General features: G+C 49.0%; 3 protein-coding genes and 1 long non-coding RNA gene across 5 annotated transcripts; 1 reads left to right on the top strand and 3 right to left on the bottom strand.

Annotated features, from left to right (window-relative positions):
• Positions 1 to 5,169: 5,169 nt before the first annotated feature.
• Positions 5,170 to 20,087, bottom strand: Matn4 (matrilin 4). The gene is made up of 11 exons (XM_040732875.1): positions 19,917 to 20,087; positions 17,493 to 17,606; positions 16,222 to 16,791; positions 15,141 to 15,263; positions 12,036 to 12,158; positions 11,813 to 11,935; positions 11,597 to 11,719; positions 8,219 to 8,632; positions 7,965 to 8,117; positions 5,554 to 5,661; positions 5,170 to 5,475 (listed from the first exon to the last, which is right to left on the bottom strand). The coding sequence occupies exons 2-11, from the start codon at positions 17,569 to 17,571 to the stop codon at positions 5,417 to 5,419; spliced, it is 1,875 nt and encodes a 624-aa protein (XP_040588809.1). The 5' UTR covers positions 17,572 to 17,606; positions 19,917 to 20,087; the 3' UTR covers positions 5,170 to 5,416.
• Positions 18,556 to 29,799, top strand: Rbpjl (recombination signal binding protein for immunoglobulin kappa J region like). 2 transcript variants are annotated; one of them, XM_040732877.1, is made up of 12 exons: positions 18,556 to 18,774; positions 19,885 to 19,987; positions 21,122 to 21,247; positions 23,147 to 23,217; positions 23,397 to 23,512; positions 23,771 to 23,945; positions 25,517 to 25,654; positions 26,036 to 26,145; positions 26,393 to 26,545; positions 28,632 to 28,787; positions 28,988 to 29,091; positions 29,175 to 29,799. In XM_040732877.1, exons 1-12 carry the CDS (start codon positions 18,753 to 18,755, stop codon positions 29,446 to 29,448), a joined length of 1,548 nt encoding a protein of 515 aa, XP_040588811.1. In that variant the 5' UTR covers positions 18,556 to 18,752; the 3' UTR covers positions 29,449 to 29,799. The 2 variants fall into 2 exon arrangements, with proteins under 2 accessions (XP_040588811.1, XP_040588810.1); XM_040732876.1 differs by lacking the exons at positions 18,556 to 18,774; positions 19,885 to 19,987 and having other exon boundaries at positions 20,077 to 21,247.
• LOC121134482 lies at positions 22,973 to 32,910 on the bottom strand. Its single transcript, XR_005871576.1, has 2 exons — positions 32,786 to 32,910; positions 22,973 to 23,929 (listed from the first exon to the last, which is right to left on the bottom strand). It is a non-coding gene; the product is annotated as an uncharacterized LOC121134482 (long non-coding RNA).
• A 7,325-nt stretch (positions 32,911 to 40,235) lies between these two features.
• Sdc4 (syndecan 4) lies at positions 40,236 to 58,987 on the bottom strand. The gene is made up of 5 exons (XM_013124444.3): positions 58,850 to 58,987; positions 47,418 to 47,553; positions 45,817 to 45,863; positions 44,918 to 45,116; positions 40,236 to 42,097 (listed from the first exon to the last, which is right to left on the bottom strand). The coding sequence occupies exons 1-5, from the start codon at positions 58,919 to 58,921 to the stop codon at positions 41,946 to 41,948; spliced, it is 606 nt and encodes a 201-aa protein (XP_012979898.1). The 5' UTR covers positions 58,922 to 58,987; the 3' UTR covers positions 40,236 to 41,945.
• Between the last annotated feature and the right edge of the window lie 10,812 nt (positions 58,988 to 69,799).

The following is a 69,799-nucleotide window of genomic DNA, read 5'->3' on the forward strand; positions in this document are numbered from 1 at the left end:
GTTAAAGTTCACAGGGATTGCAAGTGTTTGGTTTGGGTTTTTTTTTCCCCCAGCATCATACAGCTAAAAAAGTGGCAGAGAAATGATCCAAACTCAGGTAGGTCTGGCCTTAAAACTCTGTTCTTGCTATGAGATGCATGTCCCCTCTGAAATTACTTAAAACACAAGTTGGGAAAGCATACAGCAGACACTGTCCTTTCTAGAGAGTAATATGGAAATGGACCAAAGTCTTATAAAACACCTTCATAAAATGGTTGGAATTATGAAGACTGAAATAGCATTACATATCTTTGGACTATAGAAATGCACATAGTGTTTCTTGTTAACTTTACGAGTTTTACTTCTGTGGTCTGGAGGCCTCCCCCTTTCTAGATTGCAGAGTGTAAGAGAGTGCAATGGGTATATAAAACAGAAGTCGGAGAGATCAATGAGTCCATGATTCCTCTGTTCTCCTCCAGGAGTCATCGGAATCCTTTAGGATGAATGTGGCATTTTCTGGACGAGAAGGGATGGGAATTGCTGCTGTTGGAGAATGTAATTGGGGTCTTGATCTAGTTTTTATTGATCAGTGTTGGCATCCAGTTCACCTCATATATTTAAAGGGTGGCGTTTGTTTACTATCTGTCATTTCCTTTCTACTTTTTCGCTCACCATGTATTTCCCACATTTGAGATAATACACAACCATGATGAAGGATGGTTTATAGTAAGGTTCTATTTTGCTTGGCACTGACATCCAGAGCCTAGACACAGGCTCTTCAAGCTTAACACAAGCATATTCTAGATAGTAGGGGTTTTTTTTTTGGTTTTTGTTTTTTGGTTTTTTGGTTTTTTGGTTTTTTGGTTTTTTTGGTTTTTAAGAGACAGGGTTTCTCTGTATTGTTTTCGAGGCTGTCGGTCCAGCCCAGCCTCGACCTCACAGAGATCCGCCTGCTTCTGCCTCCCAAGTGCTGGGATTAAAGGCGTGCGCCACCACCGCCAGGCTATGATAGTAGGTTTTTATTGTTAATTTTTTAAATATGAGAATTACTGCCTAAAGATGGCAAAACTACAGTGATAGACAACCCTCCCATGTCTTTCCCCAAAAGCCACAGCACACTAATGAAATTTATTAAGAAATTTCAACCCTGAATCACAAATTCATTTTCAACATGGAATAGGAGGGTAACAAAGAAAATCCATCACAAAGGGGTGGCATGTGCTACACATGGAGACGACAGAGGCAAAAATGCCCACACAGAACCTCGCACACAGTAGGAACTCAGTGGGCATTACTCACAAGGAAGCCTCATTTTCTTTGAGCAGAGTGACTGCAAAGTTTGAGTCAAGTTAGAAAGGAAGGCATGAGTGAAGGTCTTTGTTGAGAGAGGGAGGAGGAAAGGAATACAAAGGGAAGGGACACAGCCCAGGCCAAAGTCACGGAATCAGACACTGGGGTGGGGTCAGCTAGCACGAGGTATGAGGGAAGCCTAGAGGATACGTAGGTCATTTGAGGATCAGTCCCTCGCTCTAACTAGATCCTTCTGCCCCTTCATACCCCGAGCATCCTGTCCAAACCGTCTCCTTAGGCCTCCATCCAAGGCTGCAGAAGGCATGTGCCTGAGCATGGGCTCTGACAAAGGCCGCATTCTCTCTGGCTGGCCACAGCTGGAGCCCATGTGTGGCAGCCCTTCTGTGGCTGGGAGCCAGGAGGCCTCAGTGTAGCCCAGCACTGGCAGTAATTTGACATAAACTTGAGCAAGGCTCACTCCACTCTAGAGACTTTCATTCATTTCCCCTTCAGGGAAACAGCAGCAAGCACACTGCCGGGTCCCTCCCTGGGGCGGCCCTGGGGTGGCAGTGGCTCTGCTGAGTTGTGACTGATGGGAAACTTCCTTGTGAATCACCATAAACGCCAGTCACTGTGATTATTACTACCATTATCATCACCATGGCTATACCTTGATTCACACACCGACTGTCCTCCACCCCCTCTCCCCTCCTGCCCTTCTGGAATGTGACTCCAAAGAACAAAGGTTGCAGCACTCCTTCCCTCCCCTCCCCTCCCCTTCTCTTCCCTTCCCTTCCCTTCCCTTCCCTTCCCTTACCAACTTCTTTCTCTCCTCTAAGATTTCCAGCCTTTTGGCACCTGGTATTGAGTCAAGACCCCTCACTTTGACCCCAGTTCTGACCACTCTGATGAAATAGGGAGAGCCCCAGACATCAAGAGTGAATGATTTGGAGGCACCCGGCATTGGTGGCGCACGCCTTTAATCTCAGCACTCGGGAGGCCGAGGTAGGTGGATCTCTGTGAGTTCGAGGCCAGCCTGGTCTACAGAGCGAGTTCCAAAACAGCCTCCAAAGTCACAGGGAAACCCTGTCTCAGAAAAAAAAAAGAAAAAATGAATTATTGGGACAGCTGTCTTCTCCTGTCTCACCTCAGCTGCTTCCTCTGACAATGAAAGTGAAGATGTTAACCTCTAAGCATCGCCTTGAGAATTGCATGAGATCCTGTAGGGATCCAGTCCCTGGAGACAAGACAGGCCTATGACACTCATGAGGCCTTGGCTGTCTGGAAGCCTTCCATTTATTCTCTTTGGATCAACCATTGCTCTCTTCCCCCTTGGATCCTCTTAAACTTTAGTTCTGTTTTGTTTTGCTTCGTTTGAGACAGGGTTTCTTGTGTAGCCCTTACTGTTCTGGAACTTGCTCTGTAGACCAGGCTAGCCTTGAACTCACTGAGATCCTTCTGTCTCTGCCTCCCAAGTGTGGATTAAAGGCGTGTGCTGCCGCCACCTGGCCGACTCCTCTTAAACGGTGAATGCTCCTAGGATAGTGGAACATACACCGCTGTCAGTCCCACAAGTTAGCAGATGCTGAAAAGATGGTACCTCCCGTTCCAAAGTGAAGTGATAAAGACCCACACTGAGAAAGGTTAGAGAAAAACGGAGCAGGCATGAAGGCTGTTTCCATCCTAGAGTCGCCTGCGGCTTCCTCCCTGGCCCACTGACCTCACTGCCTTCTAAAAACCCTTTGCTATTAAAGGGAAGGACCATTATCAGCTGGGTGCCAAACGCCTGAGCCTCCTTCTGGGGCCCTGAGTTAAGCTCTAAAGTAGATCCTCTGGCGCCATCCTGTGGCCACGAGGAAGATTGCACAAGTAAAGAGCGGGTGAGAAAAGGCTGCATCCGGAAAAGAGGGAAAACCTGTCTTCCGCCTTTCCTCACATACCCCCATCAGGCTCACACCCCGGCAAGTCTTCCGTCTGGCCCTGCTCTTTTCTTCCTGTGCGCTCCTAGACAGGAACCTGCGTCCTCTGGGATTCACTTTCTTTAACTTTAAGCTCGAGGGATTGAGCAAGGTGAGAGCTCATGCCAGATGCTATCCACAGCATGATTAGTTTATCTGATCATGCTCTAAGCAAGGCCCAGATCACCGCAGCTCCTGTGCCCAGCCGCTCCTGACCCTCGTGGCCAATCACAGAAAATACAGCCATGTGCTTTAAAGTTTGACCCAAAGCTCCCCTCCACCCTTCCTTCCTGCCCCCTGCAGTATCCTTTCATTCTGTAATTATACACAGGTGGGCTTTGCTTCTCCAGCTCAAGGACTTTTCTCAGTAACACATCTCTCTCTCCAGCCAGTCTAGCACCACCAAGAACAAAGAGCACTCGCACTGAAATCCGTCAGCCTGGCTTCAGCCCTGTCTGGTAGCAGAGTCATGTTCCCCTCAACAGCTTCCACGTATGAATCCTGGGGACCTGTGAAATAAATCTATGACACTGCATGACAAAGGAGACTGCTACAGGTATTTTGAAGTAGAAGTAGTATCCGCAATTGTCAGTGATATAATCACACACAGAGATAGGATTGTCAAGATCAAAGGGATGTGAGACCAGGAAGCCAAGGAATGTGGGAGGCCTCCAGAAGCTACAAAAGAACGCAGACCTCTCCGGAAGGAATGCGCACCTGCCAACCCATCTTGGACTTCCGATCTCAGGAACTCTTGCTTTCAAGACACTCAGTTTGTCATAGCAGCAGCAGGAAACCAATAACAGCCAGTTCAGCCTCTCACTACATATGTGAGTTTAGGAACCTGCAGGCCTCCATTTCTGATGTGTAAAATGGGAGTGACGAAGGTAGTAATTATTTTTAAGATTTATTTTTACATTTATTTATTTATCGGGCATGTGGGGGTCAGAGGACAGCCTGCGAGAGTTGGTTAGCTCCCTTCACCATGTGGGTTCTGAGAAGTGAACTCAGGTCGAAAGGTTTGATGGGTAAGTGTGCTTGCCGGCTGAGCCATCTTGCCATCTAAGATATTAATTATCTCACGAAGTTGTCTGGATAAAAGAGGAAACAACGGCAATGCTTGGAAATCACTTAAAACCATGTCCAAGACTGAACATGTTACCAGTAAGAATAGTTGCAGCCACCATTAACAAAGGGCCTGAAATAGGTGTTGGGCACAATGGCAGGTGCCTTAGCATAAATTCTTGTAAGCACAGCAGCACCTTTGGGGGTAACAATTTCTATCTCGGCTTTAACGATGGCAAAACAAAACGGTGGCAAAACAAGCCCAGAGGATTTACCTGAAACTCATTCTAAATCGAAAGCATCTAAAACTTTAGTTTCCCGCGTGTACCTGGGAATTTTGTGTTCCTTGGCGGCACAGGGTTTTGTGTTGCTTTGCTTTGTTTCTTGGGGGAGTGGCAGAGGGAAATCCACCGGCTCAGGGGTACCGCTGCGTGCCAGAGGCAGATACAATCCGGGGAAAGCACATCTGTAGCCCCCTACTCTGACTGTTCAGGGGCTAACCCGAGGCTCCCCACCTCCTCACCATCTCCCCAGCCAGGTCCCAAGCGGCCTTTGAGCCACATTTTTGGCACCAGGAGACAGGAACAGAAAGAGAACTAACTACGTGCTGGAGGATGGGGGACTCAGACTTGCTCAAACCCAAGGGTTCTCGGGGCACCCCCACCTTCCCCGCGTCCTGCATAACGGGCCATCTGTTCTGGGCTGAATAAACAAGGAACGGGAAGCAACGGCCGGCCCCCTGCCCCCAGCCCCAGTACTGCACAATGCGCCTTTCTCTGAGAGGACGCCGCCCGGCGCCTGCGAGCGCGCACCGTCTGAACTCCCCTCCCCCTGGCGGCACAGCAATAGCCACAAACCAACCCAGTGGAAACCGGTGTAGCCTTTTTTTTTTTTTTTTTTTAGGAAAACAAAACAGAAATCCAACAAAGAACTGGGCGCAGCACGCAGCTATGGCGTGCGAGTGTACCGTGTCTTCCCCACCAGCACCTCCCAATCCCCTCGCCCCTCAAATCTGTCTTCTGGTCCAAGCGAGGCCAGCTCAAAGGCAGCGCTGGGGGTCCGCCAGCGCCCCCTCCCGGACGGTCCATGCCAAGGGGCACAGGTGCTCAGACCGCACGCGACCTTCACTTCCGGCTAGCCAGCTGGTTCTCCAGCTCCTCCAAGCGCTCTGTCAGCTGGGCCAGTGAGCAGTTAAAGAAGATTTGGGCTCAGAGATTCTTTCACCTGCCCTGCAGCCCGTGCCTCCAACCCCAAAGGATATGGTTCTGTGTCAAGCTCTCGAGCGCCCCCAGCGTGCGGCCCTGGAATTCCACGAGGCTTTCGCATTCGCAGGGACTCCGAAGCTCTGTCCCAGCGCTGATGCCCTCCTCTGCAAGCAGAACACCAAAAGTAAAGGAAATGAGGAGCCAAAAGAAGCCCATTGTACTGTGGCCTTCTTATACACCATTACCGAGTTGACGGTTGAATATGAACAGTCTTTGGATTTAGACCTGGCTTGAGTCCCAGCCAAGGAGCTCAGAAGTCCCGGGGAAAACTCAACGCCTCTAAGCCTCAATTCCTGCATCTGTAGAATGGATACAGTGAGAAAAGCTATCCACTGGGGCTGTGAGAATTAGACGATTTGTGTCTGTGTGCACACTTGCAGCAGAAATTCTGAAACCTTGATGCTGGTTAACCACAGAGCTTTCTAGAATCACGATTCTGATTCAGAACGAGGATCTGCATTTCCAGTAAGCTCCTAAAACATGTTGATAATCAAGTCCATGGATTTCACTTTGGTTAGAAAGAATCCAGAGTGACAAACACTCTCCAAATGATACATATCAAACAACGGAAGTGTTCTATATCTGTCGGCCCGATTCAGTTAGCCACAAGCCACCTATTTGGAGCTTGAAATGTGGCTGGCGCAACTGAAAAACTCAGTTTTTATTTCGTTTTATTGCAATCAGTTGTATTTCATCATACACATGTAGCAACTGTATACCATATTGACACGATATCTTAAAACAATGCAGGGACAATTCAACCCTGTATTGTATATTTTAATCAAACCAGCATTCCTCAAAATGTGGTCTGTGGACTAGCAGATAAGCATAGCCTAGAAATACGTCATAAAGACAAATTATCCAACCCTATCCCAGGCCTAGGGGGTGAAGTCCAGCAATATGTGATTTTGTTGATTGCGAAGAAAATAGTATCTTATTTTTAAATTACGGATCCTGGTTTATCTCCACATGCATGTCTACATCTGAGAGTGGAGTACAGTTAAATGTGGTTGCCTGTGTTTTCTTAACAGTATACAACATAATGGTGAACCTTACCAGAGATCCCCTGCCTATTTTACTGTGGGGGTGCTGGATACAGAGGTGAGCCATCACATCTGGCTTTTTGTGAATGTGTTCCAGGACCGAACTCGGGTCATCAGGCTTGCATGGCAATGGCTTTTACCTGCTGTGCCATCTCACCAGACCCCGTTTTTAATATTACAGGTAATAAAGTCGTTGGCATGGTTCTTGGCACTCTGCCTCCATACAAAGTTGCCATTAGGAGTCAAGCAAACTCCCATACTTGGCAAACTACTTGCCAAATATTACTTGATGGTCTCAATAACACTCCCAAAAGGATCACCTCTGACTTCAGAATTGTAGAGACAGAGGGTTACAGAAGGAAGAGGATTGCCTAGGCTTGGTACAGCAAGCCAGTCAAGAGCCTTAACCAGAGGACCCCCAACTTTCCTGGGAAACATAAAGCTGGAGGTAACTTGAGCCTCCTCCGTCCTATAGAAGAGAGGATGGTAGGGAGGAGGGACTTATCCAAAGTCCACTGTAGATGGCAGAGTCAGGACAGGAAGGGCCCTAAGGCCCAGTGCTTCCAAAATACCTTAGTTCATCATTAGAGTTGGGAGTTGAGCACATTCAACTACAGACTCTCTGCTCTGGGCGCAGCCCTGCTGACCTATCTCTACAGGTCCGTTTCCCCCAACCACGACCAGATGCATTGGAATGATTGCATTTATAGTTTATGTCCCCCAGAAAGCACAAGCCACTGTGTCAAACCCCAGTCACTTTGCCAAGTCCGTAAAGTTGAATTCCAATAAGTTGGGGGGTTATAGTTACACATAACTTAATGCTAAATTTGGCTTGTTTTTTAAATTTTTTTCTCTGGGGGCTGGAGAGGTGGCTCAGTGATTAAGAGTGCTGGCTGATCTTCCAGAGGACCTGGGTTCAATGCCCAAAAGCCACATGGTGGTTCACAAGTATGTGTAACTCCAGTCCCAGGGGATCTGACCCCACTTCTGGCCTCCACATGCACCAAGCACGTATGTGGCACACAGACATACATACAGACAAAAGACGTACATAGAATACAATAAAGTAAATAAATAAAATGATAGTTTTTCTCAAACTATTCCAAACACTACTCATTTGAACGACAAATTCAGCGCTTCCTTGACTCTGATGTGCACCCAAAGCGCTGGGTCTGATTCATTGTCTAGGGGCTACATTTCTGACAAGCTACAGTAAGGAGACAGGCCCGCGCTGGTCCAGGCTTCGAGTAACCAGCTCTGCATAGAGAGCTGTCACTGCCGAAGGGTGTGCAAAGAGCTGAGGACTGGGCATCTATCGGAGGCAAGGCAGCGAAAGGACAGAAGCCCGGGAGAGATGCGCTCACCTGGGCAAATGCTGCCTTTGAGGTTCTCCAGTAGATGAGTCATGGTGCTAAAGTCCGGCGAGTAGGACACATGGAGCTCCGATGGTTCGGATGCGATCTCACGCAGCTCTTCCTCCACGGCCTTGCCCACGCCCACAGCATACATGACGATACCTATAGGTCCCAGGCACTCAAGAGAGAGCTCCAAGCCTCGAGGAAACTGCTTCCCGGCCTCCACTCCAACCCCACCCACGCCCATCCCTTGCTGAACCTACCTTCCTCTTTGGCTCGAGCTGCCCACACTGAAATGTCATCCTGAGAGCGGCCGTCAGTGAACACCAAGCCCACACGAGGCACGTTGAGGTCACGAGGCCGTGCGCCCTGTGCCTCTGAGAAGCTGTGTTCCACCATGTGGCGCAGTGCTAGTCCAGTCATGGTTCCACGCTCCATGTACTCCACAGCCAGGACTGCCTGCTTCACCTCAGCGGCAGTGCCATAGCGGCCCAGAGGGAACTCGGTGCGCACCCGACTGGAGAACTGCACCAGCCCGATGCGTGTGCCCTCGGGGGACACATCCAGGAAGTCCACGATCTGGTTCACAAAGCGCTTCACCAGCTCGAAGTTCTGTGGACGCACACTCTTGGAGCCATCCACCAGGAGAACAAGATCCACGTGGCCCTCTCGGCACCCTGAAAAGGAAAAGGCTTGGATGGAGGAGAGGGGTCAGGTCCTTGACCAACAGAGCTGGTACTCATCTAGTTACTCATCGCCAGCATTTACTATATAACAAACACCAATTATGTGTCTTGCCTGTGTGTGCTCAATCACTACTATCATGGCTACACCATCCTTTTTTTATGATAGCCTTTGATGGTTAAGTGCTCAGCACTAACCAACTGCTCTGTTTAAAAAGCATCTTTTTTAAAATAGCCAACAGAAGCAATAGCACCATAGCTATCACCCATTGATGACCTAGTACATATCTGTCGCAATTCTAAGCATTATATCAATATTAATAACAATGATAGACACACCACTTACTGATGTTTAATCATGTGTCACATACTGAAACATGCACTTTATATGTTTTCTCCTTGAATGGTATCCCCATTCTCTATAAAACTGGGATTCTGAAGAATAAAGTGATTAGCTTCAGTAGCTAGTAGTGGCAGAGACAAGACTGGAAGCCAGGATTAGCTAAACCACAAACTGCTGCTCTGAACCAGGAGATTTGGAAGTACCAGAAGGGTGTTCAACAACAAGGAAAACATAATCCTGATCCAGGAGATCAGGACAGAATGTAACAAGGCAGGTTTGACATTCCCAACAGTTAAGGCAAGTGTACTATGAGTGGGCATAAGGGAGCCCAGGGAAACAAATCATTTCACCTGGAGTGGTTGAGTAGAGGTGGTGAGGTTCAATTTGGGTTTTGATTTGGATTGAATAGCCATGTAATTCAAAACTCTTATACCAGAATCCTTTCTCCTAATGGGACCATCTTTGGAAGCAAACTGGGATTAGACAGACTGAGGGTCGAGCCTTTACGAATGGAGTTAAGGTCCCTTATAACAGTTTCTAGAAAGCCTGCTTCTTCTATCCTTCCATCAAAGGAGAACACAGACAGAACTATCACTCATGAGCCAGGAAGCAGAGCCTCACAGGACACCATATCTGCCAGCATCTTGCTCTTAGCCTTCCCAGAGCTGAGCGAAAAACATTGAAGACACTGTCGTGGTTTAGATATGATTTGTGCCCAAGAATCCATGTCCCCAGTGACATGGATGGAGAGTTGATTAAGACCCATAGGGTCTTATGGTAGCCAACTTTCCATCGCTGTGACAAGATACCTGACATAAGTAACTTAGGGCAAAAGGATTTGTTTAGCTTCAGAGAGCTCAGCCTATGATTGTCTGACTCCATTGCTCTTGACCTGGGGTGACACCGAATATCATGAGAGCAAGAGAATGGTGAAAGAAAGCAGCACCTTTTATTATAAAAGAGAACAGAGACAGCCAGGAAGAAGCGAGAGCAAAGCACTCTTCAAACAGGACACGGTGGCACACGCCTGCCTGTAATCTCAGCACTTCGGAGACTGAGATAGGATTTCTGTGAGTTTGAGACCAACCTTTGGAACTTACTGAGTTCAAGGCCAGTCTGGAATACACATCTAAATCCGTCTCTTCAGGAGCTGAGGATGTAGCTCAGTTGGTAGAGTTGTGGCCTAGCCTGTACCAAGTCCTAAATTAGATCCCTAACACTTGGAGGCAGGGGGATTAGGAAGTTCAAGGTCACTATCAGTTACATAATAGTACGTGGCCAGCTTATGCTATATGAAACCCTGTCTCAAAAAAAAGGAAGGAAGGAAGGCTCTCAAAAGACACACCCAGTGACCCACTTCTCCCAGCTGGGACCCATCTTCTACAGTTTTACCTCACAACAGCACAAAAAATATACTCCCATATTTAATCTATGCTTAGATTGATCAATTAATAAAGGTAAAACCCTTGCGATCCAGTCATTTCCAAGAAGCCCAGGCTCTGAACATTTTTTGCATTAAGGACCAAGCCTTTGATACATGAGCCTTGAGAAGGAGCGCTTTATATCCAAACCATAACAGGCCTTCTGGGAGATAATTAGGTCATGGAGCATTGCCCTAGGAAGAAATCAATGCCTATATCAAAGGATGGAGTGGGTCTCAGGAGACTAGATTAATGACCCTGCCTGTGAATAGTTACAAAGGACAGCCACCTCCTGTATTTGATTCCTGTGCACACATGCTCTTCACTCTCAAGGGCTCGAGTCACGTGGCCATCACCACCACGGAGATGCTGAGTCTGTGCTCTCAGATCTACAGACTGGGGGGCCGGGGAGTCACATAAGCTCTATTCTTCATAAATTGCCCAGCTTTGAACACTTCCATTGCAGTAGCACACAACAGCTCTGTGACATAGCAACCTGAGTGGACTAAGACAGTCTTGAACAGTAACTAAGCATTTGCCAAGACAAGACAAGAAAGGACATTCTAGAAGGTTGATAGAAGCACGAACAAAGGAATGGGAACTGGGAAGTTCATGACACTTTCGGGAAGGGACAGGTCAGTGTGACTAAAATGTTCAAGTGTGGCAAGAGATGGCCTAAAGCTAGATTGTGATGAACTTAAGTGACAGTTTCGAAACTGACCTCAGCCCACAACAAAAAAAAATGATAATAATAATATGTCATGGTGCATTTCACATTCCTATGTGTAACTAAACTTCCGCTTCATGAAGCAATACTTGCTTTCCTAAACTCGGGAAACTATTTTCTCTTCTTTCCCTTAAGAGCTGATTGTAACCCACTAATTTGGTTTTGTTATCCATTAATGTGGTTGCGCCCAGCACTGGAAAAACTCAAGGAAAAGGCATTTGATCTTTATTTTGTAGACACTGGTGAGCCACAAAAGGGTTTTGAGTGAAGGAGGAATATGATTAGATACAGATTTTGAAATCAGCGGAGGCAGCAGGGGAGAGGACTGGTTGGAGCAGCAGCTGGACACAAGCACATCCCCCAGAAGACGGGCGCCCACACCACATCTTTGGGGCCATAACAAGGACACAGAGGTAGTTCAGAATGTGGGCAATGGGGAAGGAGCAGACCCTCTGCCTAGAACTCACGGTCACAGCTCTTGCCATCAGCCTGAAGTCGCCTCCCCTCAGGGCACAGGCAGCGGAAGGAAAGACCCTCACTCACACACTGGAACTCGCAGCCATGATCCACGCCATTGCAGAAATCCCTGACTTGAAGGAGACACCAAGAAGGACTAGTCAGGTTAGACCCAAGCACCTACAATCTCTTACTATTCCCTACAAACATGAGAGACACCTGCTCACCCCGACAGCTCCTCCCATCAGGCAGCAGGTCGTGACCCTCTCTGCAGCGACACTGGGGCCCCACTAGGGTGCTCACACACTCATGCTGGCAGCTGTGGTTTCCAAAGCTGCAGTAGTCAATGGCTGAAGGGAGGAAGAAATAGCGAGACATCACTTTTGGGTACAGCCCTGAGGAGCCTCAGCCTAGGATACTCACAGGGTTGTGTGAGCAGGGCTTACTAACCCCTGCAGCTCTTCTGGTCCTGCTGGAGTGCAAAGCCAGCTCGACAACGACAGAAATAAGAGTCCAGGGAATTGACACAGAGGTGTTCACAGCCGTGGGTTCCTTCAGCACAGAGGTCTATGGCTGGGAAGAAGATGGAGTCAACCTTTGTTCAGGGATGTATTTCACAGCATAGTCACACAACCCTCTGAGGACCTCTTTAACAAAACCTGGGACTGAGGACCATGGAGACGGCTCGGTCTGTAAAGTGTCTGCCGTACAAGCATCCGCGTTTGGATCGCTAACATCTGTATAAAAGCTGAATGTGGTGGCTGATACCCTAGTCCTGAGATGGAGAGACAGGCAGGTCTCCAGAGACCACTGGCTAACTACACTTGGGAGCCCTAGGTCAGTGGGAAGTCTTGTCCCCCCCCCAAAAATAATAAAGTAAAGCTGGGTAGTGCTGGCACATGCCTTTAACCCCAGCACTCAGCGGGCAGAGACAGGCAGAGCTCTGTAAGTTTGAAGACAACCTGGTCTACAGAGAGAGAGAGTTCTAGAACAGCCATGGCTCCACAGAGAAACCCTGTCTTGAAAAAAAATGAAAAAAAAACAAACAAATAAATAAATGAATGAATAAAAGTTCCAGGAAATGTCTTCATGGGTAACATAACATTTGCCTCACAAGCCTATGACCTGAGTTGAACCCACTTAAAGGTGAAGGAAAAGAATTCATCGGAGTTGTCCTCTGACCTCCTCATGCACACTGTGACATACACACACCTGCACTCACACTGAAAATAATCAAAAATTGTTCAGTAATAATGAGGTGGGGAGTGGTAGAGGAAGATACCTGGCATTGACCTCTGACCTCCACAGGCATTTGCATACACATGCATGCACCAATTTTTTTTAATTAAAAAAAATGCTAACACTGATGCCTTGCCTCTACCCCAAAGGTCATAATTAATTAATCTGTCGTGCTACCCAGACATTTGTAGTCTTCTTTCTACAGGGTCAGGTGACATCTCTAACTTAAACCTTGGACACATCCGAGAGCCAAAGGGTCCGCTGCTGAGTCTGTCATGTGGAGGAGAGTCCCATCCTCCACAAGCTCAGAGGCTCACAGCCCAGTGTAGGCAGCAGCAGCTTCACCTATCCGAGCTCTTCCCTCGCTGCAAAATGGAAACGCGGTAGGAAAAAAGGCTGCAGTTTACTACTTCCTTCTGAAGAGGCGGGAGGGAGACCTGTTGCTGGCCGGGTTACTTTCATAGTTTGGATATGCAAAGATGGCCTAGATCTGAACTGGGGAAAGTTGTGACAATTTGGGATTCCTGGAAAAGGGACCACAGTGGAGGGGGGGTGCGGCACAGATAGGATGAAGTTTCCCAGCTCTGTGGGCTAAAGATAGTAACTGGGAAAATCCCTGTAGTGGGATAATCGGGGGCTTCCAGGAACAAGGGCGTCCTGTCTCAACTACAAGTAATATTTTTCTTTGTAGGTTTGTCTTCTACATTACTCATATCCCTGCCCACCTCACCTTTAACAAAATGAACACATGTACACATACATATGAAAGCATAGCCTTCTATGTACACATGTGTAAACCAAAGACTGTAACAAGGTGGCCACTAGGGACTAAAAATTTGAGAAAAGATCATAAGTAAAAAGAATGCAACAAGGGGAGATACGGTGGAGCATATCAGGTATCTCTGTACTCTGAAGGTTAAGGCAGGATGACCATGAATTTGAGGCCAGCATGAGACTCACAACAAGAAAGAAAAGGGAAAGGTGGGGGAAACAGAAGAAGACAGGAGGGGAGGGGAGGGGGAGGGGAGAGGGAAGGGGGAGGAGAGGAGAAGGGAGGAAGTGAACAGAAACCCAGGCAAGACATAGCTGCCTGAATGCGTTTTCCAGATCCCTTGAGAAATGAATATCCACAGTAGTCAAATAGAGGTGCATATCGAACCCTTTTAAGTTTGTGTGAGAGAGAGAGAGAGAGAGAGAGAGAGAGAGTGTGTGTGTGTGTGTGTGTGTGTGTGTGTGTGTGTGAGTGTACTGGTGTGCACAACTGTATGTGCACTTGGATCAGAACAGGTATTGGGTGTCTTCCTCATCACTCTCCAGCTTTCCGCCTGTTCCTTTGAGGCAGTGTCTCTCACTGGACCTGGAGCTCCTGTCTTCTTGGCTATGCTGCAAACCACAAGCCCCAGGGATCTTCCTGTCTCCGCCCACCTCAGAGCTGGAGTTATAGGCCTTTGCCAGATGCCTGTGAGGCTCATGAGCGCTGAGATCCAAGTTTCAGTCTTCATGTGTAACAAGTGCTCTTAACCACTGAGCGTCCATCTGTCTCTCCAACCCCCCCCCCCCCGCAGCTTTTTCAAGTATTTAAACACAAGAAGACCCAGGTGGTACCTGCGTTATTTGGATCACATAACCTCTTTTTCCAGATTGTGAAGCTAGAACTACAGAACTAGTTGCTATGAGTGTATGGAAGCTCCTGACTCAGGCTCTGATATAATTGGCACTCTGTGATAGAAAGCACAGTCACAGGGATATACTCACCAAAATATGGTCACCAAAAAGAAAAACCCATATACTCATATATGTCTTTAAAGCCATATACTCACCAAAAAGAAAACCCCAGCCATCTAAGCAAGGCATCTCACATCGTAGCTTTTCAGAATATTAAAGTTAAAAAAAAAAGATTTACATAGAGGAGGCACCACAGAGAGAGCTGAGGTACAGAGGTAAGAACAAAGAACATTCAGGGTGAGACTGGAAAGGGCCACCTAGCTGAAGATACCCCAATGGTGTCTGAGTAACAGAAACCGGAAGGGAGGGTCTGGGAGGAGACACAAGAAGCAAGTCAGGGAGGTGGATTGAAACCAGGTAGTAAATTGTGCCGAACGGAGGAGAAAAGGTACAAAAACCACATTTAACTGGGGGAGGGGTCAAGATCCCTAGCTCTGATCCACCAAAGACTTGTGTGGCCGCAAGTAATACTCCCTCTTTCTATGGTTTGTAAGGTGAAGGGGTGTGCTTCTACTTCCAAAATCGTGTTGTGACGCTGGGAAGCCCAGGAAGGTTCAGAGCAGAGAGACTGCAGGATGGGGCAGTGCTCACCCAGACAGTTCTTATTATCTGGGGCTAGCTTGTAGCCAGAGTTGCAGATGCAGTAGAAGGTTCCCGGAGCATTGACACACTGGTGTTGGCAGCCATGTCCCCACTCAGCACACAGGTCCTTCCCTGAGGACACACAAGGAGACAATCAGCAGAGAACAGAGGAGCAGAAGTGTCCAAGGAGAGGGCTCGGTGGAGGGTAGGGGTAGGGTCTGAAGCGAATACCCCAGTACGGACTTAGGCAGGATGCGAATTCGGATCTTTGTGGGGGCCAGTCCAGGTGAGAGGGTTAGGGGAAGAATGGGATGGTCTTAGAAAAGGGCACCGCCCTGAAAAGGGGGTGGAGCTAGAACAGGACCATACAGAGGTGGGGCCCGAGCAGAAAGATGAAAAGGCATTAAACGGTAGAGGGGGTAGCTCGGCGTGTGAGTACAAAGGCAGTGCAGAGGAGCATGCCTGAAGTCTCAACGCTTGGGAGGTGGATTTAGGAGGATCAGGAATTCAAGGTCAGTCTCAGCTGCAAATAGATTTCAAGGCCAGTCCAGGTTACAAGGAATCTTGTCGTCATCGTCCTCCCCCACACCACAAAAGTGACTAAGAGAGCTTTCATAGCCTTTGTAAACGCGGGGGCGGGGAGGGGGTACTTAGAGTGGGAGGAACCATAATCGGGTGGGCGGAGCATGACAATAGTCTCGATTTTAAGGGTTTGTGATTGTTTGTGACTTGACTGCCCTGGAACCCTCTCTATAGACCAGGCTGGCCTCAAACTCACAGAGATCCACCTGCCTCTGCCTTCCAAGTGCTGGGATTAAAGGTGTGCACCACCACTGCTCAGCTGTGATTGTTTTAAAGACATTTGGTGTTGAAGTTTGACATTTAGCTTGTGACACACGAAGCAAAGCTAGTCCCTGATCCAGCAGGACTGACTGCTGAATGTTGAGGGACCAAGCCTGGATTGTGATACACCACTCTACAGGCAGAATGCGCTACTGTATCTGGGAGGCGGAGTAAAGCCCTTCCGCCACGCGACAGAGAGGGATTGTCTGTAACGATGCAAAACTAGAATATAGCCACTCTAACTCACCGCACAGCCGGCCCTGAAACTGCAGACCAAACTCCTGGATGAGATCGAAGGATTCCACCAAGAAGACGTGCTGGTCCAGTGGTGGCGAAGCCATGGCTCTTAGAGAGCCCACATCGGCTCGCTGCACCCCCACCGCGTAGATCTCAATGCCGCGGGCGCGCGCCTGCGCGGCCACTTCGGCCACTCGGTCTTGAGGTCTCCCGTCGGTCACGATGACCAAGACCCGCGGCACTCGCTCCTCCAGTGGGCGCGCGCCTTCGGCCTCACTGAAGGCCACGTTCATGGCATACTGGATGGCCAGCCCGGTCATGGTGCCCTGCGCTAGAGGCACTACGGCGCGGATGGCGCGCTCCATGTCCTCGCGACGTGAGAAGGCGCCCAGGGGAAACACGCTCTGCACTTGACTGGAATACTGGATCACGCCAACACGCGTGGCGTTCAACCCCACATCCAGGCTACGGAGGAGGCCCACTAGAAACTGCCGCATGGTCTCGAACTCGAAGGGGCGCACGCTGCGGGAGCTATCAATCACGAACACCAAATCCAGGGGCCCAGTATAGCACCTAGGACCTGCAGGGAGATGGGAAAGGACTCTCTCGGGTCAACTAAAGCTGATATCTCAGGAAAAGCCAGACTCTGTTATCCAATGAAACAGCGCCCAGCATATTAGCCTAACAAACACACCTTGGATACAGCCACTCATCCATCCTTTAGGGGTGGGGAGGGGGGGTCCCCACCCAAGAAATCGCACAAGTTCCCTGCATACAGCTAGCTCTGGAGACTGTTCTGAGTGGGCAAAGAGATGTTCCAATCTCCAATGCGTACGTGAACTGGTCAGATATTATAAATGAATGAAGTGGTTCGATTATGCCTATGACACCACAAGCCGCGGTATCCCTGCTAACGTGGGTTGTCCCAGCAACATATTGTCGTATACCCAAGTGGGCTAGATGTTTAGCAGGTCCTTTCAGGGTTTTTTTTCCCAAGAAAATTCTCAGATAGGGGTTTTTATGTGGAATCTCCTGATTTTTCCAGGTTTTCAATATGCTTCAATAAAATTCAACACCAAATGATCAGTTCTGCATGAACCTAAAACCATGCCACATACTGCAGGTAAGGAAACCACACAAGAGGTGATGTGGGAAGCCCAAATCCAGCCCACAATGTTCCAAAGCCCTTGCTTTTCTTTCTCCAGCAATGCTGGCTGGAGGTGGATAAAGGAGCTGTTTCTGCTCCCTTCCTCCCGTGGTGAGGGCTGGGCCTCCGCTCACCTGCAGACTGCAGCTGGATTTCCCAGGGCTGGAGGAAGAGCAGCAACAGAGGCAGTGGCCAGAAAAGACAGCCCCTCATGATGCCTGTAGGATGGAGCACCAAAGTGTCGCAGCCTGAAGGTAATAAAGCAACAGTTTTGACCTTTCTCTTACTTCGGGGATGTGCACTTTGTTTCTGTGTTTGTTCAAAATGTCTTGCCAGGCATGGCTGCACACCCAGGAGGCAGAAACAGGCAAGATCTCTGTGGGTTCGAGGCCAGTCTGGTCAACATAGTCAATTCCAGGCCAGCCAGGGTTACGTGGTGAGACCCTGTCTCAAAACAAGAGTTTATGGTAATTCTTTTAATGTCACCACCTTGGGATTGCTGAAATTCACAGCAGAAAACGACATTTTGCAGAACTACAGGACACAAAGTAAATAGAGTAGACAAAAACATATAAACCTCAAAAGGGGATAAACTCTTTTTTTAAAAGATGTTTTATGTTTTTATTGTGTGTGCGTGCACACGCTACAACACACACGTGTGGAGGTCAAGGGGCACTTCGCTGAAGTTGGCTCTCTCCTTCCATTGTGTAGGTCCCAAGCTTAGATAGTACTGAACTCCGGTAGTCAGTTTTGGCAGCATCCTGCCGGTCTCCAAAGAAGCCTTTTCTAAATACAAAGTACAGCATTAAATACGTTCATCCGATGTGGCATTAACTCTCTACCCAGTTCTGGCACTTAAGGCTGTTGTTGACTTGGTTGTACCTATTCAGAAAGATACTCAATGCTGCTAGCCAACCTCGTGTAGCAGGAAAGTGGCTACACGGAGATAGACTCCTGTCTGTCTCGTCTGTCAGTCAGTCAAGGCGCTCCAAACTCTCTTCTTCTGCAGAGAGAAGCCATCCCCCGCCGGCTCCCCCACCCCCTGAGAAGTGCAGCCCTTTTGGGTTCTAGGGTCTTAGTGGTAAGCCCAGGAGTGGGCCATGAACAAGAACCGCCTGGACGTCTTCGTTACCCTCCTGCTCTTAGGAGAGGCCGCCAGGGGGCGCCTGCCGGGTCTGCCTTCTACGGCCGTGGGAAGCCCACATCTGCCCGGCAGGTGTCCCTGCCCAGAGCAAACAGGCGGTTGAGGAGCCCCGGGACCTTGAAGATAAGACTTGGACGAAATATATCCGGTGCGAGGGTCGGGGGACAGATGTGTGGAGGGTACCGAAGACAGCGGCACTAGACGTGCTCAGAGAGCAGCGAGAGAGCGGCTGGGGCCTCGACGAGCGGCCATGGACCCCGTGGGGACAACAGGTGAGTGTTCACTTTTCTGTGTAGTCTAGCGAGGTCCCCTGAGAACGACGAAGGACACGTACACACACGGACACACACACACGGACACGGACACAAGGACACACAAACACACCCCGTACGATTGGAAAATTTGGGGCCCAATAAGGCTGTCAGGTAGGCTGCAGGCACAGAGCTAAACCTAGGCCCCCCTCTCTTCCTCCAGAGCCTCCTAGTTGCCTGGCACCTAGGAGTCACTAAGCCTTTCTTCCGTTCCCTACCCCACCCCCACCCGGCACGCTGAGCCTGCTCTATCCATTTTTCAGTCGCTGTTTCTTGGCAGAGCAGGCCAGCGCCCCCTAACCCACCGCCGCCCCGCCCCCGTTTTCCTTGAATGGGCCCTTTCTGAGCAAGGCCGGTGTGTGTCTCTGGCTCCAGCCTGCCTTCCCATCCGGGATTCTTCTCCCTTCTGACATTCCAGGAGGGGTAGAAGAACAAAAATCCCTCTAGCAGGGTGACTGAGGGAGCAGGATGAGCCAGCTGCTTGCTGGTGGACATAGAAGGCAGGGGATGCCTTTTCCAGAGTGGGCCATGGCCGAGGCAGTTAACATCTGCGTGAAGGTCCACGGGGGCCTTTGCAACTCCGTGTTGACTCTTGACTTCCGTCCCTACTCTTGGCCTAAGTCAACATGCACTTGGTTATCACCTCACCTGCACCCCAGGAATCTTAGAAAGTCAAAATAGCTTCTGTCTCTCAACTTCAACTTTCCAAACCTGCCATTCCCCAGAGGAAAGTCGGTCGGGGAAGGCAAAGGCAGTCATCACTCAAGGCTTGCTTTGAAGTGGTGGTGGCCCACTAGAGTGACACTGGACCCCCAGTTGAGGAGGGGGTTTCTCCTCCGATGCCCTTAGGGTAGGGAAAGTGCATTCCCAAGGAAGGGGAGGTCTATGAGGTCAAGAGCTGACCGGGAATGGACACTTGGGGAAGGAGCCAGAACCTAGAGGGAGGAGATTAGAGGAGGAGGGCCTGCGTTTAGTCTGCCTTGCTGGAGGCACATCGGAAAAAGGTACTACGGGTTAGATGAGGGCACGTAGGCGGTTAAGTACTGTCCCCCTCCTGGTTCTTCGCTGCAGACCCCTCAGTGCCCCCGGGCCCTTTGACTCACCTGAGCCTGCGGGACAGCTCAGAGGCGCGGCTACAGAGCGACGGGCCAAGCCTCCTGGGGAGTTGGACCAGGTAACGTGGGCAGCCAGACAGCTAGAGCGAGGCGAGGCGGCAGCTGCATTTAACCTGGGTTGGGCGGGTGGGGAGGGGGAGCGCGGGCTGCGACCCCTCCCACTGGCAGGGAGCGAGCTCTCCCTCTGAGCACCCGGGCCCGGCAAGCGCAGCACCCCCCTTCTCCTGCCACTCTCGGGGCTGCAGGAGCGAGCTGCGGGCAGGCCGGAATTCGGCTACAGCTGGAGTCGGGCGGCGACACTCCCGGCAGCCGGAATGCTCTGGAATTCTACACGAGACACTTCCCAGAGGAGAGCCCCAAGAGGCGGAGCGGTCCTGGCCGCCGCCTGCCTGGCCTGGCTGGGCTTCCGAGGACGCGCCCGGTTCTTGCCCTCCTCGGTCCCTTCCAGGAGTGATGAAAGGCCGGCATTCGGTCCTGCTAATAGGGTAAAGGGACTCAAAAGGACAGCCTCAGCGTTCTTAGCTCTTTTCAGGGCCCAACCTGCTAATTTCTCAAATATCTCCCACCATGGGCTCATTTATATGCTCCATTTAGTTGTGTAAGCCTTATGAAATCCCATCCTGCTAAACTCTCAGGCTGACAAGCAACAGACCCCAGAGAGCTGACTTCGCTCACCCTACAAAGCCAATGTCTTGATTCCCTGTGTTCGAAGAAAGGAAAGGCCCTGTAGCAATAAGCCAGGTGTGCCGTTTGGGCTTCAAAGACTCTGATGGCCCTGGGGCTTCGTTCACACGAGCACCCGTCTGTCTGCTGGAAGTGCGGCTGTGCCCCAGATCTAGAGCTGGCAAAAGCTGTCTCCTGGGGTGAAGGCTTAATTACTATTTCTACAAAGCCCACCTCCATCTGAAGACCAAGTGTAGGGCTTTAAACTGCAGCTCATCCGCTATGGCCTCAGACTACACCAGTCAGAAAGCCACCCACATGGTGCAGCGCCTGGGTGATCCTGGTGAGTTCTGTGCAGGCTTCATGGAGCACAGATATGTGGCCCCTGGCCCAAGTCCTCCCCCTTGCCTGACATTTCTTCCCCAGACCTCTCGGGGAACGCAGAGCAACCCCAGTTCCTACTTTGGCTTTGTGCCCGCTCAACCCTTGACTCCCCTTCCTGTGGCTGGTTGGCCCATGCCCATTCCTAGGTCACCCCCAGAGCACGCTGCCATCCTGAGGGAAGGGGTGCGTGCATGCCTGCAGCAACGATGTGAACAGACTGTGTGGATCCTGCATGCCAAGGTGGCTCAGAAATCCTATGGAAATGAGAAGAGGTAGGGTGACCGCATGTCAACTCCCAGGTCTCCACAGCCCTGTGCACCCCTGCTAACCTGCCACCACTGAACTGCTTTTGCATCTTACAGAGGCCTCAAGGCTCACACCTCAGCTGTTGGCCAACCAGGGTCCTGTTCCTCAGCCAGCAGTAGCCACCGGCTAGGGTCCACAGCAGAACTTCACCGGGACTCTCAGGTCCCCACATCCCCACTCATCATCCCCATTCCCTCCTTCCTTACCGAATGTCACACACCAGGCCCTGTGGTCACTGCCAGGCACTAAGTGCCCAGCATCTTCACCCAGGTGCAGAAGAGGCAGTTACCTCCCCACAAATCAGCAAACTACATACTTCAGATTGTGATGACAGCAGGGTCACATGGTAGAACCCAAAGGGATAGCTTAGCTTGAAAGGTCCACGAGGTCAAAGGGCTCTTTAGGAAGTGACATCAGAACTGGGGTAGCAACACTGAAGTGGAACCAGACATGAAAGAATCTCCAGCAAGCGTTCCAACTAGAAGGGCCAGAAAAGACAAGGACCTCAAGGCTGCTAGGCCTGCACAGCTAGGCCTGGAGGAGGAGGAGAGGGGGTGCCATGGGAAATAAACAGGAGAAGATAAATGTCCAGGTCACATGAAGACTTGGGATTTTAAACCAAGGATTCTAACAGGGCAGTATTATAATTTGACTCATATTTTTATCATTACTAATAATATTATTTATTTTATTTTTTACATTTTGTGGGAATAAGACAAACTTTGGCCAGGCAGTGGTGGCGCACGCCTTTAATCCCAGCACTCGGGAGGCAGAGGCAGGCAGATCTCTGTGAGTTCGAGGCCAGGCTGGACCCATAGCCTCCAAAACAACACAGAGAAACCCTGTCTCATAAAAACCAAAAAAAAAAAAAAAAAAAAAGACAAACTTTGACTTTGTAGCTCAAGCTTGACTTGAATCCACAGCAATTCTCCTGCCTCAGGCCTCATTCCCTCCAGTGCCCAGTGCTGGGATTAGGATTACAGGCATGAGCCACCACACCCGATTTAGTTTAATTGTGATTTTGAAGAATTATTTATTAGCTGGTCGGTGGTGGTGCACATCTTTAATCCCAGCACTTGGGAGGCAGAGGAAGGCGGATCTTGGTGAATTCGAGGTCAGCCTAGTCTACAGAGCAAGTTCCAGGACAGGCTCCAAAACTACACAGAGAAACCCTGTGTCAAAAAACAAAGAAAAAGATTCATTTACTTATTTTATGTGTATGGGTGCTTTGTCTACACACTAGAAGAGGGCATAGGATCCCATTACAGGTGATTGTGAGCCACCATGTGGGTGCTGGGTATTGAACTCAGGACCTCTGGAAGAGCAGCCAGCACTCGTAACCTCTGTCTCTCTTGCCCCTTGACTGCTATTTTCAATGCTCTTGTTGTTACTGCATGTATGTGTGGATGCCACAACTCGCATGGAGATCAGAGGATAATGTTGCATAGTTGGTTCTCTCCTTCAACCTTTTGGTGGGTTCTGAGGTTTGAACTCACGATGTCAGGTTGATCCTGGCAAGCATTTTATCTGTCAAGCCAACTGTTATTTAAGACATAATCTGATTGCTGTGTGAAAAAAAAAAAGTTCAAAGAGGGGCAGTAACAGGGGAGAGATAGTTGGAAGGCCAAGAGTGGGGAAGTCAAGAGGTAGGACCAAGGTGCAGGTGGTAGGAAGCCATCGGATTCCAGATGTTTTGAAGAGTGGGCAGGACTTACGGGGTTTTAATAAGCAAGAGAATGTTCTGTGTTAGCAGGATTCACTCAACTAGGAGAGGAGGGGAAAATCACCAGTCCTTGGGTTTATGTCTCTTTGAGACACTTTCAAGACAATGAAAACGATATATCCAGCTCTCTGCGTGTTCCCAGGTTCTTCTGTCCTCCGCCCTGTGTCTACCTCGCCGGTCCAGGCTGGAGGGTAAAGCCAGTGCAAGACCAAGGTGAGAAGCACACACAGGGGCTGTTCTCTGCAGGAAGGAAGGACCAACTAATTCAGCTGGGCCGGGAATCCAGCCGTTTGCAGGAGCAGTCTCGTTGCGCCCTCTGGCGGCAAGAGCTGAGTTTGACTGGCCCCTGAGTCTCCCCAGTCCTTTCAAGGTTAATTCCGGTCATTTTCTAGCCCACCAGTCTGCGGAGACCGGGCCCACCGTCTGCGGCTACATGGGACTGGACGGTGCGTCCGGCAGCGCTCCCGAGACGCAGAAGTTGAATTTCGAAGAACAGCCGGACTCAAGGGTGAGACTACATGACAGAGCATCCAATTCCTGTCCCCAGCCCTGCCTCTTCTTTACAAAGGAGGACTCTGATTCCTCTCCAGAAGCCAAGAGACTAGGGGGGAGACCAGAGTGTGTGTGGGGGGGGGGGTCTGATCCAGAACCTAGCTAGTACGGCTTCTTGTCATCTCTGATGAGATGGATGTCATAACTGCGGAAGGTTGGCGCATGCGCCGGCAGAGTTGAGATAACACGGGTCCCATCCCCATGAGCCCCGTAGGAATTTGGTTGTGCCAAGACCCTGTACATCTCTGACGCCGACAAGAGGAAGCACTTCCGTCTAGTGCTGCGGCTTGTGCTGCGAGGAGGCCGAGAGCTGGGTACCTTCCATAGTCGCCTCATCAAGGTGATCTCCAAGCCCTCACAGAAGAAGCAGTCGCTGAAAAACACAGACCGTGAGAGAGGGTGGGGTGGGAGGGTGCAATCCAAATCTGGAGCTATAAAATTGGGAGGAGGGTGCAGGGGTAGAGTCGGGGGTGAGCGGTGGAGTCTGAGTAGAAAGAAGGGAGGATTCTGGGTGAGTGGCAGGCCAAGGCCAAGAGAAAAGTCACCCACGTGATACAGGAAGAGGAGAGAGAACCAGATTTGAAGGTGTCAGTGGGGAACTGAGAACAGACATAAGCTGCTGCTGGGTGCCAAAACACGGGCGGGTTAAAAACGACCTTACGGAAGTTGTGTCCCAGATCCAAGAGTGGTCTAGTTGGCCGTTGGTAATCAGGAAGAGCAGACAGCATGGTGACACAGTGTGGTGGTTAAGAGTGCAGAATCTGGCCGTCTGGTTTGAACCCTGTTCTGAAGTTTGCTAGCTGCCTGGCCTTCGGCAGACCAATCCCTTAGCCGGAAGTAAGAGAATCAACAGAGCTTTATGTATATTTAGAAATGTCAAGGATGGGGAGATGGCTTGTGGTCAAAGTGCTTCCAACACAAGCATGAGAATCCAAGTTTGGGTCCCCATAAAAGCTGAATGTGGCTGAAGGTGCTGGTGACCCCTGCCCTGAGCAAGTAGGGACAGGCGGATCCTCCTAGGGCTCTCTGGCCGGAAAGTTCTAGAAAAATGGAGAGCTCTCAATCTAGTGAGAGCCTGTGTCAATCCAGTGGAGAGTTATGGAGGGCTGTACGTGGAGTAAACCTCTGGTTTACACACACACACACATACATACACACACACACACACAGGGAAGGAAGGGAAGAAGGAGGGAGGGAGGGAGGAAGAAAAGAAGGGAAGGAGGAGGAAAGACAGGAGGAAGGGAAGGAGGAAGAAAGAAAGGGAAGGAAGGAAGGAAGGAAGGAACTATTGTATGATAAGTTCAATGGAAGTGATTTGGACTAGGTGTGAATGCATGCCAACAGTCTGTCCAGCATTAAGGGCAGAGAGGAAGGCACCCTGCCCAGGGCCATATCCCCAACTGGTCTAAGTCCAGTGGGAAAATAAAGCTGGGTCTCTGCGCATATGCCACAGGGCAGAAGACACGGTGAGCTCTAGAAAACTTCCACCTCTCTTTCATGCCGCGTGGTCTTTGCTTAGCTGCTGGCCGTCAATGCAACTCCCTCCTGCTTCATACTTCTGGGCCCCAGGAGGCCTCCTTAACTCAGCTTTTACCACATTGTGTTAGCATTTCATATTTATGTTCTCCAGACCATGAACTCTTTCAGGGCAAAGCGGGGGGGGAGAGAGATGGGGGGCAATTCACACCCTCAGCACCCAGCACAGTACCTATCACAAAGCAGGTCCTAAGTTAAGTGACTTGATGAACTCAGTTCACTGAACTGAAGGATGTCCGGTTGTACCAGGGAACTGGCAAGCTGAGAGCAGGAGCGGAGCCTAGCTAAGCGGCTGTGAAATGCTAATGCCCTACTTGCCCCGGCCGGTGGGCTTAGTAGCCGGGCTGTCACAGAGGACAGAAGATCATCTGGGCAGACCGAGGGACCACATGAGGACAGGGCACTGATTCCACTCCTCTCACAGTGTGCATCTCCTCGGGCTCAAAGGTCTCCCTTTTCAACCGCCTGCGCTCCCAGACAGTGTCCACACGCTACCTCTCTGTGGAAGATGGAGCCTTTGTGGCCAGCGCAAGACAGTGGGCTGCCTTCACACTCCACCTGGGTAATCACACGAGCAGGTGTGGGCTGGGTGCTCCATGTGCATTAGCATATTTAACCAACACTTCAGGAAGGTAAACAAGTGTACCTGAGCCTTGGGGAACAAAGACTTGCCCCCCACCCCACCCGCACCCAGTGAGTCAGTGATTAACCCAATCTATTCTGACCCCAGTGACTATTCCCTTTCCCCTTAAGCCAGTAAAGTGGCTGGCCCAGGGAGCACACCTTTGTAGGGATGACTACAGATTACCTCTCCAGGGTTAGAATTTAAATCTTCACTTCTTCCCCTCATGGCCAGCTGCGGTGGGCATGAAGCCAGAGCAGGTGAAGAAGTAGGGTTTGGGGCAGAGGTTCTGAAGCCTTTGTCCCTGTCTTTCATCTCCAGCTGATGAGCACCGTTCCCAAGGGGACTTCCCACCCCAGGAAGGTTACATCCGCTATGGCTCCCTGGTACAGCTTGTCTGCACAGTCACAGGCATCACCCTGCCTCCTATGGTACGAGGAAGGACTTTGTATCCACACGGGTAACCACAGATCAGTACAGCAGCGTGGCCACTGAGGGCAGGCTGGGGGGGGGGGGTGAGGCCTGAAGACCTGAAGACACCTCCCCCTCTCTAAGTGCTTACTGGGAGTGTGCCTGTGACCCCATGGCTATCAGAATAGAACCGCCTGGCTGGAGAGCAGCCAGCCTGTAGGGACCTCGCACCTCGCCACCCCTCTTCCTGACACCCTTCTGCTGCAGATCATCCGCAAAGTAGCCAAGCAGTGTGCCCTCCTTGACGTGGACGAGCCCATATCCCAGCTGCACAAGTGCGCATTCCAGTTTCCAGGTGACACTTCAGGAGAGGGTGGCACCTACTTATGCCTTGCCACAGAGAAGGTGGTGCGATTCCAGGTGAGCAGCAAGGGCTGCCGAGCATACCAGGGAGAATACAGAGGGCCGTAGGATATAAGATCTTGGCCACGACGGTTGCTGCTTCTGAGGCAACAGTACTGTCCATGAAACAGTAGAGTCATAGAATGAGGAAAAACAATGTAATTACTATTAGTAAGCAATGCTCCTCCCCAAGGGCTTTTAGGTGTTGGGATATGAAATTGCAGAATACATGAACTGGAGGGATGATAGCTCAGTAGTTAGGAGAACTTGTTGCTCTGCCAGAGGACCTACGTTCAAGTCCCAGCACCCACACGCTGGGTCACCACTTGTAACTCCAACTCTAGGGAATCTGACACCCTCTTCTGACCTTGAAGGTCACACACCACACATATACATATACATAAATAAAAAGGAAAATTTTAGGATATGAGTAAAATCTTAGTAGGAGATAGTACTGAATATTACTGAACAAAGTTATAAGATGTCAAGGCACAAAATCATACAGTATGGAAAACAATAATTATTAAGTAATATTTCTCCCAAAATATTATTCTGGAAAGTAAGTAGATAGAATCATAAAATATAGAAAACAATCATTACGGTCAGGTGATGCATGCCTGTAATCTCACCACTCAAGAGGCAGAAGCAGGAGATCTCTGAGTTCAAGACCAGCCTGGTCTACAGAGTGAGTTCCAGGGCAGCTAGAACCACACAGAGAAATCCTGTTTTAAAGGAAAAAAAAAACAGTAATTATTATTGAACAATATTCACTTAGAGACAGTATTAGAATTATGCTTGGTTTTTCGTGTTTGTTTGAGACAGGTTCTATTCATGAGGCCTAAGAAGGCCTTGAACTCTCTAAGCAGCAAAGGCTGACCTTGAGTTCATGATCCTCCTGCCTCCATCTATCAAATGCTGCCATATGCACCACTACTCCCAACTAATTTTTATTTATTAGTTTATTTTTGGTGTTTGTCTTTTGTGGAGTTTGGTTTGGTTTGGTTTGGTTTTTCAAGACATGGTTTTTCTGTATATCCCTGGCTGTCCCGGAACTTGCTCTGTAAACCAGGCTGGCCTCAAACTCAGAGATCCAACTACCTCTGCCTCCCAAGTGCTGGGATTAAATGTGTGTACCACCATGGCCTTGCTAAGGCACAAGATTTTACAGTGTTAAAAGAGGGTGGATATGGCTGGAGAGGCAGCTTAGTGATTAATTGCATTTGCTTCTCTTACAGAGGGCAAAAGTTTGGTGCCCACACCTAGGTCAGGTGGCTCACAACTGCCTGTAAGTCCGGTTCCAGGGGATCTGACACTCTCTTGTGACCTCTGCTGGCACTTGCACACACTGGCACTCACATGCACATAAGCAAAAATTATTTTTTGCAAAGATAGGGGAGCATGGTGATGAAGGCTATAATCCTATTTGTGAGGCTGAGGTAGAAGAGCAGAGAGTTCAAAGCCTGTTGTGCTACAGTGAGTTCAAGGCCAGCCTGAGCAATTTAGTGAGACCTTGTCTCAAAGCGTAAAAGGAGTGGAGATACAGCTCACTGGTAAAGTGTTTGCCAAGCAAGCGTGGAGTTCTAGGTGCAGTTCCCAAATACCAAGAAAGAAAATGAAAGTGAAAAGCAAATGAGGAAAATATGTTATAGTTTCCTCCAACCTCCACCCACAGACAGACAGACAGACAGACAGAGGGGGGAGGGAGAGAGAGAGAGGGAGGGAGGGAGGGAGGCGTGGGGGAGGAGTTTATACACACATAAATACACAGTACAAATAAAAAGATTTGTTTTGGGTTTTTTGTTGTTGTTGTTGTTGTTTGTTGTTGTTTTTTGAAACAGAGTTTCTCTGTATTGCTTTGGAGCCTGTCCTGGAACTCGCTCTGTAGACCAGGCTGGCCTCGAACTCACAGAGATCCGCCTGCCTCTGCCTCCGAGTGCTGGGATTAAAGGTGTGCAACACTACCGCCTGGCAAGAATTTATTTTTAAAGAATGAGTTTGAACATATACCCCATATAGTGGGAGGGGCTCACCCAAGGCCCCTGGGGTAGACAAGCAGAAAGCTTAGAAGGGGAGCTTCCGTTCCATCCTTTCCATCTCCCGCCAGGCTTCCCTCTGTCCCAAGGAGGCCAATAGGGCACTGCTCAACGACAGCTCTTGCTGGACCATCATTGGCACCGAGTCGGTGGAGTTTTCCTTCAGCACCAGCCTGGCCTGTACTCGGGAACCTGTCACTCCAGTGCCCCTCATCAGCACTCTAGAGGTGAACTGCCGGCTGGTGTGCAGCCAGCCTGTCTGCTTTGGGAATCGGGAGACTGCCGGAGAAAGGACAGGACGCTCACACACACACACACACACACACACACACACACACACACACACACACACACACACACTCACTCACTCACACTAGCACACAGACACATTCCCCAGTCACCTACATCTGGTCCTATCCGCCCCCAGCTGAGTGGCGGAGGCGATGTGGCCACGTTGGAGCTGCACGGAGAGAATTTCCACGCTGGGCTCAAGGTGTGGTTTGGAGACGTGGAGGCAGAAACCATGTACAGGTACCGGTGGGGGAGGGGCAGTTTGACTACAAGGATCAAAGGCTGGAATGTTTGTCAATCTATCCTCCATTCCCCACCCGCAGGAGCCCGCGGTCCTTGGTGTGCGTGGTGCCAGACGTGGCGGCCTTCGGCAGCGACTGGCGTTGGCTGCGCACTCCCATCACGGTGCCGGTGAGCCTGCTGCGTGCAGATGCTCTCTTCTACCCCAGCGCCTTCTCTTTCACCTACACCCCGGAATACAGCGCGCGGCCGCGGCCGCCGGACTCGCACGAGCCCGCCCCTGATGCAGACGCGCTTCTCGAGAGCATCCACCACGAGTTTACGCGTACCAACTTCCACCTCTTCTGCCCCAGCTAGGCACCGCCACCTGCGACTGACACCCACTCGCAGCTGTCCCTTGGGAGCATACATTCGGCTTCCATGCCCCTTAGCTATGAAAGGGCAGGAGGGAGGGAAATCTCTCACCTGTCCTCAGGCCACTCACTGTCCTCAGACATACCGGAGCTATCAATCATAAGTGATGTTCTAATGTCTTCACCTTGTGGGATGTAGCTTGGTTTTTTGTAACCTCGTAGATCTACCCTTCCATCTTCGTCTCTTTCTGGCCCTTCCTGCATCTTTGGCGGACTCTGAGGATCCAAGCCTAAGGGATTTGCCTTTCAGACATCTGTGTCCCCACTTGAAAACAAGTACCACAAAGTACAGCTAGAATGTCTTGGGTGCTGATCCTATCTGGGGTCCCTCTTAGAGCTAGGCATCAGCCCCTGGCTACACACCCTATGGCACCCTCCCTGGGTTTGATCGCTGGCACAGAACATTAGTGGTCAGGCAGTGGACTAGGACAGAAGATAACTTTTGCCCTCTTTCCAGTACCCACTGCCACTTCTCCTTCGGGCCGACAGGAAGCAGCCTGAGAATAAAGGCCGCTATATTCCAGGTATAGGTGAAGGAGAACACACTGTGGCAGGGAGTGGGAGGTTGGGGTGCTGCTGGGTGCTCCCCAGGTTCTGTCCAAGTCTAAGTCTGGGAATAGGTACCTGTGTATCTCTGCAGAGAAGAAATGCTGTTCGAGGCAGCAGATAACCTAAGCCTGGGGAATAACTGGCAGCCAGCAACTAGTTAGACCACCATGCCAAACAAGAAGACACTGCAGACTCGGGCAATCACAGTGCCTCTTCAGACCAAAACTTTCCCAGGACAAGGCAGACAGACATAATGGAATTGAGAAATGAGCCTCTGAGCATAGGGCCCACAGCCAGAGCTACAGCCTTCTCTTTCCCTGCCTACTCCATGCTTATGTGAAAAAGGTAGGATGCTGGCTTGGTCTGTGAAAACCAAAGACATGGATACAAAGGGCACCAGTCTCTGGTCTTGCCTGGTAGGGAGAACTGCTTTGAAATATGGGCTCAGTCTCTGGCCATACCACCCCTGAACACACCAGATCTCACCTGAAATGTGGGTTCAAAGCTCTAATGATCTGGAACTTTCCTTAACCCTTGGAGGAAGAGCTCTCTTTTCCTGTAAGCTCCCCCACCCCCTAAATTCAGAAAGTCCCAAAAGAAAGCAGCAATAAGATGTGTCCATTGCCGGTGGTGGGGGTGGCGCATGCCTTTAGTCCCAGCCCTTGGGGGGCAGAGGCGAGCAGATCTCTGTATGTTCAAGGCCAGCCTGGTCTACAGTAAGTGAGTTCTAAGACACCCAGAGCTATCTTTGACAAACCCTGTAAAAACAGTCTTACTGATCTTTTTTTCTTGGTCTTCACTGGTTCCTGTCATCCACTATGGACAAGGTGAAATTCACCTCGAAAGACAAGGAAGAAGTTTGCTCAGAGCCCAAGCGGCCTCTGGCAGTGAATCCTGGCTAAGAAATGCAGGGCACATTTTCAATGAGCTATATCCCCAACCACTGTCCCCATGATGACGTTGAAACAAGGAGGAAACAAAGGAGAGTCCAAAGTGTACCAAGAGGGGAACTGGGCTCCAGGGCCATTCAGTTGCCCCCTGGGCTTTCTCTGCTGCGTCCCACAGCCAGTCTGAGCCCAAGACCAGGCCTGCAGCTCTGTCCTCTGTTTTATAACCAATGCCCCACCTAGGAGTCTGACCTCAGAGCTCTAGCCGCAGGGCAGATGGTGGAGGTACTCCTGGACTGGAGTCTGCATCATCTGACATAAAAGCCTTCCCTACCCATGCCTTCACAGCACTGGATCTCTGTCTTCTTCCCCAGCAGACAACCCCACCATCAAGCCTTAAGGACCCTATGGCTTCTTCCACAACAAAATCTGCCTCTCCCCTTTGCTCTCTCTCCACAGCTCTGCCCTCCAGATGCAGGAAAATGCCAAAGGAAGTCCCAGTTCTCCAGTTTAAAGCAAAAATCCATGAGCCCCCTAAATTCAGATCTTATCAGTAATTTCAAGATGGAGACGGGAAACAGTAGCTCAGGGCTAGAGCTATTTCAGAGTTTCACATACTCGTGAAACCAGCCCTAGACACAGCCTTCTATCTTGTATTCTACCAAGTTGCCTCCTGTATTGGGTTGTCCCCTCTAGGCTGTGATGTTCATATGGAAATAAGATTATCATGTATTTGTTTATCTCTCTGTAACACAATGCCTTGCACAATAAACTGGGGCTCCTTGATTAAGAAACTGCATTGCATTGCCAGATAATGGTTTGCAAGTGCAAAGGAAAACCACCAGGTGGCACTGTTCCCCTCACAAACATAAATGCTGTCCAAAAGCGATCGGAATCCTCCCAAGATAATCTTTTTTCATGTCTTTGGGGTTCTCTAGAGGTTTACACGCTCAGTTCTACATGTCTCCAAGAAATTTACAAAGTTCTAAAACCCACTTGTGGGTCCACTTAGTTCACTAGATTCAGCTTAGTAAGTTAGCTGTCCTTAGAAGGCCTAGTGGCAAATGCATTTAGTCCCAACACTCTGGAGGCAGAGACAGGCAGATCTCTGAGTTTAAGGTCAGCCTAGTCTACAGAGTGAGTTCTAGGTTATCCAGGGCTACATGAAGCAACCCTGTCTCAGATAGATAGATAGATAGATAGATAGATAGATAGATAGATAGATGGATAGACAGACAGACGATAGATAATAGATGATAGACAGATGATTGATAGATAGATGGATAGATAGATAGATAGATAGATAGATAGATAGATAGATAGATAGATAGTGAGATAGTGAGATAGTGAGATAGTGAGATAGTGAGATAGTGAGATAGTGAGATAAAGATAGATAGATCTTTCCAGGCCATAGCACAGATCAATCTGATTAAGATTCCTGTGCAGATGGGACTGGGTGTCTGTATTGTTGTCAAACCTCCTGTATGACTCTAACAAGAAGTAAGAAGTTGGGAATCACTGCCCCAGCACACCTTCTGGTGTAGAAGGATTAGCTGAAGCTACAAGAGAGGAAACTCTAAGCCCACAACAGCAGGCTAATGGCACAGCCTGTCCTGGATTTTAGTCCTGCCCTCCTAACACAAAGTCCTGGCCTCTGAGGTTCTCCTTGCTGTCCTCCGACACTGGGCTACAGGTGGAATGTGTGTTGGCAGTAGGACAGAGTGAGAGAATGCAGACCAAAGGGGAGGATAAGACAGACGGCTGGTCCCCAAATTCCAGTTTCCCATCTCTCACCATGGCTGAAGTCCTACCACTGACTAAATAGTCTCCCATTTAAGGACTGACCTTGGGCTGCTTCTGTTTCTGTTGAATTCGATTTTCTACAAAGAGAAATTAGTTAAAACAACAGCATGATGCAATCCTCAGACATTTCCTTCCCTAGGGAGGATGTGGGTGGCTGAGAGCGCAGACCATGAAGATGTCAGGGGAAAAGGGAATGGGAAGTGAAACCAGAATGATATCTGCAGGTTTTGTCACGGGCCAGTCTGTCTGCCTGTCTGTCTGTCTCTCTCCCTCCCTCTTTCCCTCTCTCCTCCCCCTCTCTCCCTCCCACCCTCGCCTAGTCAGGTTTGGCTCTGTTCCAGACCCCCCCAAAAGGGACAAAGTGTGGGTCGTGGTGGTACAGTAATACTTTTAGTGGGAGAAGTGGCAAACACCTGCTGCAGCTGGCTGCTTTCTGTGAGGGTTGGCGGGAGGGAAAATGGAAGCACGTTCTGGGGAACGCAGAGCCATGTGACCAAGCTCTCCGTGGATTAACCCTAGCTAAAGAGTATTTTAGCCGGGGGCTGGGGATATAGCTCAGCTGGTGGAGTACTTGCCTAGCCTGCACAAAGCTAGGACGAGGACACCCGCCTGTAATCCTAGCACTCACGAGGTGGGACCAGAATCCAGGGTTTGGGGAATTTAAGGTAGCCAGGTGGTGGTGTCACACCCCTTTAATTACAGGAGGCAGGGGCAGAGGCAGGAAGATCTCTGTGAGTTTGAGGCCAGTCTGGTCTACAGAGCGAGTTCCAGGACAGCCAGGGCTACACAGAGAAACCCTGTCTAAAAAACCAAACAACAAAAAACCCACAAACTGTACATGGGGTTTTCTTTCCAGCCTGGTCCCACAGCCGATTAGCCCCAAATAAACACACAAAGACATAATAATTTATAAACTATTGATTGATGCTAGGACTTCTTACTAGCTAGATCTGTCTTAATTATTTCCATTTCTATTAATCTGTGTGTAGCCACAAGGCTGTGGCTTACCTATAATCTGGCATGTTACTCCTTCGGCAGCATGGTGGCTGTTTGCAGCCTCCCTCTGCCTTCCTCTCCCCTGCCTTCTCCTGGTCTGGTAGCCCTGCCTCTGATTTCTGCCTGGCTACTGGCCAATCAGTGGTTTGTTCATCAACCAATAAGAGAAACATATATACAGAAGGACATCCCCCATCAACAAACTAACAATAGAAATTCGGGGTCATCTTCTAGGTGCATAGAGAGTTCCAGTCCAGGCTGAACTGACTGACTCCCTGTTAGAATAAAGGGAGTGGAGATTACTAAGATGAAGTCCATCACCACTAGCTTCATCCTTGAGACACTTCTCTGTCCTTGATTGTTAGCTAGATGGGGTATGCTGCCCACAGTTTTGCCTGGGTACATGCACTGTATGTATTTAATGTGTACTTGTATATATAGTCTCCCTTCTCACTGTCACACACACGTATTGTCAGAGGTGTCTTAAGGTGAAGAAAAGCAGTTCCCGTGGTAGCTGGATCCAGTAATAGGAGTCAAAGCTGGGTGAGCTTGGTAAACTCAAATTACTTTAAGATCTCCGAGCCTTAGTTTCCGATTCTGTAAATGGGAATGGCAGCATTAGTTCCGCAAAATGATGTAGGTGAAGGCCTTTCTCTAGGACCAGACATAGCAAATGCTTCCTATGGGCTGGCTGCTACTGCTCTAAAGCTTTTGTTTGTCTGTTTTTTTTGTTTGTTTGTTTTGTTTGGGGGGTGGGTACACAATAGCCCTGCTGGCCTGGAGCCCCATAGAGATCCTCTATCTCTGCCTCTCCAGTTCTGGGGTTAAAGGCATGTGCCACCACACTTGGCCAACACAAGCACCTTTCAAGGGGAAAATAATATCCTGTTTGCAAGAGGGGGAAAACCAGAGCCCACGGGAGGTAAGTGACCCTTCTGCCCTGGTTTTCTGTTGCATAACAAAAAAAACCACAAAGTATCAGGTTACAACAATACATATACATTGTTTGTTGTTTCCATGGAGTCTAAACACCGCTGCCCAAGTGAGCTGGTCTGCTCAGGGTCTCCTATAACTGTAATCAAGGTCTCTGTGAGGCAAAAGTCCTGCTCTATGATAACATGACTGTTGGCAAAATTAATTTCTTGAAGCTGTTGAACTCAATGGTTATCTCGCTCTGTTGAGAACAACTTAAGTCAGGCCCACCCAGGATAATCTCTTTTACTAACCCATGAATCAGCTAATTGGGGATACGAATACATCCGCAAAATCCTTTTACCTGTGCTTTCTAATATAACCTATTATACACTCAGTGGCATCCTCCATAATTTATAGGCCCTACACACATCAAGAACAGAAAATTGGGAACCTGGAAAGACGGCTCAGTGGTTAAGAGCACTAGCTGCTCGTGTAGAGGACCCAGATTCCATTTCCAGCATCCACTTCAGATAGGCCCCAATTGCATGTAACTCCAGTTCCAGGGGGATATGATGTCTCAGGACTTTGAGGGTACCAGGACTCATGGATACAGACTCACAAGGCCCCACACACATATCCATAACTTAAAATAAAAGAAGGCGCTGGAGAGATGGCTTGGTAGTTAAGAGTACTGGCTGCTCTTTCCATCGCTCAATTCCCAGCACTCAAATGGCAGCCCACAACTGTCTGCAGCTCCAGTCCCAAGTGGTCTGTCACCCTTACTCAAATGGTAGCCCACAACTGTCTGCAGCTCCAGTCCCAAGTGATCTGTCACCCTTACTCTAATGGCAGCCCACAACTGTCTGCAGCTCCAGTCCCAAGTGGTCTGTCACCCTTACACAGACACACCGTACATGTAGGCAAAGCACCAATGCACATGAGATTAAAATTGTATTTAATTATAAGATAATAAACACACCAGGTGGTGGTGGCGGCGGCGGCGGCGCACGCCTTTAATCCCAGCACTCGGAAGGCAGAGGCAGACGGATCTCTGTGAATTTGAGACCAGCCTGTTCTGCAAGAGCTAGTTCCAGGACAGTCTCCAAAACCACAGAGAAACTCTTGTCTCGAAAAATAAAAAAATAGCCAGGCGTTGGTGGCGAATGCCTTTAATCCCAGCACTTGGGAGGCAGAGGCAGGTGGATCTCTGTGAGTTTGAGGCCAGCCTGGTCTACAAGAGCTAGTTCCAGGACAGCCTCCAAAGCCACAGAGAAACCCTGTCTCGAAAACCAAAAAAGAAAAAAGAAAAATAAAAAAGAAAAATAAAAAAATAAAGAAAAAGAAAAGATAAACACTTAAAAGAGAGAGAGAAGGGATTTATAAAGCGTGTATATGTTATGGAGGAGGGAAGAAATCTTAGGCTATCTTGGAATTCTGCCTACTTCCCAGAACTTCACAGGGAATATTGACATGGGAGTATCTGTTTGATGTGTAAGCTTTTCCATGCCTCATGAAAGAAATATCCAAGAGTTTCTGGACATTGGCAGATTGTAAGTTAAGAACAGTATAGTATAATACCATATTCCTTCTTCAGTTCTTAGAATTAATGTACTGATTAGTGTAAACTTTCTAGACAAATAAACCCAGTCAAAAGATTGAGAGGTAATGAAGGGTGTGTTCACCAACCTGTAAGATGGCTTCTGCTTTGGTTTGGACATGAAGTGCCCACTTCCCTAAGGTTTTTGTTTTGGCTTGGTTTTATTGTGTTTCCCGACCCACCCCAGCTTTCCTTTTCCTTCCTTCCTTCCTTCCTTCCTTCCTCCCTCCCTCCCTCCCTCCCTCCCTTCCTTCCTGACAGGGCTTTTTTGTGAAACAGCCCTGGCTATCATGGAACTTAGTTTATAAACCAAACCAGTGCGGAACTCACTGAGATCCACCAGCCTCTGCCTCTGGAGCGCAGCGATAAAGTTCTGTGCCACCACCACCAGGCTAAGGCTTGGGTTTTAAAGGCTTGATTGCCAACAGTTTTGGAGAAGTGACTGAATCCTGAGGTCTCTGACCTAATCAGAGGATTAAGCCCTTAATGGATTTACAACACAGCATTATTGGGAAGTGGTAAACCGTAGAGGTGGGGCAGTGTTTGAGGAAGTAGGTCACTGGCGGTTTGCCTGAAAAGTTATACTTGTCCCTGACCCCTTGTCTCTCACCGTGTACTGGCCACCATGTGTGACCAACTCTGCTCCAGCCTGCCCTAGCTCCAGATTTTGTCTCCTCACAGGCCCAAAAACACAGAGCCAGGTAAGGGCAGATGGCCTCAAGTCGAAATAAATCCCTGCTCCCTGTGTCTCTCTCAGGTATTTTGTCAGTCGTAAAAGAGTGACTAAGTGAGTCTTGCCTCTCCCGGCATTCCTGCCTTTGTAACAGCTTACTGTGACAGTCAACAGGACTGACCTATATGCATGACTAATGAGATGCTATGAAAGGGAGAGTGTGTGACTTCCAAAGCTAGGACGTAAAAGGCCTTGTAGCTTCTACCTGGCTCTCTTGGATCACTGGCTCTGGGAAACCAGCTGCTATGTCATGAGGACACACATTTCTACATTAATCCAGGAGTGAGCAACTGAGGCCTCTTGCCAAGAGCTAGAGCCAAGTTTCCAGGCATGTGAATGTGCCCTATTGGAAATAGATCCTCCTGCCCAGTCAGGCTTTCAGATGACTCCAACATAGCCCATATCTGGATTGCTACTTTCTGAGATGCCCTCCCCATCTCCCCACCCCGCCCCACCTCTAGAACTAACGACCTCAGCTGCTCCTGAGTCTCTGACTCACAGAAGCCACGAGAGATTTGTCATCATAAATCCCTAAGTCTAAAGAGACTGTTAAACAGCAACAGATTACTAATATTTCTCAAGCTAGTATCTCACCCAAAGAATGGTACTTGTGTTGAGAATACCACGGCAGTACACAGTCAGCCTCTGGTCTTTCCTTCCACAGGCTGTGGGAAAGCAAGGCAACAGCTAACAGAAACTGAAGTCCAAAGGCAGGCCTGTCAACGTCCACTTTAACACAGACATTCCTTAAACAGTGGACATATGTGTCCACGCCACCCACCACATGTTACCGGTAGCTACATGTAGCCATTGTGCACTTAGAAAGAGGTTTTGCAACTCAATTTGTATTTTTAAAGAGTCACAATGGCTGGCAGCTACTGTGTTGAAGGAGCAAATTTATCACGTGAGAATGCATGCTACCAGAAAAGTAATGATTTGTAAGAACCAGAAATTCACCCAAGGGACGCAGGGAAATAAAATATAGTATGATCTAGAGACTTGAGACCCCAATCTACTGCTTCAGAGGGGGCTATGAGATTTGAGTATCCCCCAGTGAATAGACGATGAGCAACACAACCCTTTGCTAGGCACTGTGATTATGACTCCAGAGGCTCACTACATGGGTTCAAATCCCATCTCTTGTCACTAGTAAACTCTAGACTTGGAAAAGTTATTTAACCTCTTTGATGCAGTTTTCCCATTTCTAACAACTGTTTCATGCTGTTAGGATAATTAATGGGTTCAAATGTGAAACATTTGAATGGATTCCTGTGTTATATGTGATGTGAGGGGCCAACAGACTAACTACTAAATTCCTCTTGGTGCCTTTTTTCCCACTGAACATTATGGTGATGCCAAGCCCAAGCCACCAATGTCAACGCACCTCAAACTGAGGTTCCACTCCACAGAGACAAGCTAGGAGCAGGTCATAGCCTTACTGAAGGCTTCTAAGACTTGTCAGCTGTGTGTGAAACTACAGCAGGGCCTGCAGAGCCGAAGCAGGTGACATCAAGGAAACAGGTGTAAACTGAGTCAAGAAAAAGCCAGTTTCCTCTTATCCACTCCTCCTCGTCATAGAGACTGAACGGTTGACAGTGTATCCTTTTTTTCAATTCCTGAGCTAAGTGAGTTATTTGGACTTTCATTAAGAAGCATCACGCTTTCTACAGTGACTCATTTGAGGGTTATTTTTTACTATTCTAGTTTACTAGTATTATGCGTGTATCCCAGCAGTTGCTCTCAAACAACCAGAGACTTTATAATATTGTTTGGCTGACAGCTTAGGCTTGCTTTTTAGCTAGGTCTTAAATTAACCCATTCCTATCCATCTATGTGCTGCCCCAAGGCTCGTTTACCACATGAACGCAGCATCTCCCATGCTGCTCGCTCTGTCTCTTTGAGTCTCAAGACTCCCTGACCCACCCCTTCTTCCCAGCAGAATTTCTGTCCCCAAAACCCTGCCTAGTCATCGGCCAATCAGCTTTTCAGTAACAATGCCAGCAGCACGTCTTCAGTGTACATAAAGAGTTATTCCTTTTGTCTAATTTCCCCCTTTCTGTTTAGTTAAAAAGGTTTAACTTTAACATAGTAAAAGGATATGTAACAAAAAGTTATTAAGAATTGCAGCTACAATATCCAGTTCGTTTGTATTTGGCAAAACTAAGAGAAAATATTTTATTACTTGTATTTGTGAGTTTAAAGTTTTATATCTAATTTACTTTTATCATAACTAAGGAAAACTTTAATTATTTTGTCTCTAAACTCCTTCAAAGGCTCCTGAAGGGTGTGATGTTACTGACAGGGACATCTGGCTGCCTGGACAGTCACCCAACATTCTTTGATGTGATATAGGAATGATAGGGAGGTTAAGGTTAAAACCTTTTTATTTAGATAAAAAGGGGAAATGTAGAATATCCCTTTACACACCTGAATACGTGTCACTGTGATTTGTTTGATGACGCCGACTGGCCTATAGCTAGGCAGGATCAGGTTAGGTAGGAGAACCAGACTAAGGATGGGCTGGGGAGAGAGGGCAAAGTCTCCAGATGAAGAGAGAAAACGAACTTGTTGTACTGTAAATAAGTACCACCACATAGCAGAATTTAAAAAGAAATATGGACTAATTGCTAGTCAGTAACAAGACTAAGCTATTGGCTGGGCACTTATAATTAATCTCTCATATGGTTATCTGGGAACTGGCTGGCAAGACAGAAAAGTCAGCCAACACAGGTGGACCACAGAGGTCACAGGACAACTTTACGAGCTGGTTCACTCCTTCCATGGTAGAGTCCAGGAATCACACTCAGGTCCTCAGGCTTAACTGACAAGTCCTCTTATCCTCAGAGCCATCTCAAAGGCCTCAGGGATTCCCAGTTTGTTTCCAAACCTGGTGTTGCTTAATTAAAACACGGAGAGAGACAGGATGCTCCGTCCAGACCATCAGAATACATTTTCTGGCATCTTTCCTCCCTCCTGCTGTTTCACATCTGCCCTGTGTCTGGGACCTGAAAATGTCTCACAAGCTTTGAGTTCAAGGGGTACACTCCAAAAGGAATGACTTGTTACGACCTTTAAAATGACACTGGGCGTGATGGCGCTCACCTTTAATCCCAGCACCAAGGAGGCAGAGGCAGGCGGATCTTGGTGAATTTGAGGCCAGCATGGTCTACAGAGTTAGTTCCAGGACAACCAGGGCTACACAGAAAAACCCTGTCTTGAAAAAGCAGAAATAAAATGACAAGCTGACAATCTAGAAAGTACCAGGTTTTATTACCTTTTTATCAAAAAAGAAATCAGTAACAGACGACAGTGTGAGAGGGTACAGAAAGGGTGGAGGCCCCGAGGCTAGAAGAGGACCCAGCCAGCTGGGACCGCACCCAGGTGCTGATGGGACTTGCAGGCACGGGTATGGTTGAGGGAATACGATCTCCCCAACCCACACACACCCTGGATGTAAGCCACTCTGTAAGAGGGAGAGGTCCCAGGCTACAGAACTCACTGGGGCCTCATCACCTTCCTCCTGGTCCCCTTCCCTTGCTCCGGGAGACAAGCAAAGCTGAGCAGTCACCTAAGCCAGCTTAAGTCTCTTAGCAATGTGCTCTGTGGATGGTGACCGAGCACTCTGATTTGTGGCCAGCGCAACTGAGGAATGGATTTCTAACCATGTGGTCTGAACCGACCTGATTTATGCAGCCACATGAGGTCACTGTCATCTAGAGAAGCCTGGAGAAATCAGCCCCAGAAGCTATGCTGCTGGGCCCCCAGCAGGAGGCAGGACGAGGGTTAAGAGTCAGCCACCCTCGACTACTCCAGCTCAACCACAAGAAGGCACCAGGCACAGGGCAAGAGAAGGGGGCAAAGCCTACTCAGTCACACAAAAATTCACTCACGCAGCCACCCGAGCCAATATGAAACTGGTAAAACCATTCTATATCCTAAAAAAATATATTCTTCTATTCTTCTAGAGCCAAGTAAGGATAATATATTACAAGAACATGTACACAAACATCCCACTATCCCGTACGTTATAGTCTGGAATCTGCTAGAATATTATAGCTACTTCTTAAGACAAAGCAACTTCAGAAAGGGCCAAGGTCATAAAAAAAACAGTGCAGAGTATTTTTTTTAATGGTGGGGACAGTAAAGAAAGGAAGAAGAAGAAGCAGCCCTGTCTGAAGCTATAAATAGTAACAAAAATTAATAAAAATCATTATCTCCAACTCTTCTCTCATTTTCAAAAAACAGAACAACATAAAAACCAAGACACACACACTTAGCTGGTGCAATGGAAATGTTCGACACAGAACATTTGCACATTCCCACTCTTAGCCCAGGCACAGGCACTTACATAAAGGAATGAACCACTTTAAAAATTAGCTTTTATCAATCTTCTACAAATGCATTTCAGCACTTCACCCCACCCTCCCCAGACTAAAAACAAAAAACAGTTGAGTTCCAAAGTCACTGAAAGAGCCTAGAATGGCCCAAGGTGTGCCAGAGACTCTGTGGTGTGCACCACACGTGGGCAGGCACATCTCAGGGTGTACAAGGTGCAGTGGGTTCCAGCTTCTTGCCCCAGCACGTGTGGAAGGCAGCCAACTTGGCTTCCAGGGGCAAGGCTGTCACAGATGTGGCATACTCACTACAGGCTCTAAACTGGTCCTAGATTCTATTCTGGAAATTTGGAGAGAAAAAAAAAATGACCCAAACCCAGGCTTGCCTTTAGATAGGGCAAGTTCAACCCCTTTTTTTCTGCCAGGGCAACCGAGACCCATGCACCTCCACCCCCAAATCCAAGTGAGGCAGCACAGTAGAAGATGATCTTTCTTCTGACCCCAGAAAGGTGACCAGAGACGGAGACACTGACAAGTCAGTACTAATTGCCCTCCCTCTACAAATGCCCACCGTCCAATCCTCTGACTCCCCTCCCCATTAAGTCCAAGCAGCACTCAAGGGAAACTTCACGCGTAGAACTCATTGGTGGGGGCTTTTTTGTAGATGGGTTTCTTGCCCAAGTCGTAACTGCCTTCATCCTTCTTCTTCATGCGGTACACCAGCAGCAGGATCAGGAAAACGGCGAAGAGGATGCCCACCACGCCGCCCACAATCAAAGCTGGAGGAAGAGAGCAAGAGATGAGGGTGAGATGCTCCTTGGGACCTCAAGGTCCACGCGCTCTTCTACCCACAGTCCGTTTTCTCTGTCACTACGACTACCCCACTCACCAAGGGAGATGACACCGTATCAGCTTTGACTGTCACGACTTCCATGACAGCATGACTTAGTAAGACCACAACTAAAATGGACCACAAAGCAAAACCACTACTGACCTAGTCTACACATCTGGCCTAGTCCAAAGCTTGGGCTCTTTCTAAATATCACATAGACTCTCTAGCAATAACAGCTTAGCACTAGGCCAGGAACAAGGAAATGGCAGGCTGCAGAAACTCAGACACTTCTAGCCTTACCACGGGCTACCCTACCTTTCTCTGTGCTCACAGGTTCCCCCCCACCTAGACCCACACATTCCAGACAGGCATCACACTCTAAAAACTTGCAGAACTCACTGATGTCCACACTGTCACAGCACAAATAACTACTAGTTATTATGGTTTCTGTTCCCGTGTCTTAGGGTGGATTCCCACTGGTTTCTCCTTGAACTTTGAACCTTCTCCACCTACAGTACTACTGTGTCTGCTGAGGCAAGTTTCTTCATCTCTTTCTTTCATTTTGATATTTTTCCCTACAAACTAAGATAAATTAATCTACGCAAAGCGCTTGGAGCCATGCCTGATGTAGTGTCTATGCTCAGGCTTCCAGGGCTGTGAACCTCTGGCCCTCGTGTTCCCCACCACACTGAACTAAGTGTCCCTGGCGGTTCAGCTCACTGAGGAGCACCTGGCTGGGGGCAGGCAGAGGTAGGCTTCTCCACTTGGGTGAGCATCTGCCCATCCACCATGCCAGGTGGCCAGAGTAACTCATTTCTATTTGTCAGGGGTGGGAGTGGCCAACAGAATCCTTCCGGTGGCAGACTGAATCCCCTAATCCTGTCTTACCCAGGCTAAGAAGATTAATTTCTCTCTCTCACACACACACACCACAAATCTACACACAGAATGGAGCAGAGGAGCCAGAAGAACCAAGAATTTCTTCTTAGTAAAAACAATAATAGTAACTCAATTAAAAAAGCAAGAAAGCGCCACCAGGGATCTCAAAGCACCGGCACTATCAATCAGGCAAATACCACCTTCCTGTCTCCAGCTGTTGCTTTCCCTCCAGTAACTCCACTCCTCCTTCAGGTCCTTGATCTGCGCTGGGAAACTAACTCTGCAGGAGTGAGGCTCAGTCACAGGTCCAGAAGGCAACCAACTGCGTGCCAGATCCAAACACCAGGCCCACCAGGCCCTGGCTTTGTGACCTGGACAAGTTATTCTGGTTTCCAGTCCAGGTTGCTGGAGGGGTTCCATGGGGTGCAGCACAGGAACCATGTGACACACAGACACTTAGCAGAACTTCCAGGTGCTACGCAAAAGCTACACGGTAACTGAGGCCAGGCTTTCAGAGTCGTTGAGCCTCTGCTGTCCCTTCAGTGGTGAAGCCACAGGGGCTAGAGAAATGGACTTTCCTACAAAAGACCTCACACTGGTGTGACCCTGACGTGAAGGAGTAAAGGAAGGGACAGAAGGCCATAAGTTCTTCTCTCACTCTGTGAACCAGAGGTGGACCTGTGTCTCCCCAAAAATAAGAAAAAGCAGCCTGACTCCGTCCGTGGTTTTCGAAGTTTTCTTGAGAAAAAAAAAAAAAAAAGCCTACTGAACCGATCTGAAACTCTGCAGATGTAAATGTAGCCAGCAGGTCTAAAATATGCTAACAGCGAAACTCTACGGTTGAGGGGAGTTCTCTCCACGAAGCTCAAAACGTCTCAGGCCTAACAGTTTCTAAGGACTGCTCGCTCTGACAGACACCAACACACGGAGTGGTAAAGGAAACGCAGAATGAATGTGGGCCGGAGACCAGAGGCAGAGATGCGCTGTGTGACCCAAGTCACCGGTGTATGCAAGGCCAGAGAGAGCCTGAGCAGCTGAAGGAAGGAGGGAGGACAAAATGACATGCAGGCACACGGTTCCTAACACCTCGGCCCTCTCTGGCTCAGATGGTTCCCAGGAAACAGGAATTACCTAGCATGGACTTGCTATACCCACGCCCCTCACCAGCCAGTCCACCCAGACTGCCTACTTATCTCTTCATAGGTTGCTCCTCCCTCTGACAGCCTGGTGGGAGACGCCCCACCCCCATCCTGTGCTACCAGAACAAGAGCAACACTACTCCCAGCTCACGTACCCCTGCCAGCCTTGACACAACCCCACCTAGAGCCTCACCCAGTGAAGCACATTCCCTGCCAAGGGTCTCTTAGGCCAAAATGTCCTGATTCTGCAACATAAAAGCATCCCATTTCCTACCTGCTAAGGGACAGTGACAGCACTAACAATTACACCATCACAGCCTTCTGCAATTTGCAAAGGAATTTCGTATTTCATCTTTCACAAACCAACTCAAGGAAGCACCGTTGTTCCCTTTTTACAGAGAGTAGACTTTTTACAGAGAGGTAGACTCCCTTCAAAAGCACCCTGGCCAAGGTCACAGGGCTATCAGGAGATAGGAAAGTGAAAGAGGAGCCAATCTAATTCCCCGGGGGCTCCGGGCTTTCAAGGGAAATTAACCCTTAAATAATTACCTCCGGATGCTACTCAGTCAGAGGAAAGGCTTGGAGAGGGGCTTAAAGAAACAATTCCTCTTCTATTCTTTGGGAGACTTTGATATGCATCGATTCTCCCTGCCATCCTCCCCTAAAGGGAGATAAAGCCCTCGGACGCCCCAAGGTGAAGTGAAGGGCTAAGGACTCCTCTGTCACCCAGGAGGAGTACGCAGTCTTACCTGCCAGGACCTCGGTCCTCTCAAAAATGTTGCCGTCCTGGGCAGTGCTGGACATGGACACTTTGTTAGATATATCACTATCCACTTCGGAGGGTGAGGCCCTTTTGGGAATGACTTCATTCTCCTCCAGTTCCTTGGATTCTGAGGGGACACGGATCCCAGGCTGTGCCCTCTCAGGAATGTGGTTATTTACAGGCACCTGAAAGGGAAGGGGGGGGAGATACTGAGCACATCTGAAGAGGAAGTAGATGGAAGGGGACCCAAGAGGATGACAGGCGGAGGAAAACATCCAACCCAAATGGGAAATGAACATGGGGGGCCACTGGCATGTCTTCCCATACTTCAGCAGGTATATGCTGTAGTAACCACGAGAGAGAGAGAGAGAGAGAGAGAGAGAGAGAGAGAGAGAGAGAGAGAGAGAGAGCGCAAGTGTGTCAAGCATAGTGTTTTACTTTCAGAACACCACAGTTTATTGACAGCTGTTTTATCAGTAAGAGGAACAGACTACAGACTACAGCCTGGAAAAGTAAAAGACGCAGGGAAACAAGCCCCGACAAGTCCTGAGTTGTGAGTGTTGGGTTTTTTTTGTTTTCTATGCCCTCAGGACTTCATAGTGGTCCTGAGGGCACAGAAATGCACGTGCAATTTGAAAGCAATGCTGTCAAACAGTTGCAAATGCATAAGGAGGAGGCTGGGGTCATTTTTCTCCAAGGAGGATGGTCCACCAACCTGCCCTGCCCACGCCTGCCCCAAAATGAGCCCAGTGCCCCAGTAAGAGAGTCTTCAAAGTGGAGTCAACTGCTGATATTTATTCACAGGCTGTATTTTCTGCCCCTCTTGGTGGGTTCGCTGTGCAAGAGCAGAAGTAAAGGGGGAGATACAAAGGGTGCAGGACTTACCAAGGGATGAATCACTTCAGGGAAGGTCTTGGTCTCCTCTGTGTCATCTGCAAAGTTAGTGGAATGGCTGTGTGAGCATGAGGTCGGTCCCTTGTGTCCAGGGAACTGACTCCTTCAGCTGGTGGAGTCCTTCCCTGTCAGCTTTAGTCACCCACTGTGAAACGTAAGACCCCCTAGGACACCGGGCTCATTCCCAGCAGTATGTATGCTGGTAGTCCACAAAGTTTGCAGGAACTCTGTGAGCTCCAAACCCTTACTATGAATCATACAGATTCACAGAAAACAGAAGTATCTGGAAGCTGGTTAGAAATGCAAAATGACCCTGACTGAGTAAGTGGGGCACATCTGGAATCCCAGAACACCGGAAGCCAGGACAGGATCGAGAGTCCCAGACCAGCCTGGGCACCACAGTAAGAGCCTGCTGTCTCAAACGCTCAAGGCTGGAGAGGAAGTTAGTGGTGGAACACTTGGTGCAAAGCCCTAAATTCAATCTCTATCTGGGAGGACTGACCAGCCTAGGGCCAAGTTAACTGGGATTCACATCTGAACACACTCCCCAGGAAATTAACTTTGGGGAAAGGAAGCAGTTCATTATAATACTTAATACTACACAAAGCAACATAAAATTCAACTGCCGGAGGCAGAGAGCTTGCTTCTCTGCTGCAACCCTGTGTAGGCTGTTCTAGAGCCTAAATGTAGGTCTCAGTGTACATGGCAAATTTTACTTCTAAAAATCTGGGGCTTTGTAAATTCAGTCCACAACACTCACAATCCTTCCAACACTTGTTTTTGGTTTTTTTGGTTTGTTTTATTTTGTTTTGAGATGGGTTCTCTGTGGCTTTGGAGGCTGTCCTGGAACTAGCTCTTGTAGACCAGGCTGGTCTCGAACTCAAGAGATCTGCCTGCCTCTGCCTTCCTAGTGCTTGGATTAAAGGCATGCATGCACCACCACTGCCTGGCTCCAACACTTGTTTTACATAGTAAGAAACCAAGGTTCTGGAGGAAGGCAAAGCTGGAATTCTGGACTAAAGCTTCAAACTTGGAATCAGTAACATACCCCTATGCCCTGAACAGGAGAGGGTGGCACCTCTCAGGCGCTGTCTGATACAGAGGCCAGAAAGCCCACGGAAGTCCTGGCACCTGGTCACATCCCTGAGAAACCTGAGACTCCATCGTATCTGAAGCAGGAGTCTGTCTTCGGCTCCCTGTCCACATCTCAGCCCACACATGCGTCTCTAGTCGTCCCCCCGCACCTCCCCCCCGCCTCCCAGCCCCCCACTCCCGCTTCTGAGCCAGTACTTTTCCTTTCCAAAGGAAGAAAAACACTCTGGGTCTTTCCCCACGCTCCCTCTAGCCTCCGCCAGAGAAAGGAGCCTATTGGACAGGTTCAGGCTAGTGCCTGCAAACTCAGAGGAAAGAATTCTAAATTGTTTACAACTCACCGGGAGACCCCGGGGGTGGGAAAATGCTACTTTTGTTGCCCTTTTTGAAGTGGAGAAGGGAAGTTGTAGGAAAATCTCCACTAAAATACACATCTCTCCTGTTGGGGCCACAATTCCCAGAAGCCCAGGTCCCCAGACTGCCCAAGCACACTTCCATACCCAGGTCTCCAGAGCCCGACAGCTCAAAGTCATCTGACTCTTGATCCAGGCCCCCAGCATCTTCATCATCAGGAAGGGCTCCAGAGTATCTGCCTTCCAGGAAGTCCTGGTGGTCTATGACCTCAGTCTCTCGAATCTAGGAAGAAAGGCCAAGTATCATCCCACAGCTCCATTTCCCTCCCTCTGAACACTCTGGAGGTTGGGGCCTCCAGAACCAAAGCGAACACTCAGGCACAAGCAGGATTACAGGCCTAGATGGGAAGCCTTGGGGCCTGTCTCCCGTATGCTATATAACCTTATCAGGTCTCTTTACCATTCTGGGTTAATAAAAATATTTCAAGTGGCAAGACAGTGAGCACTAAAGGCTTTAAACCATTCTCTCTTGGTGGCACAAGTGACAGGCAGGAGGGAGGAAGCATGTGGGGGCAACCTGGCTCCAGGGCCAGCGGTTTCCATGCGCACAGGCATGCCCAGGATACTCCTGTCTAGGGTCCTATGACAGCAGCTGATTTCCACATGGAAGGGAGTAGGCTACTGGCTCTGGGCCTGCCCAGTCAGGAACACATTCCCCATTCCCCAACTGAGTCACACTGGGCTGAGACAGACAGGGCTGGCTCACTCACACCCCAAGACAGCCACAGGGCACAGCTCAGACCTGGTGACTCAAAGGCACACTCTGGAATTCAGCTTCTCTCAAACGTCCGTTGTGCCAGCTCTGCGGGGCACAAAGACACAGATCCTTGCTCGCTCAGACCATGTCACCCATTCCTCAGAGACCCAGCGGGCCACCAGAGTCTAAGGTCAATTCCCTCTAAACAACTTTTGAAAGGCAAACAACTAAGATCCCCCCCCAACACCTCTTACTCTGCCCCTCCCCCAGCCATCTCCTGGCCCTACTGGGTATTAAACGAAGTTTCTTCGGGGGCATAGGGTGCACTGAGGCGCCCACTGCCCTTCTGCCGGCCTCTGGACTCAGGCCACCGTTCCTGTAAACAACAACCAGGTACAAGGGTCACTGCTCCACTCAGAGCTACCCTCCTCCAGCAGTCAGGACTGCAGAGGATGAGCCTCTACTTAAGAGGTTCAGAATAAATAAAAACATTCAGGCCTGGGAAGACCCTTTTCTCCTTTACGGAGAATTCTGACCGTATTCAAACCAGAAACTAGTAGTGATAACCCAAAGGCCACACAGAGAATTAGGGTAGAAAGTGGCCGGGTCTGTTTCTGACAGCCCCAGGCTGTTCTTCACCCAACCAAGGCCTCAGTGACAGAACCGGGATAGTGAGAAGGAACGCTGGTCTATCCCAAACACCCGAGATCAAGTGGCAGGAGAGGTCAGAAGAGCAGTTTGGGGGTCAGGCTCCTCTTCACTCTCTCTCCCACAGGCTTCCGGGGAGAGGTGGCAGGAGCTGACTGTGCCCTCTATACACCCCCGTGATCAGGAAACCAGATTCTGGGAAGGGAGCTGAGAGGAAGTCAGGGAGGCATCCCTCTCTCCCCGGGGTGGGGAAGTCAATGCAGAGCCCTTGGTACCCGTGGGAGTGGGGAGCCAGCAGGGGTTAAGCCCTGCTTAGGAATGACTTCATGACTCCGGAATCGGGAGCTGTTGGGCTGCTGGTACTGGAATTCCAGCCCCCGCACAGGGCCCGTGCCTGTGGCTTTGGTTTGGCAGCACAGCAAGGCTTCTCTGTGGTTGTACAAGTGCCCTAGATGTCAGGCCACGTCCCAACCCCCAACAACCTTTGCTACAAATTCCCTAAGGCTCAAAATCCAAAACAACAAGGCCTCCTCCATTGCTTACAGTGTGCCAGGCCTAACAGTCACGCACACACGCAGCTGGGATGACGTAGCCCCTTTTGGTAGGTGTGGAAACCCAGGCTCGGAAAAGCAAATTATTTCTCTAAGGTCACACAAGCAGAAAGTGACCAACAAGACCAGCCCTCAGGCATGAGGTCACCTGGGCTTTTAGCAACAGACACAGGAATACATTTGTGCTTAAGGCTACCAGTCTGCCCTAGGCTAGACAGGGAACACTAAGTGGGCGTGTCTAATCCAGCTAGGGGTTGGGGTAAGAAGAGATGGAGGGAAGGAGGGAGGCTGATATTGATACTTTTGACCACCAAAGCCTGAAAGACTAGTCAGGGAAAATGCTGAGCATTTTCAGCAAAGGGCTTGGATTCCAGCACAGAGGTCTCTGGCCTGGAGACCTTCCCTACCCAACCTCACCACTAGGAAGGAGCCTTGGAATGTTAAATCATGCACTGAACCACCTTAATTTGTGAAAGTGTTTCAGGGTGTTTCACAACAACCCAGGAGATTGGAGATAAGCATGTTCATTGGCTTTCAGTAATTACTTCAATCTTCCATTAGAAAAATGAGGCCCAGGAAAGAAAGCTATAACAATCTGATGTTGGTAAAACTGAAGCTGAAACCCAGGTCTATTCCTTGGTCAGTCAGCCCCTACCTGGTATCCCCCATCCCCTACCCCTTCATTTTGAGGCAACATCTCACTAGGTAGTCTTGGCTGGCCTGGTACTCTGCATCTCCAGTGCCCAGCCCCCTATCCCGTCACCTTTATGCTAAATTGCAGAGCAAAGAAACCATTACTCTGAGATCACACAGGAGCCCAGGGCCCAGCCAGGATCAGACCCTTTGCCCCAGAGGTTGGAAAGCTCTTCACAGGTGGTCTTAAGAGGACAGAAGAGTTAACCTTTGACCTCTTCAGCACTTCAGAGGCTCTTGGACACGAGCAATTCCACCTCCTGGAGCTTGCAAGATATCTTTCTGGTTCTTCCTCTGCTCACCATCTTTAACAAGAGGAAACTCTCTAGTGGATGGACAGCAGCCACTGAGGCCAAGACATCAAGACGGAACCAAGCCCAATGGGATTGCAAGCAATGATTTGTTTGTTTGTAAGGCTGAGAAGGTACCAACAGCCTCCCCCCCCCCACCTCCTCTTTTCAAACAAGGTCCATTCAGTAGTCTGGGGTGGCTCTGAAAAGCCAGGCGGCCACCCATCAGGCAGACCCAGCCCCGCTCCTGACTACAGATGTGGTCTGTTCACCTCAGTTCACCCCAACCCTGCCCAGGAACATGTGTTCAACATGGGTATGTCCACACCAGCATACCCTATGGGTCATCAGAACTCATCTGCTTAAAACATACAGCAGGAGGCTGTGGGTCTGTTCTCAGAGGCTCCGGCTGGCCCTGTAGCCGCTGGATATCTGAACAGCTGGCAGCTCTGGACTCTTCTCCATGGCAAGGGGGGGGGGCCGCGCGAGCAGAGGTAGGCACCCTATTGCTTTATAGGAAGCAACACCTGCCAACAGAAGGGCTCTGAGGCCACTGAGCCCAACGTCTTGTTTTATAACCTCTGAGACGGATTACTTTGCCAAGGCCACCTAGGCAGCTAGCAGCGAAGCTAAGCTTACAACCTGGGCCTCTCAGTTCCCAGGGTGAGGTGGCCTCCCACCTCTTTCTGGAGCCTTGGCTGTCCCCAGGGTTCTCAGCAAATACACAGGCTGTTGCATGAAGCTAGGAATGAAATAGAAACAAAAACACTAATCACATCCCAAAGTCTTACAATGCTCATCACCCCGGGAGAAGCATGGAGGCTGGGGTGACTACAAAAGCACCCACTGTGTATCGGGCACCCACTCTGCAAGGCTCACTGAGCCTACTCCACAGCATCATGAGGTGGTCTACCCGGTTTGCAGGTGAGAAACAGCCAGAAAGGAGGACACTGGGTTAAAACCCAGGATCTGTCTCCAGACCATGCCCTAACCACGGCCAAGCTTCTCACCATCACCCATTTCTTACCTCCAGCCTCACAACAGCACACTGGCCAAGCCAGGGCTCCAGGGCAACCCCCTTCCCTTGCCCAGGAATAAACAAAGGTGAAAGTGATATTGCTTCAACAAAGGAGCTGAAACTTGGCTGGAGTACCAGGGAGGGGTTCAGGGTCAAAACTTGGTTAACTGTGAACTAATGAGAGCCTGCTACCTGCCTCCTCCCCAGGAAGGCAGGGCCAAGGCCACACTTGATCAGGCACTCAGGAAGAGACCACAAGTGTGACGGTGGAACAAATACATTTAGGGGCAAAGGAACGTGTCCTTGGGCACCAACTTCTGGTCTTAGTGGTTCTGCAGCTCCACCAACCCCATTTCCTACAGTGGGCAGGAGTCACAACTACCTCGATGCGTCTAGGAGTTTGTTCTGACTTTTAAGCCTTCAGTTTCCTCTTTTGTAATCAGGACTGGTAAGTCCTTAGCAGAGTGATGAAAATCCACGGCAATGTATCCCCGTGTACAGGTGACCCAGTGGGTGACCTGGTACACAGCAGGTGCTCAGTACATGATGATTTTTATTAAACCCCATCAGTTTTCCTTCAGTTGGGGGAGATGAAAGCTTAGCAGGCCGAAGAGGAAACTTGCAGAGAAGCAACTGAAGGGCTGGGGAGGCCCTGGCCATCAGATGGGAGCTGCTTCTGCAAGTCTGAGAGAGGTATGACAGGCAGCCTTCTATTGCTGAGACCAAGGATGCTCCGCTGGAAAGGATGGGGAGAAACCTGCCCAGTGCAAGCTATGAACACATTATGGTAAGCAAACAGAGACAGGAAATCTCTATTTTTCCAGCAGTAATGGAAGGCACCTGAAATTCTTGGTGGCCTCAATCCTCTACTTCCTAGCTTGCCTTGAGGGGACCCCTCCCCAGTCTGGACCCTCCCCTGTCTGGACCCTCCCCAGTCTGGAAGACAAAAGGAAGTCATCTCTATCTCCAGTCTGGCGTCCTGGTTCCTGAAAGGGTTAATTAAGGAAGGTCTGGGGGGGTGGGGGTGGAGGGAGGGTTCAAATGTCGACTCTGCCCACTTCAAGGTCAAGTTACTCTGAACACAATCACCCTGCAGAGAGCCAGGCCTGGCCCAGTCAGCAGCCAGCTTTTCACCCAGCTCCCAGGCAGCCCATTCCCACAAGCACTTCTAGGATCATGGGGTACCAGCCAGGAATGAAGACGATTGGCCAGGAGCCTCAGGACAAACTCCTGCCCGGGACCAATCCAGGACCCCTGTCACGAACTATCTAGGTGGTCCTAGGTGGTGGATTCCCTTTTCTGGGCATTGGTTTCCCCACCTGTAAAAGGTCTCAAAGAGACAAACCTCCCTCTGTCCCGAGGCCTGGTTACCAAATTGGGCATTGCTCCGATTACCAGTGGAGACAGCTGGGAGGGACTGGCTCCCTCGAGGCCTCAGAGACAGAGGTGCATTGAAGCTGAGACTTGTAATCTAGGCTGCAGATCCAAAACCCCTGCTGGATCTGTGGCTGGCCAGGAGACTCTCGGGATGCAAACAAGCCTCCTGTGTGTGTGTTCCGAGAGCAGAGTCCAAGGCCTACTTTGCAGCCCTGTTGCAACGGATTAGATCTACCATGCCTGGTTTATGGCCCCTGCACCTCCTCCGACACTGGGAAAGCCAGCACTCCGGTCCAGGCCAGTTTGTCTCAATCATCTCCCAGCTGGGCTTCCCCAGAGGCAAGGAGTGTCCTCGCTGTAAGTGCCCAGCCCAGCCATTTGCTTGCTGGCCCAGAGGTTGATGTGGTGTGGTCAGTCCCCACAGGTTGGGCCACCACAGCCCAGCTTCACCCCGTCACTGTTTCCATACACACCAGTCTCTCCCTGCCTCCCTTTCCATTACCCTGGGTGTCACCTGACCAGCAGCCTCTCCTTTGCCAGAGAAAACTGGGGCAGCCAACTCCCTATACTCGGGGGACAAGGGAGGGGCAGGCAAAGGATGGAGAGCATTCCGAGAGGGGATGGCTCAGGTGAGTGGGGAGAAACCCAGGCACTGGAGGAGGGTGAGGAGCAGAGAAGGCACATCACAGCTGCAGAAGATCAAAGGTGGTTGGCTGTGGTGGTCTGTGGCTGTAATCCCAGTACTCTGGAAGCACAGGCAGGAGGAACAGGAATTCAAGGCTAACCTCAGCTACATAAGGAATTCAAAGCCAGCCTGGGCTACATGAGACTCCATCTTTTAAGTCCTAGAGTCCCCTGAGATAAAGGGTCTGAACCCCAGGAATCCTAATTAGCCCATTTCCGTTTCCAGCACATTTACAGACACCGTGTCCCAAAGCCAACCTCTGGCCAAGATCAGAAGTCACTAATAATAAATGCAACCTAAACCAGTACTTTACAAGTTTGCTAAAGGACTATTACGGCCCTCAAGTGACACAGGTGTTTTATAGAGGACACTAAGGCTCTCACATCAACAGAGTAACTTATTAACTCGCTGTGTGCCCCTTGGTGAGTGGCAGAGCTGGGGCAGAGACTATGAGACATGCCTACATTTCCAGTTTCCCAGCCTCTAGCAGACACCACCAGAGAGGCCTCCAAGGAGCAGGCATGTGCCCAAAGGTCACCAGCAAGTTAATGACAAACCAGTCCAAGTCAAGTTTCTCTCTCTAGGGTTAAATCAAACCCCAATGGTTCGTTCACATAGATGTTCTCCCAGTCTCTAGTGCATGATACAGGAAAATACCTTCTCAGAACACTCACTGGCTTTGCTGGTCCAAACCCAGAACGCTACTTGTAGTCGCTCAGCCACTTGTAGTGGTGCAACTCTTAGCTTGAGCAGTGTCCTGGGAGATCTGGTACCCTTGTAAATGCCCTGCCCCCCTTTCCCTGCAAGCTGCCAGGGACACCTGCAGATCCTGGCAGGAGAGGTGGGGCTGCCAGGAACTGGTTCTTGTTTAAATATAAACCCATCTGATAACCTGCAAACAGCCCACTTCTAAGATAAATATAAGATTTGGGCTCTATCAGCCCCACCCCTAGGCTCGTCCCTTCCCACCTAGCAGCTGCAGGGCTAGTTGTGGGGGAGGAGAGAGGTCCTAGGCAAGTCAGGGACAGGTCACTAAGGTCACTAAGGAACATCCACTCTGGTCCACTACTTGGGGTCTCATTTGCAAGTTCATCTCTCCATAATCTTATTTATTTATTTACTGGTGTTAGGGAATTGAACTCAGAGCTTCAACAACCATTAACTACTGTTTTAACCCTCCTAGCAGCCTCAGAAATGTCACAGCATCCTAGAGCAAACCAAACCTTAATGATACTAGCTTGGCTCTATGAATTCAGACCAGTTCAAGCCTCAGTACTGCTTAAGGTGTGTGTGTGTGTGTGTGTGTGTGTGTGTGTGTGTGTGTGTGTGTGTGTGTAGGGTCAAAGTACACACACAGACACTATGAATGTTCAAAGGCTCTAGACACTGATGTTGACTGCCAGAGGTCAAGATAAAAAAACAAAACAAACAAAAAACCTTCAATCATTTAGGCCCATTCCAACATTCTTACCACAGAGCTATCCATCTTATTAGCCGAGAGACTGATAGGAAATGGGTGAGTCAGGCAGGCTGTAGTAATACACAGTGATTCACAAAGCCCAGTCCATCCCATTCCCCTACTCTTAAACATTATTCGTAAATCGCACCAACTCATCCAGTCCAGGAGGCTGAGAGAACAGCTAGTGGCCAATCCCTTCCAACAGCAAGCCCAGCTGCCTAGCTCCCCATTCAGTCGAGATCAGCACTCCAAGTCCTTGGAAAAGTCTCCTGTTTCTAGGCACTGGAGATGGCAGGAGCTGAATGTCCACCCCACTTCTCTTCTGAGACAGGGACTTGTTTAGAGTCTACCAAAGCAGCCAAGGGAACTCCCCTTTCCCCTCCCCACTAGGCTGGAGCTCAGGAGAAACAATGGTCCAGCCCCCTCATTTTGGAGATAGGACACTGGGCCCTAGACACAAGGTATGTTTGCTAGCAACCGAGAAGTAGGTCCCAAGGTTATCTAGTGTCACCATCTTCTAAAATGTTCTCTGAGGGACAAACTAACCAGACACCTAGCATTCTCAGTCAGACCTGGTTCCTGATCTTGGCAGAACACTACATTCCTTTCAGCATCAATTATCTGTGAAATGGGACATAAAAATTCTAACCTGCAGTACCAAGCTATAGTCATACTAGCAATACTGACTTGAGAGCACTTCTAGACCAAAGTTCCACACATGAGTTTATTCATTCACACAATCACTGCCCATAAGAAAGGTAGGGGTTTCAGTAGAACGAATAAAGCAGAGTTCTAGGCTCAGGTGTGGATGGGTGTGCTTTCATTTCCTGGAGGGAATGCCTTAGATGTCTCCAATAGCTCTTTCTTAATGGTTAGTGCTCAATTACCAAGTATCAGAGGGAAGCTCCTGTTGAACTGACATCTCTCCTGGCCTCCTAGGGTACTAGGCACAAATGTGCTACATATATTCAGGCAGAACGCCCATCCACATAGGTAGTACCTAAGGCAGTGATCGAATATGAGATCTGGTAAGGGGTTCTTAAAGCTTTCTAGCTCTGTCAGATTCTGTGGAAGACCTCTACACCCAGAGAGACCAAAGGAAAGTCTTCCCAACCCCACATAGCTCTCCAGATCATGGCCCAAATAGTTTCCCGGATGTGTGGTAATTCTATGGATTCCCAAGAAGTCCCAAGAGTTCTCGACAGCCACTCATAGGTCCTAGAACAGCCCCCCCCCAGGCTTCCGGCCCCTCCCAGTGCCCTCCAGCCCCATTCACTCCCCCACTCCCTTTGGTGCTATCAAGGAGAGTTCTCAGGTAGACCAGATGTCTTTAAATTGAAATACACCTGGTGGGTGGGAGATACTTTCTCAGAACTGCCTGGGATTGGTGCCAAGTTAGTGGGCTGTGCCCCTGGGCAACAACACTTTGCCCCACCTTCCCAACCCAAAACAAGGTTGCCTTTAATTGGCCAGGGTGGGAGTGGCAGGAAGGCAGAGCCAGAGCAGGGAATGCTCCCAGCTGGACGGGAAGAACAGGTTTAGGATGACAAACCTGCCAAACAGAGGAGAGGGCAGCTGAGTGTTTAGCTTGGGCTCCCTTCCCCAAATCTGTGTTTGAACTAAAAGCAAAATCTAGAGAAAGGCCCTCATAACATGCGGAAGACTACTTTATCAGACAGTTGATGGCCTGCTTGCATGGTGTGTATTAAAAGGTGATATCAACTAATCTCTCCATATAGTTTATCTGGAAAAGAGGACACAATAACATAATCACCACGTGCTAGTTTGTGTGTGTGTGTGTGTGTGTGAGAGAGAGAGAGAGAGAGAGAGAGAGAGAGAGAAAGAGACTCCAGTGACAGCCTAAATTATGTTATCAGAAAGTACTCAATAAATCATAACAGCTATTAGCCAAACCTGACTCCCCAGGCTTTCTTTTTTTTTCTCTAATTCCAAGAAAATGGGGGGGCAGATAGTATCATTTCTATAGTCTAAACGAGCATGATTTGGTCTGATTTTTCCTGCCACAATTTTAGGGGATTCCCTATGCCCCAAACAGAGGTTAAGATGCCCACGACATTAGCCAGGAAGGAGACAGCACAGAGATCGGGCTAAGAGATTGAGACAGAGACCTCTGGAAGGAAACAGCTGCTTAAGGCTGGTTTCTCCCCCCTTGCTAGACCTGGTCACCCACAGGCTGGTGTGACCTACCTCCCCCAACCACATCCTCCTCCTGATCTGGGAGACACAGCCCTGGCTTCTCCCCCTTGCTAGACTGGGTGACCCACAGGTTGGCATGACGTACCTCCCCCAAACCACATCCTCCTCCTGATCTGGGGGACACAGCCGACAGCCGTCTACTCCTCCCCCTAAGCAAAGCACCTGCTGGTTGAGCTGAGATCCATGGCATGTGACTGACTGACCACGTGTTGACCACAGCCACCTCTTAGGTCCTTTTCCCTCACACGGCCCAGCCAGAATTTCTTCAGACAAATCCCCAAGAAAGACTCAACTTCACAACACCCTTCAGCAGTTCGCTCAGAGTTATTGCACAGGGAGGCAAGTGGTATGGGCTCCAGCCTCGGCCAAACACCTTTCTGCCAAGATGCCGTCGCTTTAGACGAAAGCCATGACCCACATTCTGGTTCCTTCCCCCCACCATTCCTTGAGGTTTTCTAACCCCAGATATCAACAGATGTGAGATCGGTCTTGAGAATGGGACCCAACAGCAGCCACTACTAGAAGATAAAAACAAGCACTTCCAAGCCTGGCTGCCCAACTTCAGTCTGACTCAGCCGGGTTATTAGCTGTGTGACCTTCAGCAAATTACTTAACCTCTCCTGCCTCAGGACTAGTTTAAGAACAGTAAACAGTGAGGTTGTCTGGAACTAAAAACATCTCATTCCAAATTTGTCAGAAAGCTGTTAGAACAGAAACCTGCAAGGAACAGCTTCTGTATTTGACTGGAATTAATGCTGCGTGCAGCACTGGCCCTCACTCATTCCTCACCTAGAGTCTCCTGAACAGAAGCAACTGTGCCCTAAGTATGCCCAGAGAAAAGGAATTTTCAGAAGAATGACTATTAATAATTCAACTTCTGGGTCTTTTCTCCCCCCTAAAACTTGGACTCAAGGTACAAATTACCCAAGATCCTGGGATAGATCCCCTCTCCCAGAAACTGCTATGCCCCGCAACTTTCCGTATGTGTTTGCCTCCTAACGTTCTCCTATGACAGAGCTGTGTGTGGCCCAGGGTCCTGTGGACTCTGTTAGGGACCCTGAAAAGTAAGTTTCCTTAAGCTCCCTGGAACCTTTTCTCCTCCAGCTCCTTCACCTCACCCAGGTGGGTGCCTCAGCTTCCCGTGTCCTGTTCCACACAGAAACTTCTCAAAAACCAGCTGTAACTCAACCCCTAGCCCGGAGCCCAGTGTAAGTCGCTGTTGAGCCAGTCCGCTCTGTAAAGATAAGGGACCCAACTTTCTAGGCAGCCTGAAGCAAGAAGGGTCACCTCTTGATCCTACTGCAGCAAACCCGTTCTGCAGATGGGGACGGTGACACCGAAGTCTTTGCCCCTTCTCAGGCCAGTGGCAAGGTTGTGACCAGGAAGAAGTTCTCTCCACTCCTCTAAGTGTGTGGAAACAAGATCCCCACATAACGCTAAATTCTCCCACTCCCGAATGCACGCTGCCCACCTCGTCCCCAGGACATCTAAGGCTCAAGCCGTCTGTTCTGGACACCCAGAGAGAGGAGGGATGCTCTGTGCGCAGAGCCGGCCCCAAGATCACAGCGAAGGGATGGGATGAGGGTGTGGGAGGAGAAGAGTTGACACCAACTTAGTCACGTCCCATCCCGGAGCCCCGCGGCAAAGCAGAGGCCAGGACAGGAGCGCAGAGCAACAATCTAGGGGCGCACGACGCGTGGAGGAGTTCCCGCCAGTCTTCCCGCGCGACCCCCGAAGAAACTTTCTCCACAAAGTTTTCCCCGCCTCGGTGTCCAGACAGGAGTAGCGCAGCTCCTGGTGTACCCCACTCCATACGGAACCGGGGATCTCAGGAAACAAAGGAGGCACCGCCCCCCCGCCCTAAGACATCCCTCAAACACCTACCGACTCGGCGGGGGCGACAGGGAATCCTCCGAAGAGCAGTAGCAGCAAAGCGAGCAGGCAAGGAGACGCCATGGTCTCAACCGTGCAACTAGTGGCCCGGAGCGGGCGCACAGCCCGTCTTATAAGCGGCCGTCCTGCCCCGCCCTGCCCCGCCCCCAGTGCCCGCTCGCACCGCCCGGAATTCCCCCCGGGAAAGCTTGGGCCTGCGGGGCGCTGCGCCTGGGCGAGCTGGAAACCCCATGGGGGACCCGCCCACAGCGCGCCCGCCGGCTCCGGGATGACCCCCATTTGCGTCTCCCAGAGCGGGCAGCTTGCAATGGTTAGCAGATTCACTGTGAAGCAGCCCCACCACCACCACCACGGGGATCACTGCCCAACACCACTTTATAGCTGGGGAAACTGAGGCCCAGAAATGGGAAAGACTGAGTCTTCTGTTTATACCAGTCTTCAACCCGGCGCGGGGTCCCCTCTGAAGTCCGGAAAGATTTCCCAAGCCGGACTTGAATAGGGATAGTTTTGATTAACAGCTCTGAAGGGGTGAACGAAAAGGTTAGAGCTTTTCCGGGCCTGCCCAGGGCGCTAGCCCCCCACAAAAGCTGGTCAAACATAGCAGTGGACCCGCCTTTACATTAACCAACATAATTTATGATCTGAAATATAGATTTTGTTTAATTCCCACATGTCACAAATACTTACTCTTTCGACTGGTCTCTGTTTTGAGAAATTTTTCATCTCTCCTAAAACTGGTTTGCAGTTTTTCTCTTCTCAAGTAGACTTCCACATTGGATCCAAGAAGGTAGGTTCTAGCATCTAACGAGTAGAGGGATGGTAAGATTCCTTAGACCCTCAAGCTTAGGTACTATTGGAATTAGTAATAGTGGATTGAAGGCCATCCCTGCCCACGTGATGGGGAAGGCCTGTCATCCCAGCACTTAGGTACTGAAGCAAGGGGACAGTCAGAGCTTAAGATGTCCCAGCTGTTCACAGTATGAGACCCTTGAAAAGGGAGGGGGCATGCTAGAACCATCAATCAAAAAGCCGGTCTCTAACATACAGATATATTGTGCTAAGGGTGTGATGGGACTTTGGAACTAGGGCATTTTGGCCTGTTTTGGCATATTAGGAACTCACATTCTTTTTGCATATATGTGTTTTTGGGTTTTGGGTTTTGTTGTTTTGTTTTGTTTCCCCGAGACAAAGTTTCCTGTTGTAGTCCAGACTGTCCTGGAACTCACTGCATAAACCAAACCAAACTAGCCTTAAACTCAGAGATTCACCTGCCTCTGCCTCCCCACTTCCCGGGATTAAAGGCCTGGGGATTAAAGGCCTGCACTACCACCACCTGGCTGAATTCACATGCTTTTCCAGGTGGAAATGACCCCTGCCCCTCCCCCTCTTTGAATTGTCTAAGTCAGCCCCTAACCCACACCCCGCCACACACACTCACATACAAGATGGGTTTAGAGGCAGGGCATACTATATGCTGTTCCTTGACTTCCTTTATTCTGTTCCTTAATTATTTTCCAAGAATGAAAGCCTCTTGCGGCAGAGAACCTTTCAAATACTGATCGTGCTTTTTTTTTTCCCCACAGACTTAATGATGAGTAATTGTTTTCAACTATTTTAATATACTTCCCTAAAAATTGGGCACTGAGAAAAGAAATTAATCACCCTAGCTAGAATAATAAATTCTTTCTCGTGATTTGGGTGTGGTGGTCCTTGCTTTTAACACCAGAACTCAAGAGGCAGATGCAGGTTCTGACCAGCCTTGTTGACACAATGAGTTCTAAAGACATCCAGGGCTATGAGAGAGAGAGAGAGAGAGAGAGAGAGAGAGAGAGAGAGAGAGAGAGAGAGAGAGAGAGAGAGAGAGAGAGAGAGAGAACCATTTGGTGTACATTTTAGGTTCTAGGCTGACCAACACACAGCCAGAGCCTTTCTTAAGGAAGGAAGGAAGGAAGGAAGGAAGGAAGGAAGGAAGGAAGGAAGGAAGGAAGGAAGGAAGGAAGGATCATTTTACAATTCAAATGATTTACAATCTTTGCTTTCCCTGGGATTGAAGGAGGACTAACCTAGCTGTCCGGAGGTAACTCAATAGAAGCAGCTTCTGATGACAGCTCAGCTTGTGCCTGCTGCTCCCAGTCATCTGTCCTGGTGGTAACAAAACTCCAAGAGGAACTTCTCACCACTTCCAGCTCACCCAGCAGTAGAAGAGGGGGCAGGGATAATTTGTGCCTTCTGTCAATTTCTGTGGTGTAAATACTCCCACTGTGGTTGATTTCAATCCACCAATGAAACCTTACTAAACATGGAATTGGGAAGTGGTCTGAGTACTTATGTCACACAATAGGTATTAACATTTCAAAATTTATTTATTTTCACTTCAAGAAAAGGTCTGGCTAAATTGGCCCAAGTTGGCCTTAAACTCATGACACTCTTATGTACCCTTCCCAAATCAATGGAATCACAGGCCTAGGCCATGGCTGGCCACTGTAAAGAATCTTAAGAACATAAATAATAAACGTATAGTGAGAAAATTCAGAAGTGGTAAGTTTTGAGTGATTTCCTTCAGGTTTGTTTATATATTTATGATGGACATGCTGATGGCTAACTTTATGTTTCAAAGTTTACAAATTACTGTGCTTAGAATTACAAAACAAAATTTGACCAAATGTCAAGGGATTTTAAGGGCTGTTTTTGTAATTGCCTGGTCCTGTACACCTTTAGCAAAACTTGGTGTTTATACAAGGTAATAGGTCACAAAGTTAACAGTGTTTCTGTTTCTGTAAACAAAAGTTTGTTTTTGCTGGAGATAACCGGACACCTGCAAGATGTATGTTTAAAAAACAGAATGTTCAAAAACAAAACAAAACGAAACAAAATGGCCTGCGGTGGTGGCACACGCCTTTAAATCCAGCACTGGGGAGGCAGAGGCAGGTGGATCTCTGTAAATTGGAGACCAGCCTGATCTACAGAGATAATTCCAGGACAGCCAGAGCTACACAGAGAGACTCTGCTCAAAAACAAAAACACTAAAATAAAAATAAAAAAACAATGTAACTTTCTGTTCTTTGTCTTATTAACCACTAACTAATGTGGCTAGGAGACAGGCTTGGGAATCACCAGTCTAGAGTGGAGACCTGGCTCAAGTGTTTGAATAAAAGCCTCTGCTATGTTAAAATGTATGCATTGCCGGACTGGTGAATCTCTGAAGACCCCAGAACCATAGCAATTTATATCATACTGGTGATTGAACCAAAGGCACACAAACTAAGCAAGCACCCTGCCATATGCATATATATATATGTTTATGTAATTAATTTATAGTAATAGTTAGGTTTAACAAGTAGTTTACAGAGTTCCTCAGGTTTGATTCTTCTGAAACATTTCCTGATGCTGACATCTGGGAAACATCAAGATGAAAACTAGGGGTAGCTAAAACCTGTCTATCCTAGTGTGAGCAATATTCATCCAAGATTAAAATTATCAAATTAAGAAGAAAGAAATTACCCCACTCTGCAGTAAGACAAACATTCCCAACAAAATTTCACTTTTTCTGCTTAATAAGTATTGATCAAACTTGTTAGGACTGGTTTTAGGACTGTATTTAGTGGTTCTGCTGTGCTAGGGATCAAACTCAGGACTTCATGCATACTGGGCAAGTGCCCTACCGCTGACCACAGCCTCAACTCTTGACTCTGTCAAAGTGCACTTTTTTAAACCTTATGTTTCATCTGATGTCAGTACTACCTTATGCTAGTCCATCCCCCATCACCTATGTAAGTTCACATAAATTTATGCTTTCTTTTCTCCCAATTAAAATGTAAAAATGGGAGTGTTCTTTAAAATCTGGGCATGGATACTGCTGGTGGCACAGACCTTTAATCCCAACTCTCAGGAAGCCAAGGCAGGTGAGTTCAAGGCCGGCCTAGTCTATAGAGTGAGTTCCAGGACAGCCAGTGCTACGCAGAGAAACCCTGTCTGGAAAACAAAATAAAGCAAAAAAGCTGGGCAGTGGTGGCGCATGCTTTTAATCCCAGCGAGTCAGAGGCAGGTGAATCTCTGTGAGTTTGAAACCAGTCTTGTGTACAGAGTGAGTTCTAGGACAGCCAGGACTGTTACACAGAGAAACTCTGTCTTGAAAAATAAAAAGGGGGGGGGGGCTGGAGAGATGGCTCAGAGGTTAAGTGCACTGGCTGCTTTTCCTAAGGTCCTGAGTTCAATTCCCAGCAACCACATGGTGGCTCACAACCATCTATAATGAGATTTGGTGTAAACATGGCAGAATACTGTATGCATCATAAATAAATATTTTAAAAAAAGAGAAGAAAAAGAAAGCTGCTTAAATTATTACAAGTTGTAATATGGGCTGGGCAGTGGTAGCACAGGCCTTTAATCCCAGCTCTCGGGAGGCTGAGGCAGATGGATTCAAGGTCCGCCTGGTCTGTAGAAGTCCAAGGCTGCAGACACAGAAGGACAGCAAATCTGAGACCAGCTGGTCTATATATTGAGACTGTTTCAGGCAACAAATAGAGGAGCTGGGGAGATGGAGTTCTCAGGTGGTGAACATACATACACTTGAACCTATCCACATAAGCATACAAAAAAGTCATCAATAAGTCTCTTATGTAAAAAAGAGAATATGAGGAAATTCTGTGGCAGAATGTGTAGTGTAAATTCAAGTGTGAGTAGAAATGGCAATAATGCAAACTTTGTTCGTGTTTTTTGTTTGTTTGTTTGTTTGTTTTTGAGACAGGGTTTCTCTGTGGCTTTGGAGGCTGTCCTGGAACTAGTTTTTGTAGACCAGGCTGGCCTCGAACTCATAGAGATCCGCCTGCCTCTGCCTCCCAAGTGCTGGGATTAAAGGCCTGCGCCACCAACGCCCAGCTAGTGTATTTTCTTAAAGATTTATTCCTACTTTATGTGTGCAAGCGTTTTGCCTGCATCACATGTATGCCTGGTGCCTGAGGAAGCAGAAAAGGACATCAGATTCCCTGGAACTGGAACTAGAGCTACAGATGGTTGGAAACCATCGCGTGGGTGCTGGGAACCCAACCTGGGTCCTCTGGAAGAGCAGCCAGTGCTCTTAACCACTGATCATCTCTCCAATCCCTGTTCATTTCTTTTGTTCTTTATAGATGGACTGTTGAAAATAGCCAACTGTTAGGGCATGTGATTCAGCGAGATACTTGTAAAAGAACAATGTAAACATTTTTTATTTTTAAGTGTACGAATTTATAATAAACTGGAAAGTATGATCCTTGCAACTATTTAAACAACTAATGAAAAATGTTGGCTACTAACTTTAAAAGGCTGCTTTAAAATGACAGTGACTAGGGGAGAATACCGCCAGAACAGGTTGAAAATGTCTAATTTATAGTTAGCAAAAGCATTTCGCAAGACTGTCCCAACCACCTGGAACCATGGACTCCATTATCCCTTTCCCAAGTTCTGAGAATCTCTTTAAAGGGGTAAAATATGTTTTGATGCAGTTATCCATGAGTTTATGGGAATTGAACCTGGGCTTCTTGGATTGGGAGCAGAGAGTATGCATCGAAAGTCTTTCTGCTGGATAGCTTCAGCAGAAAGAGTACTGTAGGGAGGCAGACACAGGTGGATTACCTAAAGTTTGCAGTCAGTCAGTCTAACTTACTCATCCAATTCCAGACCAATGAGAGACCCTGTCTCAAAAAAAAATAGTGGTGGTCCACTCTTTTAATCTCAGCACCCAGGAGTGAAAGGCAAGCAAATCTCTGTAGGTTCCAGGCCAGCTAGAGCTACATAGTAATACTCTGTCAAAGAAAAGTTGAATAGCCCCTAGGGAATGACAGCTAAGGTTGACCTCTGACCCACACACCGCCGCGCGCGCGCACGCGCGCGCGCGCACACACACACACACACACACGATTTATAATATCAAATTAAGGTCCTACATGGAGCTGAAGTTTAAACTAGAAAAAGAGAAAAACAAAAAGAAAAGAAATAAAGAATTGGCCAAAACAAAATCTAGTTCTAAAAGCCTTGATTTAGAGAGTGTGTGTGTGTGTGTGTGTGTGTGTGTGTGTGTGTGTGAGAGAGAGAGAGAGAGAGAGATAAAGGGGAAGTGCGCATGTGTGGTGATGAAAATGTGGGGTCGGAGGGTGAGTATGTGGATTTGGTTCTCTCCTTCCACCTTTGCTCCCGTTTCTGGATGGAATTCTGAAGTCACAGGCTTGTACAGCAAGCACTTTACACACTGAGCTGTCACACCAGCCCCTTACATAGTTTTTATCGTCAGAAGTTGCTTCCAGGAATTGCAAGGATGGAGGAAAGTTTGCAAGCCAGTTTGTTCCCAGGATCCTGGGGCGATTGGGAGAATGAAGACGGAGTGGCAGGCACATAGCACGGTCTCAGCTGGTTCTGCTTCCATTCCCTTATTTTCTACCCCTGAGTTGGAGGGAGTCCAAGGAACATCTTGGACCACATACTTATGTCACTCCCTAGCTTCATTTCAAGCAAGTGAAAGTGATTTGGAGTATCATCAGGCAGCCTCCTCCAACAGAATTTAAAAAATCAGCTGAGACATGCCCTGTGACAGAGGCGGAGGTATCCTCCCTTCTCTCAAACTCAGGCTGGGTGCGTTCCTGGAACATCAGAGGCTCCAAGCCCAAGGTTCTCGAAACTGTCATTAGATGCACTGTCTCTTGGAAGTTTGGGATCCTTCACCTTCTAACTTTCATCTCTCCTCTCTCACAATGTCTAGTGTTCCTCCTTTTGAGTAATTGTCCCTTCCCCTCTTGTGTTAGACAGCTCTTCAATTAGACAGAATGGGGCTCCATTCCTGGCTGTGTGATCTGGAGCAAGACACTATCTTTCTGTGCCTCTATGTCCTCATATACCTCTCTGGAGCCATCAGAAGAATGTCGACAGTATGGTGCTTAGCTCAATGCCTTGCCCATAAACCACTTCAAAGAGGTGTCCCGTGTAAGCCTATTGAGACATTAGTCTCCCCAGGAGCAGCCCACATACAGCACACGGGTCATTTCAGCACTGTTTTCAGAACTGTTAAGGGACTGATCGTGGCACACTTTCTCCCAGAATGGTGTCATCGTTTTCTGGTCTTCCTCACTCCACACAAACCTCTCCCCAGTTCCACATAAGACAGACTGGACTTTTCAGAGTTTATGGAATGCCCAGCCGCCGCTGCCTTGCATAACCACGGAAACTGGAAACCCTCTGGTCAGAAGGTTCCTCCTCGGCCACTGGGTCCAACAGTGCCTCCATTGTGAGATAGACAAACCAAGGCCAGTACTGGCCGTCAGCAGCCACCAGAGGTATTTGCAGGTTCTGAAAATAACTCCTCCAGCTACTCTGTGCTTTGACTAATATTTTCCTCATCTGACATCATGGATTCGGTTTTTTGCTTGTTTGTCATCTGTTTTGCCTGTCGGATATGAGGTACACAAGGCAGGGATATTTGCCTTGCCCATGGATGTATCTATCCATATTACCTGCTGGGTGTGGAGGCACATGTCTTTAATCACAGTGCATGGGAGGCAGAGGCAGGCAGATCTCTAAGTTCAAGGCCGGTCTGAACTCCAGAGTGGTTCCAGGACAGCTAGAGCTAAACAGAGAAGCCCTGTCTGGAAAAAATCCAAACCAAACCAAACAAAACAACAACAAAAAACTTTCCATCCTACAGGGAAGCTCCTTAAAGCAAACAACTTAAAATAGTTTCAGGAAGTCCCTGAAATTGACCAGATTCACCAGGCCCCGCCCTCCCTGTCAGAGGAAACCATGAAAGCAGAAGAGCAGAGCCAAGCTGTCAAGAAAGACTCGAAGAAGAGCAAAAGCTGCTAAGAAGACTCTGAGACCAGATCACCTTCCTGGAAGAAGCAGAGACCAGCTGTGCCCAGGAGGTTTAGACCAGAGTCACCTGGAGAGGACACTCCAACCTGTGGAGCTGTCAGCAGGCTGTGCGGTATGCTCCAGGTTCCCGGCATTTGTGAGCTGTCACCCATGCTGGGGTGGACCTGGGTGATGCAGCTGTCTTTGAGTCATTTTGTTCCCGTAAGTAACCCTTCCCCCACATTGGGTGGTTTCTGTAAGTAACCCCAATAAACCCATTGGCTCACCAAGTTAGACTTCGGTGGTATCTGTACTTTGGTCTGTTGTGGGATCTCTATCTAGGGTGAGTAGATGTCTCCTGAAGAAAAGCTTTGTTGCGTGACAACGCTGTGAGCTATACTCTGAGTTAACATCTTCTCACTCTAAGTCCAGCTCTCACAAATGTAAGAAACATGGCTCCTCAAATGCCTCAGAAAAAGAAAGGAAGAAAGAAAGAAAGAAAGAAAGAAAGAAAGATGCGGAGGCACACACCTATAGCCCCAGCACCGAGAAGGCAGAGGCAGGAGGATGGACAATTGGTAGGCTATATACTGAGATAGGAAAAGAGATAAGGAGGGCGTGGAAACAGAAAGGGGACTTGGAGAAGTGGACTCCAAACAAAGACTAAAGGAAAACACATATATTATGGTGATTTTCTGGGCTCACACACTTATCTACAGATTTTTTTCCTTTCTCCTTCCTTCCTTCCTTCTTTTTTTATTCCCCCTGAGACAGGATCCCTCCACATAGTCCTGGATGTCCTGGAACTCATTATGTATATCAGTCTGGTCTCAAACTTACAATGATCTGCCTGCCTCTGCCTCCCAAGTGCTGGGAAGATTAAAGGTGTGCACCACCATGCCTGACCCTTCTTCTCTTCCCCCTCACTCTTCTTCTCTTGCTCCTACCTTGGAGCTTGCTAGATCGCTGCTTTCACCAGATGTGTGCTGCCTTAGCTCCAGCCTTTAAGCCTGTACACTCTTCCCTGGGGCATGTGCTTCTCTCCCTCTGTTGACTGGGCCTCTCTCCTCTAGTCGGTATTGGGGGCAGCTATCCTCACTGGCTTCTCCAGTGAACATCTATCGTTCTGTGACTAGAGATCTACCACAGAGACCACAGAATGCATTTTCAGTCGCTTTAAAGACTGGACAGCCAGCTTCTCACATGCCAACTTGAGAATGTTAACAGCATCCTCACCTTGACCTCATGAAGGCAATAGTTTATCTCTGGTTTTACAGGCGAGAAAGGAGAAATGACAGCAAAACTGTAACGAAGCTTCCCCAACTGACCTCCAAACCCACCGCCCAGTAATATGTGCCGTTGCTGTTTACCACCGAGATCTGGGGCTGTTGATTATGCAGCAAAAGCTGACTAGTACAGGATTCAAACCCAAGTTTCTTTGATTCTGCATTCCTTTCCATTCTGTCCCACTGAATTTCCAGCCCTGCTTCCTGCCCTAGATAACACACACGCACGCACGCACGCACACACGCGCAGATGAACAGAGGAGCACACATACACTCACAGTCATTTTCAAGGGCCGGTGCTGTTGCAGGCCCTCTTTCCTTGCCCCTTTCTGTACTTCGGCACCGAGCAAGCATTCCACCTCTGAGCTACACCTCACAGTTGCAGTCACCCAGCAGCAGCAGGGGAAACCAAAGCTAAGAGGAAATCAACGGGTTTCACTTGGAAAAGCATCCCTTGGATTCTGGCCCTGGGCTGATTCCACAACAACCTGCTGGTGTTGAGCGTTTGACACAGAACATCATCTGGGCACTTGTGTGCGGTGGGCACGATGCCATGCAGTTTGCACGCCCAGCTCTGGGAGCTGAGTGCAGTGAGGATTGTAGGGTAGTGAACCAGGCATTTCTCTGAGCTTCCCCTAGCCTCCCAAGTTTTCCATGCTTCCTTGAAGCCCTCTTCCCTAATTCAACATCCGGTCAAAGAGCAGGCCGTGCACCTGCGCTGCAGGTGTCGCCGGAACCATATATGTTATGAAGAGCCGTGGGTACAGAGAAAGGTCCTAAGAAAGTGAAGTAAGGATTCCACGCAAAGGACTTGCTTCCCTAGCGTGCACAAAGCCTCGGGTTCATCCCTGGCATGGGACTACGCGGAGCATAACTCTACAATCCTAAACGTGCCTGGCTCTGACCGCCATCTTGTGCACACCCACGGCGATTCGTCCCACGTCTCTGGTTTTGCTCTTTGCTCCATCCGTTTGCTGACACCCGGCTGTTAGAAACACTCTGGCTACAATGACTGGCTTGTCCTTGCCCTGGCTCGCACTCCTCACCTTTCAGGATGAATTTGAAATTCTACTTCCTCGGAGACATCTTCTACTAGGGCAAGATTGTTTCCCTGTTCAAATTATTTTACTCGGCTTCCTTTGTTATTATTGTTAGGTTTTTTTGGGGGGGAAGGGGGACAGTATGTGTGCCGTAACAGGCATGTGAAGTTCTGAAGACAATCGTGTGGTGCAGTGGGCTCAAGGGGTTGTTCTCATGTCATCATCTGTGCGCAGCAAACACCTTTACCCGGAGCCATCTCACCGGCCCTGCACACTCACAGCTGTGTGTTTGTTCTCGTCCTTGTTTCTTTACACTACCCCTCTTGCACGCTGAGGTCCAGAGGAGGAGGCACTGTTCCTGGTTTGCATTCATGCTGTCTCCCACAGCCTAGCACAGCGCCAGCTACTTAGTAAGCTCTCAGAAATACTTGTAAGGACATGGCAGATAAACAAACGACTCCCCTCCCTGGCTTTCACCCCTTCCCTTGCGTTCCCCAAACTCCGTTCCTCTGTTCATGTCCCACGGGTGTCGTGAGCTGATAGGACAGCCGCTCTGCCTCACCAGCCCCTTCACATTTTCACCACCTGATATTAAATTGTGTTGCCTCCTGACTCGCTTGTCTGTGGCCTTTATGAGGCCAGCGCTTTTCTTCTTCATTAACTCTATTCATCTATGCCATCAGAACCAGTTCATGACAAAAAATATATGCCCAATGAATATTTATCAAATAAATGAACAACGTAAAAAAAAAGTGTGAGTGTTAACGCTAAGAGCACAGAGTCATCTCTAGGCAGGG

This window comes from Mesocricetus auratus, unplaced genomic scaffold (genome assembly GCF_017639785.1).
Source record: "Mesocricetus auratus isolate SY011 unplaced genomic scaffold, BCM_Maur_2.0 Super-Scaffold_100028, whole genome shotgun sequence".
NCBI classification, from domain to species: Eukaryota; Metazoa; Chordata; class Mammalia; order Rodentia; family Cricetidae; genus Mesocricetus; species Mesocricetus auratus.

Excerpts from the sequence above, each read along its gene's own strand:
- Matn4 (XM_040732875.1), bottom strand. The coding sequence starts at position 17,571 with ATGAGGGGCTGTCTTTTCTGGCCACTGCCTCTGTTGCTGCTCTTCCTC. Across the intron at positions 11,936-12,035 it reads GGACCAGAAGAGCTGCAGGG|CCATTGACTACTGCAGCTTT; the intron begins GTTAGTAAGCCC and ends TCCTCCCTTCAG. Across the intron at positions 11,720-11,812 it reads TGATGGGAGGAGCTGTCGGG|TCAGGGATTTCTGCAATGGC; the intron begins GTGAGCAGGTGT and ends GTCTCCTTCAAG.
- Rbpjl (XM_040732876.1), top strand. The coding sequence starts at position 20,874 with ATGGCCTCAGACTACACCAGTCAGAAAGCCACCCACATGGTGCAGCGC. Across the intron at positions 23,946-25,516 it reads GTCGCTGAAAAACACAGACC|TGTGCATCTCCTCGGGCTCA; the intron begins GTGAGAGAGGGT and ends CTCCTCTCACAG. Across the intron at positions 26,146-26,392 it reads GCATCACCCTGCCTCCTATG|ATCATCCGCAAAGTAGCCAA; the intron begins GTACGAGGAAGG and ends CTTCTGCTGCAG.
- Sdc4 (XM_013124444.3), bottom strand. The coding sequence starts at position 58,921 with ATGGCGTCTCCTTGCCTGCTCGCTTTGCTGCTACTGCTCTTCGGAGGA. Across the intron at positions 47,554-58,849 it reads CTGTCGCCCCCGCCGAGTCG|ATTCGAGAGACTGAGGTCAT; the intron begins GTAGGTGTTTGA and ends CTTTCTTCCTAG. Across the intron at positions 42,098-44,917 it reads GAGGACCGAGGTCCTGGCAG|CTTTGATTGTGGGCGGCGTG; the intron begins GTAAGACTGCGT and ends CTCTTCCTCCAG.